The following is a 72089-nucleotide window of genomic DNA, read 5'->3' on the forward strand; positions in this document are numbered from 1 at the left end:
CATAGACCTTATTGAACTTGAAGGAGACATCCCAAATACTTTAGAAATAAACAAGAACTCATGTGGCAACTAAGGCTGAACTCTTTAGAAAGTATGGACTAAACTATTATTGTTCACTGAAAAGTATACTAAAGCTAAGACAGTTGCTCCATTGTTTAGAAGACTGAAGGTGTGAACTTTATTTATAATTTGCAGTTATTAACAATTTTATTGACTATTAACTTTGTAAATGATTTTTTTTTTGTTTAACAAACAGCAGAGCTAGATTCCGTATAGCACATGCATGATTTTTGTGACAGTTTAGCCTTTTTAGGTTGTAACTTTTTAATGCACAATTTTTGAGCTTTACTAGACACGTTTTGAGTATTAGGGGCAAATATACTACATGTTTATATTGGCTCTAATATTATAATATTCGTAAATTGTTTACATATTTTTTCTAGGGTTAGCAGAACTGAGTGAATATCACTGCTGTGAGTATGAGCAACTGTTTTTTCCACTAGATTTTTCATATATATATATATATATATATATATATATATATATATATATATATATATATATATCTGTGTGTGTATGTGTGTGTATATATATATATATATATATATATATATATATATATATATATATATATATATATATGGGTGTACCTGAAAATATTGAAACCTCAGAAGATCAAAGACGACATCATTGAGACGAAATCAGTGAAAATTCATTTCAGCCAAGGACCGGATCGGTGAATGTACTCCAAGGGTAAGTCACATGTTGGCCAACAAAGTGAACTTTGCCCTTTTCCTAACTGTAGTGCAATCTCTGAGTTGGTACATTTAGTTGGGGAGTGTGGGGATGGGGGTGGATGGGATGGGGATGGTACAGTTTTGTTTTCACGAGGTTTGCTGTTAGTGGTTATTTACCCTGGGAAGTTATTCATCGATCCAGTCTTTTTTTTTTTTTTTTATGTAAGTTTTCACTGATTTCTTCTCGACGATGTTGTCTTTGATTTTCTGGGGTTTCAATGTTCTAAAGTACACCCACATATACATATATCCATATATATATATATTATATATATATATATATATATATATATATATATATATATATATATATATAAACACACACACACACACACACACATATATATATATATATATATATATATATATATGGGTTCACTACACATTACCGTAAACCCATAATCTTGATGCCCAGAATACCGAGCCCATAAGACCTAATGCCCACAAGGTTGAGATTTCACATTACCGACACCCACAATACCATAATGGTGATACACTGACTACAGCTGCTGAATTCTAACACTACCAAATGAGGAATAATGGAACAGGTGATACTATGTAACGGAAATGTGTTATCTCAGGTGTAGTGCTACATAGCAGTAAATATTCCGTTAGTAAGTCAGGAAAATAGTGCACTGACAAATATTGTAACAATAGGAATTCCACATTAACAGACCCGCAAGTATAAAAGTGGGTGTAACAGCATGTACACTGTTCAACGGCTGAAGTTGCAGGGATGGCAAACCCAACCTATGATGCGCCCAGTACTGTTGGTGTGCTCTATCCATGCCTCAGATCACAGAAATTTAAGGAGGTGCTCATTATAGATGTGTACATTTATCACCTAGAATGCAAGACCAGTAGCAAGCATTACTGGTGTTGTAAGTTGAAAAGAAGCAACACTTGCAAGGGTCGAACGGTCACTGATTCACTCTCTGAGGGTGAATTGTTGAAGAAATCTATGCCGCACTATCATGCAAGTGATCCTGTTCGAAGTAGAATGCTACAGCATTTGTGGATCACTCCACGAGAAGGCTGCTATATCCAGGGATACTCCCTGTTTACTAGTGGAGGATGCGGTAGCATCCACCTTGCTAGCTTGTGTTCCAAGCCTTCCAAATAGGAAGGCAATGCATCAGCAAATACGGCGAGTTAGGTGTATGACTGCAGGTGTGGCTCACATACCTAATTTGACTCTGGAGACACTAGATGTAAGTAAATTCCCCCTACAAACAGGTGAATTTGTTGTCAAACAGGCTAGTGATACAGGCTCAGGTACACATGTCATTGTTTTTTAGTACAGTCAACAATCTAAACGATCTAAGTGTGGCAACAATTTGGATGATGGACAGAACGTACTTTTGTAAGGGTGCTATTTGTCATCAATTATACAGTACTCATGGGATAGTTAAGTGTTGTTGCTGTAGTAAGTCTGTTCTGCTTATATATGCTCTAATGTCCAAAAAGTCACTCCATGCATATGATATGTTATGGCACTGTGTATTACATCTGTTTGCTTGCCAGGAGTTCAACCTGTCACTACAATATATCTTGCATGATTATGAAGTAGCAGCCATTAAAAGTATCAGGCTTAACTTTTCTGATGTTACTGCAAAGGGTTGCCTTTTTCATTTCGGCATGAATGTGTGGCGGAAAGTGCAACAGTTAGGGTTTGGGTCACTTTACAACAGATGCCATGAGTTCCAGTTATCTGTTAAATCTTTGGATGGACTTGCATTCCTTGATGAGTCGGAAGTAATACCAACGTTCACTGAGTTGAAGGGGTTATTTCCTGAAGAGGGTAGGGAATTAATAAAGTATTTTACAGACTGGTATGTACTCAGTCGGGTTAGGAAATTTACTACTAGGTCAACTGCCATTAGTAGGTTTCCACCCTTATTCCCTGTGACATTTTGGAACGTCTCTGAGTTGAATAGACCTTTTCTGCCGTGCACCCAGAACTTGGTGGAGGCATGGCACTGGTGATTGTAATGTTTACTTGGAGATAGGGTGACAGATCTCTCTGTATTAATGATGTGCCTTAGTAGAAAACAGAATAAGGTCGATAGCCTTCGTGAGCAATTAGCAGTTGGATGTCCACCCTCTCCCAAACGTAGGCATGTTGTAGAAAGACAGGAAAAGTTTCAATGACTATTAGACAACAAAGATGATTATTTGACCCTAGAGTTTGTGAGATGTATTGCAAGGCTACTTAAAATGTGAGATGCCATAGCTGCATATTAGGCGTTATACTGCCATTGTTCCAGTATCTGTTTGTATTTTGTGACGTTATTCCACTGTGTTAGTCTGTTGTTATGTTACGTAGTACCAACCGTTAATCTGTCAGTGTTGAAATAAAGTATGTTAGGGGCAAGGGATGGTGTTCAGATATTACGGTGATGTGGGTTTGTTGGAATTATCTGTTTTCCATCATATGACATCTTAGGGTGTTGTTGTGCATATAGCAATGTGGTTTGGTGTTGGCTTATCACATGCACTGCTTGTCATTGCTGTTGTAGCGTAGATTTCGAGATTTTGGGTACACGATATTGTGGGCATTGGTAATGTGAAATCTCAACCTTGTGGGCATTAGGTCTTATGGGCTCGGTATTCTGGGAGTCGAGATTATGGGTTTTCGGTAATATGTAGTGAACTCATACATATATATATATATATATATATATATATATATATATATATATATATATAGGTCTACTTCAGAATGTCGACCGTTCAGAATGCCGAGTTTCATATGGCCGACTCCATATGATCGACATTCCGAAAGACCAACATCCTGAAATAGCATCATTTACCTACCTGTAAACACAGTAAAACTGTGTTATGGAGAGGGGCAAGCCCCCCTGCACCCCCACACTCCCTGCTACTTAAATATTGTCTCTCCGAGATCTCACTGCAGGAAAGGGGAATCTCCCAGTCCCGCATTGTAGCAGGATCTCCGCTATCATTTGTCAACCTTTCAAACGTTCGCTCATATGGTGTTGGCCATATGAGTTTTAAACATTTGAAAATTCGAACAAATGAAGGGCTCCCATATATATATAGATATAGATATATATATATATATATATATATATATATATATATATACATATATATATATATATATATATATATATATATATATATATACACATATATAGATATATATATATATATATATATATATATATATATATATATATATATACACACACACACACACACACACATATATTTTTTATAAGTGCTTGAGTGTATTTTATTTAAAAATTATTTAATACTTTTATCATTTGAGATGAATAGACATATGTACATATAGATATTTTCAAGTGTGTGATAGATTTTTATTTAGGATTTGTTTTTTGTACTACATATTCTTAAATAATATATATTCTTTTTAGACCAAGAAAATGTAGTGGCATGTATTGTTATTTAACTTTTAATTTTTAGTTGCTTTTCCCACTGGACACACAAACCTGAAGACGTTCTAATAGACAAAAGAGATCTGTGTTAAAAATGTCTCTGAATGTTGTTAGAAATGATTTCTATGGAATCTTGAAGACTTGTGTTAACTTTTTCTTTTTTGATACTACAATGAAATGCTTTCAGGAAGTTGTAGCAATTATTAATGTGTAAATTTTACTTTAACTTTTAGTTTATGGATGCACAGAGCTTGAAGTAGGGCAGCACTGTGTCGAATATCACACTGGTGTATGGGGGAAGGGGTATTTAGCAAGTAAATATGTTAATTGTCTTTTACAACACAGCTATCCTAGTATACCACTCCCATGCTTTTAATCATACTTTAAAGAGGTATATAAATGGAATGGTGAATTTCTACACTTTATTCTGTTTTTTTTTCAGCTACTATTTGGATTGCTTGTTTGTGGGGTTTTAGTAAAGAAGATTCTACTTGAATCAACTTCTGCTTGCATACTTTCATTATCAGATTTATACTTTGTAAAGTTTTTAAAGAAACTACTTCTACCACCTGTTATTAGTTTGGATATTCACAGTAGGGTTTTTATTAGTTGCCTGAACTCTAGGGAATATTAGATCTTCCACACAGAGAAGTTTCCCCATCTTTTTATTACCCTCCAATCAAAATAATCAAACAGTTTGTACCCCTAGCTGAATGTCACTGACAGAATTTTATCTTGGCAGATCCATATGAACATCCAAAGTAGCCAACAAGTCAATACGCAGGACCCCAGAACATCATCTCAACAAATTAATCAAAAGTTGATCAACGATACTAATATAATGGCTTCTATGATGGCAGACCAACAGTGCCTTCTTTAAACTATCAAGTGAAACAATGTAAGAGTGGTGTAACTGAATATATTGATAGCTATGTCAGACATCATTGTAGGTATAAAGACTAAGTCTGAAGAAAAAGACATCTTATAAAAGAATGTATTGAAAGAAGACAACATCAAGACTTGCCATTCACTCATATTCCTCATTCCTCATTGAGATGAATCCTTTCTTATAACAGTTTTTAAAGTGAGGAATGACATAAGGCCTATAACTCCAGGCCCCCAACATTATTTAATTTCTTGGATGGGCCATTATAAAGTGAAAGACTTGCAAGAGGGAAATATTCTTCATATGAGGTCTAAGATAAAATACATCATCCAGAAAAGAGGTAAGCAGCTTATCATGTCAGGAAAAGCTCACAAAGGAAATGCATTCAAAATGTAGAATAGTTAGTCAAAGTAAAGGAAAAAGAGAAATCTGGAAAAAAAAAAGAACACGCTAGATTACTACTAAAGGCAAATCCACTTGATAGGGATAATGACTCAGTGTTTCTGCCATCAACAACCCAATAGACAGGATGTTTCTAAAATGGAAAGCAAGTCCTTATGTGGACTTGAAAATCATTATGCAAGTGGTTAAGTCAGGACAGTGAAAGTCAGGGTGCAATGCCTTGTTCTATTGCTGTAGTAAAATATCCCACCAGACAGGCAAATCATGTTATCTGAAAAAGGAGATCATTCACAATCAGGACAGTGAGGAGTCATTAAAAACAGCTTGACTGACTTTGACTTCTGCCTTTGGTAGAACTCAGTAAAAGAGGTGAATGAAAGCAAATGCAAAGTGTAATTTCTTTTTAGCACCTTCCAAGGAAGTCAGCATGGGACGGTGCTGTGGTAGCATTGTTGCTTCACAGCAAAAGGTTCTCTGGTTAGATTCTTGGCTGGAGTGTCTTCTGTGCAGAGTCTGCATGTCTTCCCTCCATTCATGTGGTTTTCCTCTGGGTGCTCTGGTTTCCTCCCACTTTACAAAGACATGCATCGGGAGCATTTCTCCCTGGGCCACCGCTGAAAATTGGCTTTGTTCCAAATTGGACTTTCCCAGTTAACAAATTTTAAATAAAGTCTAGGGTTTCAGTCAACATGTCATGAGATGTGTGATTTTCATATTGATTGAAAAGGGAGAAACAAGCCATGGGCAGAGGATGAACTGTACCATGCAGTATCCTTACTTTCTGTCTCTCCATTCATAATATGAGGTGGAGTGACAAGTGATCGTACCTCTCAACCTCTTAGAACAAGAAATCTGGACAAAGGCATGAATAAAAGTGGGACAAAGGCCCACAAATTGGGACGATTTTTAAATATTGCTCTTGCAAACTTAGAAAGTTGTTAGAATAACAGGTTTTGCATTAGCACACATTTTCTGAAGGGTATGAACTCTGAAACTAAAATGTCTGTCATTAATTTCTAACTTCAGTCTTTAATGATCTGCCACTAATTTGCCAGACAATCACAATTTTATGAAAAATGGACTAAAATATGAGTCAAAAATCTGGACATTCTGTGAAAATCTGTACAGTTGAGAGGTATGCAGTGATGCATATATAACATAGGAGGAGATGTCAACAAACTTACCTCCACCAAGCATAAACTGTCAATTCAGTTGGGTAGCTGACATCCACCATTATGTTTTCTTGATCATTTAGAGACAATATTGACACTGTAAATTCATCTCAAACTTTGGGTGGCATTACAGCTTTTGGAAACAATGCTGCATTTTTTTCATGTGCAGAGACAAAGCTGATTCATGATTATCCAGAAAAAATAGGTCTGTGTTCCAGGATATGGAGAAAGACATTGCCAATCAAACAGGATATTGAAATTATTCACTGGAATAGAGTGGCACTCAATTTTACATTGTGGCTGGTGGGACCTAAATAGATCCTATCAGAACTACAAGAACAACTGGCTTTAAAGTGGGATACAACAGAGACTTCTCTTTACTGCCTGTCAGCCTCAGGAATTTCAAGAAAGAGATTCAAGATCATAACTGACCCAACAGCTATTCCTGTGACTCGGTAAGTAACAGACGATCTTCGACTTAGGGACAGCAGTATTGCTGGTGCTAGCCATGTGGCAAAAATCCTGCTTGCTGTTGCCATGCAAAAGGACTGTTCTCTCACTCAAAACTTGAAAATTTCATGAGTCCTTCAATTTGTAGTGTGCCACTAACATATTCATATCCAATATGACCATCCAAACCTTTTGGGGAAGGTAGGACCAAGTACTGAAGAGCTGAAACATTAATCTATGCCTGTATATGGTGGTAATGGAGTTAGAGAATTAAGACATGCAGGACTGATCTCAATAGATTCCATAATCATAAAAAAAAAAAAAAAAACTATAATACTTTTTTCCAAGTGACACAACTGTAGAAAGGTAAGATTATAATGGCATTGGGGTAAAATAAGGATTGTCAGAAAATCACTATTTTGGAACTCACTCTTAGTATCTCCACCCCAGCTACACACAAAAGATGTTCCTGAAAAACATGACAGTTCTATCCTTTACCAATTCTACCTTTGGAATCGGAGATAGAAATGTAAGGGGAGAGGCAATCTCTTGGTACAAGTGAATGGAGAATGAAAAAAAAGCCATTATCTCCCTTATGAAGAGAAGGCTCCAGAACCAGAAAAACTTTGGCCTCGAGAACCCCATTCATTGTCTCCTGCTGAAGAAATACCACTTTTATATGGCTTGTCTTGAAATGATTGAGCAGTAATATAAGAGTGCTAACCAAACAGTCTTCTGATAGAGGAGGAGCCTCCATTTATGAGTCCTTGAGGTTAGCTTGCAAAAAAGAGTGCCAACCAAACAGCCTCTTTTTAAACAAGGGGATCCTCCAATTGTGAAATCCTGGGGCTATAGGTGTCTGAAGAAACGTGGAAATAACAAGGGTATCCTCAGCAACAGGGTCACGGGCCATCATGTATAGTGTACAACACATCATACAAGTAAAAAAAAAAAAAAACGGTTTTATTTTGAACTATACTGTGACTTAGATTTTAAATGAAATAAAATGTGTATTTATCATGGGTTCTGGTTATTTATTGTGTGCTGCTACTGTTTTTTTCAGAATTCCTAGTAGCCTAAGTGGAACTTATGTTTAAGCCTATTTCATATTTTTTGTGACAAAGTACAGGATGTGAGGTTGAATAGAATGGGTTACATTTAGAATGCATACAGTTCAAAAAATCTTGCTTATGTCCCTGTTCAGCAGTGCTGGTAGACATTCCTATTTCTAAAAATAAGATGCTGACATTTTCCCCAAACAATGTCCATGAGGTTATAAGAAAATGTTTAGAGTTATTTTCTTTGGATGAAGTGGTGATGACTGTACCCAAGGGTGAGAGTGTGGTGTTTGGAGCAGATTTCAATGGGCATATTGGTGAAGGGAACAGAGGGGATGAGGAAGTGACGGGTAGGTATGGTGTTAAGGAGCGGAATGCAGAAGGTCAGATGGTAGTGGATTTTGCAAAAAAGGATGGACATGGCTGTGGTGAATATGTATTTTAACAAGAGGGAGGAGCATAGGGTGACATACACGAGTGGAGGAAGATGCACACAGGTGGATTATATCCTATGCAGGAGGGCCAGTTTGAAGGAGATTGGAGACTGCAAAGTGGTGACAGGGAAAAGTGTAGTTAGGCAACATAGGATGGTGGTCTGTAGGATGACATTGGTGATCAAAAACAGGAGGCGGAATGTGAGGGCAGCACCAAGGATCAAAGGTGGAAATTGAAAAAGGGTGATTGTGAGATGTAGTTCAGGGAAGAGTTAAGACAGGCACTAGGTGGCAGTGAATTGTTACTGAAAAGCTGGGTAACTACAGCAGATCTAGCAAGGGAGATGGCTAGAAAGGTGCTTCGTGTGACATCTGGACAGAGGAAGGAGGACAAGGAGACATGGTGGTGGAATGAGGAAGTACAGGAGAGTACAGAGAGAAAGAGTTTGGTGAAGAAGAAGTGGAATTGTCAGAGAGATGAAGAAAGTAGACAGGAGTATAAGGAATTGAGGCACATAGCAAAGAGGGAGGTGGAAAAGGCTAAGTATTAGGCGTATGGAGAGTTGTATGAAAGGTTGGACACTAAGGAGGGAAAAAAGGACCTGTACTGACTGGCTTGACAGAGGGACCGAGCTAGGAAAGATGTGCAGAAGGTAAGGGTGATAAAGGATAATGAGGGAAATGTACTCACAAGCGAGGAGAGTGTGTTGAGCAGATAGAAAGAGTACTTTGAGGGGTTGATGAATGAAGAGAAAGAGAGAGACAAAAGGTTGGATAATGTGGGGATAGTGAATCAGGAAGTGCAATGGATTAGCAAGGAGCAAGTAAGGATATTTATGAAAAGGATGAAGAATGGAAAGGCTGTTGGTCCAGATGACATAGCTGTGGAAGCATGGAAGTGTTTAGGTAAAATGACAGTGGAGTTTTTAACCAGATTGTTTAATGAAATCTTGAAAAGTGAGAGGATGCTTAAGGAGTGAAGAAAAAGTGCTTTGGTACCAATTTTTAAGAGTAAGGGTGATGTGCAGAGCTGTAGTAACTACAGAAGGATAAAACTGATCAGTCAAAGCATGAAGTTATGGGAAAGAGTAGTGGAAGCTAGGTTATGAAGGGAGGTGATGATTAGTGATCAGCAGTATGGTTTCATGCCAAGAAAGAGCACTACAGATGCGGTGTTTGCCCTGAGAGTGTCGATGGAGAAGTACAGAGAAGGTCAGAATGAGTTGTATTGTATCTTTGTGGAATTAGACAAAGCATATAACAGGGTGCCTAGAGAGGAGTTGTGGTACTGTATGAGGAAGTCGGGAGTGGCACTGAAGTATATAAGAGTGGTACAGGATATGTATGAGAGTAGTGTGACAACAGTGAGGTCTGAGGTGGGAGTGATGGATGCGTTTAAGTTGGAGGTGGGATTACATCAAGGATCAGCTCTGAGCCCTTTCTTATTTGCAATGGTGATAGACAGGTTGACAGACGAGATCAGACAGGAGTCCCCGTGGACTATGATGTTTGCAGATGACATTGTGATCTATAGTGAGAGTAGGAAACAGGTGGAGGAGACCCTGGAGAGATGGAGATATGCTCTAGAGAGGAGAGGAATGAAGGTCAGCAGGACTAAGACAGAATATGTGTGTGTGTGTGAATGAGAGGGAAGATAGAGGAACAGCGAGGATGCGATGCAGGGAGTAGAGGTGGCAAAGTTGGATGAGTTTAAATACTTAGGCTCAACAGTTTAGAGTAATGGTGAGTGTGGAAGAGAGGTGAAGCAGAGAGTACAGGCAGGGTGGAATGTGTGTAGAAGAGTGTCATTGCTGATTTGTGACAGACGAGTACCAGTAAGAGTGAAAGGGAAGGTCTACAAGAGTGTAGTGAGACCAGCTATGTTACATGGGTTGGAGACAGTAGCACTGACAAAAAAGCAGGAGTCAGAGCTGGATGTGGCAGAGTTAAAGATGTTAAGATTTGCACTGGGTGTGACAAAGGTGGACAGGATTAGGAATAAGTATATTAGAGTGTCAGCCCAGTTAGACTGTTTAGAGACAAAGTCAGAGAGGCGAGATTGTGTTGGTTTGGTCATGTGCTGAGGAGGGATGCTGAGTATATTGGGAAAATGATGCTAAGGATGAAGCTGCCAGGTAAGAGGAACAGAGGAAAGCCTAAGATAAGGTTTATGGATGTGGTGAGAGAGGACATCCAGGTGGTTGGTGTGACAGAGCAAGATGCAAAGGACAGGAAGAAATGGAAACAGATGATCTGCTGTGGTGACCCCTAATGGGAACAGCCGGAAGAAAAAGAAGAAGTTCAGAGTTATTTTCTTGTTTCAGAAGGAGATATGAAAATGATAGAGGTCTAGGGGACAACATTCTTTCAGATGTGTATAGCTTTTAAATCCAGTGTGTGGTGGATGACAATAATATGAAACTGTTTACCAAGTGCCACTTTCTAGCTGCACATCTATTTAAACTCCCCCAAAACTGTATGACAGGAACACTATACATAAATGAGAAGATCATAGATCTAGTATTAAAAAACAATATGCATTTGCATACTAATTTCATAACTAAATATAAGTATCAGAATTTCTTCTCATCCACAGCAGAGAAATGATATCTCACTTTACAGTTCTCATTCATTTTAGTAAGCAGCACTTAGTGGGAAATATTATTAATTTAATATGGTAGGAAGAAGTACCACAAAATGCTCACACCTTAGAAGAGCTGAGTATGGATACGCGATCCGATTTCTAAAGCACTGGTGTCACACATGCAGATGTTATTAATGTACACATGCTGATGTTATTAATGTACACATGCAGATGTTATTAATGTACACATGCAGATGTTATTAATGTACACATGCAGATGTTATTAATGTACACATGCTGATGTTATTAATGTACACATGCAGATGTTATTAATATACACATGCTGATGTTATTAATGTGCTGTTTTAAACTACATCAGGTACACTAGTAGGCTACAAAAAGTGCAATCATTAAGCACAGCAACATCTCGTTTGCATCATTTCCATAACCTTTTCTGAGTTTTAAAGTGACCAGACTCATCACAATACATTTTTTTTAAATTTCAAGTTCTTCAGTGCTTGCAGCCATTTACAGAGATGTTTTTTTTAACTTACAAGTAATTATATTTCATTTGACATGAATTTTGTACATCAGTCATGAAGTACAATTTAAGGCAATGCAAAAGTGAATATTTTCTGAACTAAAACTCAAGCAGCATGCTATCAGCACACTTCACAGCAACCGTGGATGGAAGCTGGGAACCCATAGCCTGCTCAATAGGTTCACTAAAGGCAATGACAGGCATGAAGCTGTGAAAGGGCATAAACTTAATACTTCCCCTTAGGTGAAGACAAAGCAATGATACAGAGATAATCCCATGATTCTACTTTTGTGGAGCTGCAACAAATGAAAGTGACTGTGATATTTTCTCAGCATGCTAACTCATACATAAACACTTTCCCAGTTCAGTCTACAAACACAGCTGGAATTTGATAATCAGGCAGAGTGCCTGCACCGTTTGTCTAAATCTGGTGTAATACTGCATCTGTCAGAGCTCTCAATGGTCGTTAAAACACCTCAAGGTTAAACTAGGAACTTGAACTGCACAGAGATATAAATGTGATATAATTTCACAGGAAATGCATGTACTTATTAAAATCAAAGAAAAATGATTGTTTAGCTATATCTGCAACCATCCAATACACAGTATTAGTTGATGATCATTTCAAGCCATCTGCCCATCCCACTGCCTAATGATGATATATCTAAGACTAACTATATCCATATACATAAATATGAGCGTATATACATATACATAAACATATACATATATATATTTGTATGGGTTTCCTCTACCTGATCTAAAGGACACAATGGCAGCACCTGTTGGGTTAACACCATTTGTTCAACACAAATAGATGGTTAACAAGTGTATAAGATCAACAAGCCCAGAGCACGGGAATATTACCTTTCCCCAAGTACTTTGCTATCTCAGTTACTATATATAATTAGCACAGGGTGTGAGGAGTATGTGGGGGACTTTGTCCTCCAGCAAAAACACTCGCCATAGGTTTAGTCTGCTCCAGGATAATCCCTGAAGCATGCACAAATCATGTTGAGAATTGCTAATTAAACATTTTTACATTGATCTCTTGGCTGACACTACTGTGTCCATTCTATTTGGTGCAGGACATCTCTCTCTATATATATATATATATATATATATATATATATATATATACATATATATATATATATATATATATATATATATATATACATATATACGCATATATGTATATACATGCATAACAAAAGCAGCGTATTATAAATCAGAACATTGAAATTAAAGCCAGATTTATGATCTTTACCAACTACGAAGAGTGACAAGACTTTAATAAGTTTGTTTGTTCTTCTTTCGGCTTCCCGGTTAGGGGTTGCCACAGTGGAACTCTGGTCCGCTAATGATTGGCAGTAGATTTTTTACAGGTGCCGAGGTGCCAGCTCGACGCCCAACTTTTCAATGAAGGCAAGCCCATTCTAAGCATGTCTTTCGAATGCCACTCGACCATGGGGAGGACATGTAGACTCCACACAGAAGGCGCTCCAAGTGAGAATCGAATGGGAGAACCTCTTGACAAGACTTTAATAAGTATAGTTTAAAAGAAGAAGGTTGTATCATGGTAAAGAGTGGCAGGACTTTTGTAAGTATAACTTAAGAAAGACAGTTGAATCATGGTACTGTATTGCTAAAAGACATTTAACATGATTCCACACATACTTCACTACCTCTTAGGACAAGAAATCTGGACAAAGCCTAAAATAATGGGGGGACAAAGTCCCAACAATAGGGGCAGATTTTAAATATTGCTCATATAAACTTAAAAAGTTGCTAGGAAAACAGAACTTTTGTTACCACACATTGTCTGAAGTATATGAAGCCTGAAACTGAAATGGATATCATTATTTAATAACTTCACTCCTCAATGAATTGTCAGAAAACTACAAATTTTATGAGGAATTGACTAAAAATGTGAGACAAAAATCTGGCTATTCTGCGAATATCTGGACAGTTGAGAGGTATGATTGCACATTTATTATTTGTCAACATAAAACAACTGCTGTTCTCTTTAGCTTTGTTTGGCAAAAACATTGTATTAAAATATTTTCTTTTCTCTGTCTGAGCTGGTATAAAATTTATTTATTTATTTATTGACTGGGAAAGTCCACTGGGTCAGAAACCTATTTTCAGTGGAGGCCCAGGGAGAAAAGCTCCAGAATGAGTAAAATAACAACATCAGATGACAGAGGATAAGTAGTTATACAATTTTAGAAAAGAAAGAATTTAAACTATATAAAACATATAGACAGCAATTGTCACATCATAGCAAACTTTTTTACAAATACTGTAGCACCTTGTATTTAACATAAAGGCTAAGGTGAAGACATTTTGGATAAAAAAGAAATTATATTTAATTCAATTAAGTGCATTGCCTTAAAAACTAAGATATACACTAGTGCCCACTCATTATATTATATAAGACATTAGTATATTATAAAATAAACAAGTATTCTACATCAATATGTTATTTGTAACCTAATGGTTACATTTAGCCTGTGGTCTTATGTTCTGTGACCTAAAATATACTGTCATGACAGAATGAAGCAAATTTTATTGTTATGAGTGTTGTAAGTAGAAAAGGGCTTATATTCAAAATTCTGACTGAACAGAGAAGAATTTTGCCTGTCATGTTATTCATTGCAAAGCTGAAGAGTGTTCATTATTTGCTTGTGTTGTATTCACTATTTATTAGTTTTATTGACCAAAAATGCCCATCTAGATAGGTGCATTTACAGTGGAGACCTAGAACAAAATCTCTAGCATACATTGCACATTTAAGCAATAACCGATGACGTAGTGTGGTATGTTGAAGATTTACCCATGGTTGGTGTGGTTTAATCATGAGGGCGAAGCCCGAGTGATTAAATAAAGCCAACCATGGGGAAATTTCAATATACGACAACCTAGGAGTCGGTTATTGCTATTATACAATGACATTATTTAAGAAAAAAATACTTACTTTTCTTAAATAATGTCTTTGTATAATGGCGTATTACTGTTCTTCTGCGGCTGGTGGTATACTGCTGCGTTGTTTTGATGTACTACGCATACGTATTACCCAATACATCAATTCTCTGAAAGGGAAGCAACAGAGAAAGGAAAGTCTCTGATGCTCCATTTTGTTTTCTTTTTTTTTTTATACTAAAAAAAATGTTTGGGCTAGTTTAGGAGTAGGAGCGAGAGAGAGAGGCAGAATGGAGGAAATGCAAAGTTTTAAATGACATACCTGATTTTCTTTGTATTCCCTCCATGCTGCCTCTCATATTATGTACGGAATATGGACTATAGTTTTTTTTTTAATTTTTGTTGGGGAAAAAAATTAAAATTTTGGAATATATGAATGGAAAGAAGTCTAGGTAACTGGACCTTTTTCCATTGGTATATTGTGGGATTTACAACGGCCCGCTGGTTGGGCTGGCCAATCAGCATGCACGTTTTTGAATACTAATGGCCAGTCATTGTATAATTAGAAATATATCATGCTAAAGCATAATCTGTGCATACTGCAGCTTATTAAATAAAACATGTTCTTTAAATATGCAAAGCAGATAAGTTAAGCTGATATATCGTACAGCTATAGGGAGTTACAGAGCATACACCTTGGTTAACAAAACATATCCTACAGTATATTTACAGTCATGTTCATATATATGTATTTACAGAGATAAGGCTAAGTGGGTTACTAATTAAAGTGCAGAACATTTTTTTATAAGGTTCAGAATGATGTTAAAATTAGTATTTCCACATAGCTCCCAAAGGCATACAGTAGCTTAATCAATGATCTTCCAAACTTCCTAGAGGTGTGCTTGTAGTATGTGCATGCTAATGTGTGAGTGTGTGTGTGTGTGTGTGTGTGTGTGTGTGTGTGTGTGTGTGTGTGTGTGTGTGTGTGTGTGTGTGTGTGTGTGTATGTGTGTGTCTAGGTATGCATGTGTGTTATACAATAGACAGGTGCCCCATCCAGAATGAGTATTAAAGTTTGGTAAATATCCAATGCTGCTATAGGTTCCAGGATTCCCATTACCCTGTAAAAGGATAATGTGGCTTATCAGAAAATGCCTCTATGGAATATTAGAATGCATTGAGCTACCAGCATGATATAAAGGATGGAAGAATGTGCTAAGTCTGCTTTCTCTGTGTTCAATCAGCTCGTCTCCCAATACGCCACAGCTTCATTGTGTTTTCAGTATTAAGAAGTGACTCAAAAATAGTATAGGAACAGAATAAACTTATTTTTTCATAGGCAAAGTCTATGTGGGGAACTTCTCCCTTCATATTCCTTAGCTCTACTGTTGGACTGCAGTGGGAAAAAGTGAAAATACTTGCTGGAGTATACTGCTAGCTTTGTCCATACAAATCAGTGGGGTCTATATCATGTCAGCGAAATGGCATTACAGTGAATGCCATTTTCAGACACATATAGACCAAAATCAAAAAAGCACAAATGGTGGGGTCAGCAACTTCTTTCCCAAGGAAAGAAATCACTTGGCATGAGCCATGACATTGCCCTTTACCTGACTGTAGTGTGATCTCGGAGTTGGTATATTTAGTTGGGGGGGTGGAAGGGCACAGCACCCCCACATTGGGGGGGGGGTGAAGCTCCCCACTTTGTAATGTTTTAAGTGGTATGTTCTGTTTTGTTGGTTCATCAATTTTTTTTTCCATGGGACCATATATTTCCAAATAGATCAAAATCAGAAAAGCTCAAAAGCTCAGGTCAGCAATTTCTTTCCCAGAGAAAGAAATCACTTGGTCTAAGCCATGACATTGCCCTTTACCTAACTGTAGTGTGCTCTCTGAGTTGGTATATTTAGTTGGGGGTGGGGAGGGCACAGCCCCCCACATTAGGGGTGTGGTGGGTGAAGCCCCCCACTTTGTAATGTTTTAAGTGGTATGTTCTGTTTTGTTGGTTCACCAATTTTTTTCCATGTGAAAAAAATCAGTGAACTAGGGTTTTGCTCTTTTAAGACTTCGGTCTATATGTGTTAGCGAAACAGCATTCACTGTAATGCCATTTCGCTGATATAATATAGACCCAAAGCAGTGTGCTTTCAATAAAACACATCAAAATAAAATTAAATAAAAGTGGCTCAATGCAAAACACCTCAATGAAGTAAAGATATCAAAAATAAAAAACGGATGGAAAAAGATTGTAAAAACAAAACCACTAATCCAATAAAACGATCGTGTCAGCACACAGGTTGCAAGTCCATAAAACGTTTACTGTATAAATTCCACAAGTGCTTTCACCCTAACTCAATTGTAGGGCTTGTTTTTACACTTGAAAAAGCCCTACAATTGAGCTAGGGTGAACGCGCTTGTGGAATTTATAAAGTAAAGGTATCACATTGATTAACGCAATCTAAAAAAATTGGGAAGACTGTGGGATTAAGGCTAATGTAGAGAATGCATACAACAGTGTTTTGGTACTAACCTATGATGGAGAAGCTAGAATAGTCAGAAGTATTATAGAGGATGAATGGAATAGGTTTGCTAGTACTTCTGACTTGCAATATATTTTTAATAGACCACTTAAATGTGTATATGGAGAATGGGCCTAGCAAGGCTGGTAATTATAATTCCAGTAAAAGGGGTACACATAAGTGTGGGAGCTGTACCCAATGCCCCTATGTTTAAACAGGGGATACATGCTTTTTGAAAGCCAGAAATAGATCTATTAAAACCTTAGGTTTTGCCAACTGTAATACAAATGGTTTGATTTATTTAGCCTTATGTGGGAACTGTGAGGCATTTTACATTGGCAAAACTGAAAGAAAATTAAAATCCAGAATGTATGAGCATAGGTATGATATAAAAAGATGAACTTAAACAATGCTTTATATAAACACACCTTAGACTGGTCAGGAAGAGATTTTTATTTTTTTGTGATTGAGGTACTACCAATTGATCCCAGTGGTGGTCCCTGGGAGACACTCTTGGAGTACAGAGAGTTGTACTGGCAGTTGGTGTTAGAAGCAAATAAACACCCTGGGTTAAATGACATGGTTTCTTTGAAAACAGTCTTAAAATGAAGAGCTGCTAAACTTTGATTTTTAGTATTGCTCTAAAATTTTGGCCAGTAGATGTCACTGTTTCATTAAGATCTCTACACAGCAGGCTTTTACAGATTTATTATTGTTTGCTTTTATCAGTATTTTTAAATGAAAGTTTTTAATGTTTTTAATGTTTTTAAATGTATTTAATGTGAATTTACATTCCATATCTAGCTAAAATATTATTTATTATTTTTACACTTGTACTGAATGGTAGTTCTATTCAGACAGGGTCTGCATGCATTGTTTCCTATGACACCTTTTAAACATTTTTGTTTGTTAATATGGACCTATTAAGGACTATATATAAAGGACTCATTTTTGTTGGTATGCTCATCTGATGAAGTTGCTGATGAAAATGCTGTGGTCCAGTTTAAGGCGTTTTGTTGTTTTTTGTGTGTTCATTAAAGTTGCTTTGCTAGTGCCTTATTTTTTGGTTATTTGTATTTGGGCACTTTTTTCCATTTTTTTTTTCATTTATTAATGTAGCTAGATAGCATGTGCATATAAGTTACTGAGCACTTGCAAGATCAGTGCCATTTTGTATGGTCAGCCAGTGTGACTGTAAGCCTGAATGGCGATGCACATGTGAGTGTGTTAGAAGTTATCAGTAAGCATATGAAATTAAAAGTATATGTACAAATTATAGCTCCTGATTTTTGTTTGTATAATAAATGACTTCAACGTATTCCATACCTCGGCGTCTCATTTAAATGCATGAGACATGCGACGTGGTGTCAGAATGGGATCCGAAGTTGAAGCAGCTCACAAACCATTAGGCACGCAGTTAGAAGTGAAGCAATATTCAGGAGTGAACTCGCAAACAGGTCAGCGATTATTTGAAAATATATACATTTGTTTCAAATGACTTTGAGTCACATAATATGTGGCATAGCATTCAGTGTTTAAAATAACTTCGGAGATATTCAAAATGTCTGAAATAGTGACATAATGGTTAAATGTTTGAAATAATCTCTGAAGTGTTTAAAATGTTCAAAATGGTTAAGATGTCAGAATTGTTCACAATATGTGACTTTTTCATTGTAATTAAGACTTTTTGAAGTGTCTGAAGTGTCTGGAGTGTGTGAGATATTTGCAGTGTTAAAATAAAGCATTTTTGGAGAGATCGTTGTGCATTTGAACAAAATTACAAGTACCAGGTCAATACTTATGTTTATAAGTAATCTGTTGTTATGGCAGAGAGATTTTGCAGACCTGAACTGCTGGTGTTTGATAATAATATTGCTGAGAATTGGGGGTTGTTTGAGCAAGAATATTATATTTTCATACGGGCTGCATTTTCTGATAAATATGCAAGTACAAAAACATTTGTACTTCTCAATTTAGCTAGCTTAGAAGCCATTAAGTGAGGATTTTCATTTGTTTATGCACCTGCTGTGTATGCAGGTGAGGGGGAGAACTGCCATATTGTAATACAGGCTGAAATGCAAGAAGACACGGAGTGCTTAAAATGTAAATTTAGAGAAATGTGTAACCTTCAAATGAATATTACAATGGAAAGGCATACATTTTACATAAGAAATCAAAAGTCTAGTGAAACTATTGCAGCATATGTAATATTACCAACTTAAGAAATAAAACAAAAACTTGCAGATTTGGAGATCTAAGAAATGAGTTGATAAAAAAAGTCTTGTATGTGGTGTTAATAATGATGCAGTGTGAAAGATTTTGCTTTGAGATAGTGAATTAATATTGATCAAAGCCACTGAGATTTGCCAAATATATGAAATTACAGAAAAGTTTATGAATATCCTTACGAATGAGAAAAGCATGTTTACAGTACCTGTTAGTATGAATGTTGATAGTGTACAGCAGCAAGTTAAGATGAAAAAGAAATATAAACCGAAGGGTGTGCACCCAACGTCATTGCTAACTGTTGCATTTGTGGAGGCAGCCATAAACCTAAACGGGAAAAGTGTTTAGCTTTTTGTCAGAAATGTCACAAATGTAAAAAGTGGAATCATTTCAAAAGACATTGCAAGGCTAAAGTGTTGCAGACTTATATTAAAAGAGAGTATCCAAAGAAGCAAGTAGATGAGGCAGAGCCTTTAGAAAACTCCAAGAGCTGTGAGCAAACTTTCTATGTTGATGGTGTCTCTGTGATTGATGAAACAGTTAATAGAGTAGACTATCAGTTGTCAGCAAAGAGTGAAATATCTTGTACTGTGCAGATTAATGGGAAACACATAGAGCTTAAAGAAGACGCTGGATCTAAGTGCAACATTATGACATCACAAATGTTTGCTAGAGAAAAAGCTGGAGAAAGACTTGATTCAGCAAAATGTGCAAAACGAGTTGCTTATGGTGGTGAAGAGATTCAAACTGATGATGCAGTAGTTCTTTTATGCCATTCTGCTGGAAACAGCTATGACTTGCAGTTTTACATAGTCAAAAGACACATGCAGTCATGGCCATAAAAAGATTGTCATTAGTGTGGATGTCAGAGAATGGGACTGATTTCATTTAAGAAGTTCACCGTATAAGTATGAGCAACAACAATAGTTTTACACAGAATATTTTTAGTGAATATGCTGATCTTTTCAAAGACTAGCATTGTAAACTTCCATTCCCATATTCCGTGAAGTTAAACCATGAAGTAAGTCCAGTTGTCAGACCAGCAAAGAAGATTTCAGTAACAATGCAGAGTAAAGTAAAAGGAGAAGTAGACAAAATGGTGCATTTAGGTGTCCTTACTCCAGTAGAAGAACCAACCAAATGGGTATCCCCATTGCCATAGCTCATAAAAAAAAGCTCAGATGATATTCATATATGTATTGATCCAAGTGACAAACAAAGGACTGGAATGCCCTCATTATCCGATGCATACAATAGAAGAGGTAGCCTCTCTCATGCCAAATTCCACTGTTTTTTCAATCTCAGATGCAAAAAGCTCCTTTTGGCAAATTTTGCTGGATCATAAATCTCCCTTGTTAACTTCATTTAGTACACAATTTGGTAGATGCAGATTTTTGAGAATGTCATTTGGACTCAGTTCTGCTAGTGAAGGCTTTCAATGTGCCATGGAATTGGATTATATGAGTTGACAAGCAAAAAATGTACACTGGTCCTGGTTGGAACAACACCAAAGAGCATTTGATATTCTGAAGCAGAAAATTGCCAGTCCGCCCACATTGAAATAGTATTTGTTTTATTTATTTATTTCCAGTTTGATTACCGGGGAAGTCCACTGGGTCAACATGGTCCGTTTTCAGTGGAGGCCAGGGGAGAAAAGCCCCGAGAATGCATTAAAAAGAACAATTTACATACGATTTACATACAGGATTTAAAGAAATACAAGCTAGGTCTGAGAATGCATTTGCAGTTTACAAATATTATAACAAGAGGTACCTTTAGTACCAGAAGCAATTCTGTAGATCTCTATATTTACAATATTTACAAGTTTTGTTGAGCAAAAATAGCTGTAGGAGTAGGAGAGGTAAGGAGAGGAATAAGCAGCAGGAGAGTACAGGGAGATTTGATAGAGATGAAAGAGTATGTCTGAGGGAGGTACATAGGGATTATGTGCCAGTAGGGGAGAATCTTAAGGCTTCAATAGATCAATACTTAAATAAGGAGGGGTTATGTGCTGAATGGGGGAGACTCTTAAGGCTTAAGGTTATCAGAGCTTAAGTAGGGAGTAGACAGGGACATGTTTGTTTAGTAGACAGGTGTATGAAAAGCTGGGCTTTGAAATTTTCATAGTTTGGGGTGCTTCTTAGTGATTGAGGAAGGGGATTCCATTTTTTGCCTAGAGCATAGGAGAGGAGCAGTTGGCCAGCAGGATATTTGGGTTTATGGATAGCTATTAAGTTCTGATGTTTAGATCTAAGGGTTCTGTTGGGTATATAGGTGGGGAGGATATTATTTAGAGCAGGGCATTTTGTAGGCTGAAATATGAGTGTATGAGCTGTAGAAAGTTGTAGGTAATCTAGGTGGTTACGAAGTTCTAGCCAGTTCAGGGTTTGTAGGGTGAGGCAGTGGTGAGTGGAATTTTTGGATTTGGAGGCAAATTTAGAGATTTTATTGTAGCAGCTTTCTAGTTTGGAGGTAATGGAAGAGGACAGGTTGGTTAGGAGTGGAGCACCATATAGTAAGGAAGGAAGGAAAAAAGTAGAGGCTAGAGTTTGTCTAGTGGAGTTGGAGAGAAAGTGATAGTTTCTATACAGCATACCTAGCTTTTGGTGGGTCTTTTTAATGTTCTGTTGTACATATAAATTGAACTTTAGATGTTCATCAACTATTATACCTAGCAGTTTAGCGGATGGGATGACTTCTATAGGTGTATTGGTTTGGCTAAGGATTTTGAAATCATTTTTATTGAAGAAATAGTTCTTAGTGGGAGGGAATAGTAGAAGTTTGGATTTGCTAGCATTAAGAGAGAGGTTGTTTTGGTGCATCCAGTTTTCAGTTTTTGAGAAGCAGTTTGGGTCTTAGAGAGCAATTCAGAGAGGTTAGAGTCAGAGAAGACTAGGGTTGAGTCATCTGCATATTGAATGAATTTGGTGTAAGGAATAGCAGTGTGAAAGTTATTTATGAAGATGTTGAATAGCATAGGTCCAAGGATGGATCCCTGTGGGACACCAGTGGGGGTCGGTAAGAAGGAGGAGATGGAGTTTTTCCATTTGACAGCTTGAGATCTGTCTGATAGATAGCTGGAGAACCAGGATAGAGTTTTAGGGGAGATGTAAAGATTTGAAAGATGACAGAGCAGATGGTTATGGGAGATAGTGTCAAATGCTTTGGAGAGAGCTAGAAGAACAGTAGAAACTAGCTGTCCTGAATCACGGGCTTGGTTGACAGTATCTAAGAAAGAAATTAGGGTGGTTATGGTGCTGTGGCTGGGGCAGAATCCATGCTGAGTAGGTGTGAGGAGATTGTTTTGGGTCAGGAATGGCATAAGTTGGAGGTGGATGCACTTTTCAAGGATTTTAGAAATAGGGGATAGTAAGGCAATAGGGTGGAAATTTGAGATGCTGGTATTTTTTCCTCCCTTATTGAGTGAAATAATGAAGGCTGAGCACCAGAGTTTAGGGGCATAGGATTCTTTTATTGATCTGTTTATAATGATACTGATCGGGAGAGCAATGCCATCTGCATGTTTTAGGTAGGATGAGGGAATGTTGTCGGGAGCGTTAGAGCAGGGCTTAAGTTTGGATAGGAGTTTTTTTATGAGAGCTGTGGAGATGGATTTAAGCTCGAATAGAGGAGGAAGGTTATTTGGAAGGTTAGAAGGGGAGGGAGAGAGGTAGATGGGTTGTTGTTGGGAAAAGATTTTGTGAGGGAGAAAATGGATTTGATGAAAAAGGAATTGAATTCAGAACTTAGTTGATGGTCAGTTTTACTTGGGTTGGGACATGGATTAGTTTTTGATCCCAGACGGAGAAGTGAGTTTATTGCTTTCCAGAATTGTTTTGGATTATTATAGTTATTAGACTGGAGCTTAGTGTAGTAGTTTTTTTGTCCTTGTTGATTAACTTTTTAGAGAGGTTACGGAGCTGTTTATTGAAGGAAGGTACTGGGTAATTTTTTTTTTGGTGAAGTTTCCACAGTTTGTCCCTTTGGTGCATTGTTTGTTTGGTCTCTTTGGAGAGTCAGGGAACTATGTTCGTTTTGATTCTTTTATTTCTAAGGGGGGCTACGGAGTTTAAGGTTTCAAAGAAGACAGAGTTTAAATGGTCTATAGCTTTATCGAGGGGAAGAGTGTATAGAGTATGCCAGTTCATTTGTTTGAATATATTTGAGAAAGTAGTAGGGTTAAAGTTGTGAAGGTTGTGAGTAAGGATATATTCATGTTGGTGTGGAGAAGAGCTGGTGGAGCAATGAATGAAGGCTGGTAGATGGTCACTAAAGGTATCAGGAATTGTGCCAGATTTGGTTATTTTATTAGGGTTAGAGACAAGGATCCAGCCTAGGGTGGTTCCAGGGGGATTAATTTTGTTAGGTCGGGTGATAGAGAGGATAGTCTGAGTGAGAGCTAAATCCTGTGAGTGCAGCAGAAAAAAGTATCAGCAGAGTGTAGTTTACTAGCAACAGCAGAAAGAGTTGTACTACAAGTGTCAGGCGAGGTAGAGTAGGTTAGCTTTTCAAGAGGGATTGTGCAAGTAGAAAGAAAATACTAACAGTTTAGTAATGTTAGATCTCAGCCAGCTTATTAGTGTAAAAACTAAAAACCAGTTGAGAGTGGACTGATAAACTGGGGTTGTAAGGGCAGAGACTGCCACCTAGTGGTGGAAAACATAATAAGTAGCAGGGAAAAGACCAAAACTGTAGTAGGTTTAAGTAATTTCTGGGTTAGGGAGAGTTAGAAGTAAATTCAAGGTAGGAGGTAAAGTAGAAAGGGGAAGGGGAAAAACAGTCTGTGGAGGGCTGCTGTAGCACAGACAAGGAGGGCTGCTGTAGTACACACAAGGAGGTCATACTCCTGACTAACAAATAGCACAGCAAGTATTCAGAAATTAAGTTTCTTATTTTAAGCACGTACGTTAGCTCAAGTCCTGTAACAGGGTCTCCTTTAATGGAAGTTTCCAGTGTGCCAGGCAAGCAGATAGGGATTCAAGGTGTCTTCAGCAATTAGTCAGAGGTATTCCTTTGTACTAAATGCAGGGAGGGAGGACCCAGGGCTAAAGTAGTTAGCTCAAGTCCTGCAACAGGGTCTCCTTTAATGGAAGTTTCCAGTGTGCCAGGCAAGCAGATAGGGATTCAAGGTGTCTTCAGGATTTAGTCAGAGGTATTCCTTTGTACTAAATGCAGGGAGGAAGGACCCAGGGCTAAAGTAGTTAGCTCAAGTCCTGTAACAGGGTCTCCTTTAATGGAAGTTTCCAGTGTGCCAGACAAACAGATAGGGATTCATGGTGTCTTCAGGAATTAGTCAGACGTATTCCTTTGTACTAAATGCAGGGAGGAAGGACCCAGGGCTAAAGTACAGTGTGCAAGAAAGGCAGCCCGGACCGCAGGACCAGAGAGGGGAGGCTGTAGCTGTTTAGTGGAAGGATTAAAAAAAAAAAACATGCTGCAAGATGTTCACAAACCTGTAACTCTTGAGATGCTTCAAACTATGGCCTTGGTGTGTCAGATCTTCCAAAAGGTATAGCAGTAGCCTATGCATCAAGAACTTTAACTCAAACAGAGATGCATTATGCACAAATAAAGAACTTTTGACATTAGTGCTCGCATGTTCAAAGTTCAGTGATTATATTTATGGCAGACCTATCCAAATAGACACTGCTTACCTACCACTAACGACAATTTTGGAAAAGCCAATGCATACAACCCCAGCTTAGTTGCAACCTATGATGTTAAAATTGCAAAAGTACAATTTCAATATTGTTTACAAAAAGGGAAAACACTTGTACTTTGGAGATGCTTTATCACGTGCACCCAGACAAATGACAGAGCACCATGAAAATAAAACGTCAGACCTTGAAGTCATGGAAGTCAGAATTGTTTTGTCATCGAGGCTTGATGAACTAAAAAATCACACTGCTTCAGCTCTAGTTCTCCAGAAGCTAAAAAATGTTATGAGTCAAGGATGGCCGACAAGACAAACCAGTTTATCATTTGATATTCAACAGTAATTTCATGAAAGGTCCAAAAGTGGTAATTCCTCAAGTCTTATAACAGGAATATATCAAAATCTTGCATCATGGTCACCCAGGTACTGATTCAACCAAATGAAGGCAAGAGTCTTTGTATTTTGGCCTTCTATTTCCAAAGAAATAGAGAAGGAATCTCTAGAATTTGCAACACCACCAAACTGCATCAAAAATAACCACTTCAGCTACACCAGATTCCTGAATTACCATGGTAAATGGTTGCCACAGATATTTTCGAATGGAATGGTCAACATTACTTATTCAGATTGGATTGAAATTAACCTTCTTCCTAAGATGACATCCAGCACAGTCATTATAAAATTGAAGAGACATTTTTCTGTCCATGGTAGTCTGCACAAAGTCATGTCTGACAATGGTGCACAGTTCACTAGTCAACAGTTCAAGAGATTTGCTGAGATGTGGGACTTTGCTTGTGGTACCAGTAGTCCTGAGTATCCACAAGAAGTTGTGAGAATGCAAACATCCAAAGGATATGACTGAGGGAATCATGAAGAACATTTGTGAGGAATTGAGATCTTACATCATACAAACTGAAGGAATGGTCAGAAGGAATCATAGACATGTGTTACCTGTCTCTGAGCCAGTGATGCAGCAGATGGCCTGTGCCAATGACTCTAATTCCTGGAGTGACTTGTCAACTGTGTGAATTCAAAAGGACAGTGTGCTTTCTTTAAACAACTTTGGAGTAAACCCTGATGTTCCAGTTTTGAAAGAATCCCCAGAGACTGTCCCTGTTACTAAACCCAGTCAGAATTTCTATTTAACTAGATAGGGTAGAATTTCCAAACCATATCACAAATACGCAGTGACTTGGACTTGAAGTCAGTTTTTTTTTTGTTGAAATGTTGAAATAATGTCTAGCTCTAAAATATGTCTTTGTTCTTGTATTTGCAATTTTGAACAAAATTAAAAATGGAGGATGTACATCAGTGTGTATATTGAACCTAGTCATCACTATCCTGCCAATGGCATCAAACATTTATTAACATTCTATTCACTTTGTGAATCAAGGAAACTCTGATTCAAACAATTACAAAAGAAAAATGTATGCACTGCATGCACAAAATACACAGAACCACCCTCAAGGGAAAAATTTTCCCCCTAAACCATATTCTAGAATGATTGTTTGTTTCATTTAGGATAATAAAAACAGAAAAATTGTAAAAAAAAGATCTATAACTGCCCCATGCTGCAAAATGTGCTTATTGGCTAAATGAATTTAGCAATAAAAACTAACTTATTATTAAGTTAACTAGAACACACAACTAAAGAAAAATGTAACAAATGCTAATATAACCTATATAACTCTATTAAAAACCATTATTTAAATCTAAACAAAAAATAAAAAACAAACCAGCACCAAGGATAAATGGTAAATCCTCTAAATAATAACACTGGAAAAGCAAAAGTAGGATAAACCAGCACACAGCCAAATAATCCAAGGTATAAGTTCAGTAAAAAAGGTAAGCACTTTCACGATTAACTGACCACTTCATCAGACCATTAATAAAAAATGGCATATCACAGTATTTAAAACAAAAGCAACCTATCACAGAAAGGCCGAGCACCATAATAAATCAATCAAAATAGTGTTTAATCATAAAGAAATCACCAAATCCCCAAAATGTACAACACAGCCTATCAGCTTGTACTGATGCATTATTACAACCAATCTGAGGTATAATATGTTTGTCTAATCAGGTGTCATCAAAGATTTTACATCCTGTTAACATATAATACAACTCATTCAGTAATCATCTATACAGAAAAATAATTGTCTGTATAAAATAGTAAAAATGCAGACAAAATCAATGGACATAATGACAAGGCTGTACAACATATTTAGCATGAACACAATAGTAACAGTATCCTACTTAGCAGTTGCAAATATTCTAGTGACATAGTCTCAAGTACTTGGCAAACCAGTATAAAATCTTTTTCACATAATAGTAATCATTACCTTCAACAGTCCTAATGCTTCAAACATGTTAGAGAACAGTGCTGTGATAATTAGGATACAAACAGTTATATATTATACATTTGAGATTAAAATAAATATAGTGGAAAGGAAGCAAAAAAAACTAATACAGCCTATCAAATAAAATAGCTGAATCAACCTAACAGAAGACTGTCTCCCTATTCACTATCTAATATATGGGTCTATATTAGAACATCGAAGTCTCACAACTTTGAATGTCCTAATATTGACCCCTATTCAGTGAACGCTGAAAATAGCGAAGCTGCAGAACACCGAATTTCTTCCTAGGGAAGGAATTCAGTTGGCCGTTCCTGTAGCTTTGCTATTTTCAGCACTGTGGTGGAAAGTTACCAGTCAGGATCAGGTAAGTGTGCAATTGTATGGACGTGAGGATTAGGGCGCGGGGTAGGTGAGTTAAGGTTAGGGTGCGGGTCAGGTAAGTGTGTGATTGTGTGGACGTGAGGGTTAGGGTGGGGTAGGTGAGTTAGGGTTAGGGCACGGGTGAGGTGAGTGTGTGATAGTGACGGACCTTAGGGTTAGGGTTTGGGTTAAGGTATGTGGATAGCTAGTGGTGTATGTACAGTTTAGTGTAGGGTTAGCTGTAGGATTTTAGGTGTATGTGTGTGGATTGCTGTTTATTTGGTGTGCTTGTGTTGTGTGTATGTTTGTCGGAACAGCAAATTTTTTCCCTGGGAAAAAATTAGCTGTTCTGCATGTTCGATATGGTCAGTGTTTACTGAATAAGGGTCGATATTAGAACACTCAACATTTTAAAAAGTTGATGTTCTAATATAGACCCCTAATATATATATGACTATCCAATCAATTATACGTCTATTTGGTGATGTACTTCAAAGCGAATAATATCGCAGGCACTTTACAAGCCACTATGACATATTTTCAAATAATAATAAACATAGATTTTCACAGGATAGTGAACATTATCTGCAGCAAACCTAATGCTTTAAGTTATTGAATAACTATGCAATAATGACTAGAATACAAATATTTATACATTGTGCATTTTAAAAATTCTTTATGGATAACATGATGAGTATAGTGAAGAAGAAAAGAGAAAAAGAAATACAGCCTATCTAACAAGGTAAATAAATCAAACCAACCTATTAAAATACTATCTACCTATTTGCTAGAAGATATCTAACTATCCAGTCAGAAATATGTCTAGTTAACAAAATACTTCAGAACAAATAAAGTCATAGACACTTTGCAAACAACTAAAACATATTTTCATATATTAATAAACATTGTCTCAAACAAATCTAAAGCTGACATATTCAATGACAGTATTTTAGAGAATAAAATGCATATATTGTGAATGTCAAATGTTTTATTTAAAACAGGAATGGATATAGTGGAAAAGGATCAGTGACAACCAGTACAGCCTATCAAAAGGAACAAACAGATCAATCCAGCCTATCAAAACATTATGTCCCTATTAGCTAAAGCACATCTGACCATCCAACTGGAGATGTTCATGGGTAATGAAATGTCATAATACAGCCCTGTTGCATAACTTAATGGCAAATCTAGAAAATTGCCCTTATACATGTTACTAAAAATAATCAAGATACGTAGATTATATTTATAAGCAAATGTTAAATAAAAATAAAATAAATAAAATAAATATTTTAACATCGTTTGCAAAAAAAGTCTTGGATATTGAGAAAAATCATGGAATCATGCATACATACTATGCAAAATGATTGCAAAAACCTGTCACTGTCATTCAGGGATGATGATAAATCGGAATTCTCTGCTAAGTGCATCCACAAACAAAGCCTACATAGGCTTTAATAACAAAAAAGGGCTGTTAATGGCTTGGAAGCTTTTAGACCTAAACAAGACCTAAAGATCGAGCAAAAATAAACAAATCTAACATATGGTAGGGCATGACATGCTGTATGGGCCTATCAAAAATCAGTCTGCCAATTCGCTGGGAAACAGCACACTACCCGATCTACAGCTTATTACACTACAATGTCAAAGTGTACTGTCATGTCTCATGACAGATTCACCAGTCTTCAATGAAACATCTTGTCATTCCTGATGAAAATGTGTGTGTATATGTATATATATATATATATATATATATATATATATATATATATATATATAAAATAAGAAAATATATATGCTGAAACATGCTATAGGTAAAGCAGCTCATACACTTAATCCTACTTATTTCCCAGTATTTTATGTGCAAAAATAAATAAAAATAAGACTGACAATACAATGTATTCATAAAAACAACTCATGACTCTGAATGTCTTCCCCCAGACTACAACATCTTCTGGCAAGACAGACTAGAGAAAAAAATGGAGGTGGTGCTCTAATCAGCTCTTTCTCTACCGTCTATCAATCCCCCATCCAAACTTTGATCCTGCTGAAGTACTCATTGTCAAATGTAAACTGACCAATCACAAGAAACAAACTATTGCTTCTATTTACATCCCCACAGGTAACAACATCCCTCTTCTGGAGCGCCTTCTCTCCTGGACCTCTCAGACTATCCTTTATGAAACAGTAATCTTGGATGACGTTAATATTGACTGGAGTGCCCCTGACACAGATTCCCCTAACACCTCTATTAACCTCTATGGCTTCTCCCAGCTAATCACTACCCCTACTCATCTAAATAAACACTGCAGCTCTGGCTCCTCTCTAGACTGGGTCCTCACTTCCATTCCTAACCTCTCGCACAACCCCTCCACCCTACCTGACACCCTAGGTGACCACCACCCCACCTTCATACCTAGACACTCTCCCCAACAACACAAACTCCAGCAATACAAGGACTGCCATAAACTCTATAGTTTTAATCCAGATACCTTCAACTACTTGCTCTCCTCAACTAATTTGTCCTTCCTCTATAACCTCTCCCTAGAGGATGCAGTCGTGACATTTAACAATATCTTTCTAGATACACTTTAACTCCCTGTCCTCCATCAGAAAAATAAGAATCAAAACTCATTTTGCTCCCTGGTTAACAAAAGCCACTTGAACCCTTATGAACAAGAGAGATCATTTGTGGAAAAAATGGAAAAAAAATCCAAATCTTGTACTGATCTTCACAGCTATAGAGAGCTCTGTAATTTAACCAAAAAAGGTCACCCTTGACAAGCAAAAGTTTTTTTGAAAACAACTAAGCAATCCCCACTCCAACCTTAAAAACTTCTGGCAATCTGATAATAAGCTGCTACATCCTGGAAGCCCCTTATTGCCCAACCCATGCTCTAATAGCTCTTCCTCTGATACCACTACCTTTCTAAATTCCTTCTCCATTGACTCCATCCATAATCTAACCAAAAATGGCACTATTACCTACCCCACTTCCCCTCCATCTACTCAAACAACCACTTTCTCTTTTAAACCAATCCCTACAACCTATATCAAATCACTTCTTAGCAAACTAAAAACGTTCTCCATCAGTCGGCAACCTTTCTCTTCAATTCCTAAAAACTTCTGCCAATTCTATCACTTACCTCATCTCCATATTAGTAAATAGATCCGTCAAAGAAAACATTGCACCTGACATCTGGAAGAAATTTTATGTCATACCCTTACACAAAGGTGGTATCTCAAATGACCCTTCAGATTTAAGGCCAATTGCCATTCTAGCTCCCCAGGTCAAGAATTATAGAAAAATGCATTCATAAACAGCTCCTTGATCACCTTCTACTAGAACATCTTACCCCTGCAAAGCATGTTTTTCACCCAAAACATAGTACAACTACTGCTCTGACTTCCTTCACTAACTCCATTGCAAACTCCTGTGACAACAATAAATTAGTCTCCTGTCTATTTCTGGACCTCTCCAAAGCCTTTATCACCATTTCCCATAGACTACTTCTATCCAAACTAACTACCTTTAATGTCTCCAACCCTGCACTTTCTTGGTTCTCCAGCTACCATTCCAATAGATTCCAAGCCATTAAATGGCAATATAACTTTTTCCCTTCTTAGCTAAACAAACAGGGATACCCTAAGGCTCCATCCTTGGATCTCTATTATTTAATATCTTTATTAATGACATCCACTCTTACTCTCCACTCTCTTCAGTTATGCAATATGCTGATGATGCCACAATTATCTCCTGCTCTGACAATATCGCCTATCTTCACACCCTCACCCAACAATCTCAGCACTCAGTAGAAGAATGGCTAACTTCCAACCAACCTCTACTTAACCCTAAGAAAACACTAAACTGGAATGTAGCACAGAACACCAAAAGTAAATAAACGTACTTTATTCAAAGCGTTTTCGCCACTGTTAAAACAGTAGCTTCCTCAGACAGTTTAAAATTAAAGCATAATAGTGCTTTATAACAATTCAAGACACAATCTAATGACATCATTTCCTCTACAGGTGAGGCTCGTATTCATCACTTAATTAAACAAGACGCCAGGATACAAATAAAATAAATGTATTCCTGACGTTTTCAAACTTTAAAAGCAAACCCATGCATAGACATGACAAAACCAAAAATTCAAGTACTACAACCCCATATACTAGGTATAGACAAGTTTTTATATCTATTTTATACAGTTTTACAGCCTAAGTATATATAGTAAATAATAAAATATAAAATATCAAGTAAACTCAACAAAACCTACCTAAATAAAAAAGTAGTAGCAACATGGTGTCAATAAGCCCACCATGTCAAAGAAATGTAAATTTTAAAATTTTAGAATTTTAAGATTTTTAAAATTTTAGACAATGACAAGCTAATAAGGTATTATTCAATACACCAAAGGACAACAGCAAGCATATTATATATCAAGTAACTTGCGACCTTACTATCAAGGTCTAAGGTAACTTTTATGTTTTGATATTACCGAAATATTACATGCTTCATTTAAGCCTGGTGGAGCAAAGGCATTAAGTAACAATTGCCATTCCAACTCTTTTATTTCCAATAGTAAGGGTTGGGGGCCTCCTCGTGTTCCTAAGTGTACCATATCGATACCCATGAAGCAAAAACTGTGCCCAGGGTTTTCCATAACATGCTTTGATAGGGCATTATCAACTTTCTGCTTTTTTATGGCATAATCATGTTGGTAAACCCTGTCCCGTCATCTACGGTCAGTTTTACCAACATAGTATGCCCTGCAGCAATTGCAAAAAGCAATATACACCACTGACCTTGTCTCACAGGAAATTCTATATTTGATAAAGTATTTTACTTCTCTGATGGAAAAAGAATTCCCTGCCTTTATTAATCTACATTGATTGCATATGCCGCAACTGAAAGGAACACGAGGAGGCCCCCAACCCTTACTATTGGAAATAAAAGAGTTGGAATGGCAATTGTTACTTAATGCCTTTGCTCCACCAGGCTTAAATGAAGCATGTAATATTTCGGTAATATTAAAACATAAAAGTTACCTTAGACCTTGATAGTAAGGTCGCAAGTTACTTGATATATAATATGCTTGCTGTTGTCCTTTGGTGTATTGAATAATACCTTATTAGCTTGTCATTGTCTAAAATTTTAAAAATCTTAAAATTCTAAAATTTTAAAATTTACATTTCTTTTGACATGGTGGGCTTATTGACACCATGTTGCTACTACTTTTTTATTTAGGTAGGTTTTGTTGAGTTTACTTGATATTTTATATTTTATTATTTACTATATATACTTAAGCTGTAAAACTGTATAAAATAGATATAAATACTTGTCTACACCTAGTATATGGGGTTGTAGTACTTGAATTTTTGGTTTTGTCATGTCTATGCATGGGTTTGCTTTTAAAGTTTGAAAACGTCAGGCAATACATTTATTTCATTTGTATCCTGGCGTTTTGTTTAATTAAGTGATGAATACGAGCCTCACCTGTAGAGGAAATGATGTCATTAGAATGTGTTTTGAATTGTTATAAAGCACTATTATGCTTTAATTTTAAACTGTCTGAGGAAGCTACTGTTTTAACAGTGGCGAAAACGCTTTGAATAAAGTACGTTTATTTACTTTTGGTGTTCTGTGCTACATTCCAGTTTAGTGTTTACCGGTCGTTTATTTTCCTTGGTAACCCTAAGAAAACTAAACTTCTCCTATTCCTCCATAAATCTCTCCAACATCATAAAGCTACCTTTACTGCCTCCTCCCTACATAACACTGTCATCTCTGTTGAACCTCATACAGAAGTTCGAGGAGTTATTATCGATGACCAGCTAAAGTTCGATCTCCATATTCACCAGTGCATTTAAAACACTCATCAAAGGTTAGGCCTTCTATACAGACATAAAAAATTCCTCAAAAATGCTTCTAGGTGCTCCCTTACACAAGCTTTTCTACTCCCTACCCTACTCTATGCAGCTCCTATTCTTACACACCTTCAGTCTAGCCTTCTGTCTAAACTGGAACTACCTATAATAAAATTTCAAGATTTGCCTCCAACCACTCTTACTGCTCTTACCACTGCCTAGCCTTGAAAAACCTGCAGTTGCTGGAATTCCATCATCAAATCCTACTACCCCAGCTTCTTATGACTCATTCTGTCTTACATGAACCCTCCTCCTGCCCATCTCTCTCTTCCATCATCCATCCCTACACTCCCAATTGTACCTTCCGTTACTTGCAACAGCATCTTCTGCAGGTTTATGTGCCCCAAAAATATTGGCAAACTCCTCTACAGCTACATAGTGGCAAATGCCTGGAATAAACTACCACTTAGTGTTAGATCGATCCAAAAGCCTAACTCTTTTAAAACAGTTCTACAGGATACCCTTCATAAATCATGGTTATGTTTATGCAATCATTCAACTTAACCTTATCTTCCCCTCCTCTTATACTACTCTAATACTCCTGCAGCTACTGTCTCTGCTCTCTTTCTTACTAATCTACTGATAGCCAGTTTTTCTCACAGCCTACAACACTGTAGACTTGGATAGTGGCATGTGTCTTGGGATTATCTCCTGTATATAGTATACATTTATAATTTATTTGTTCACTTTATTTTGCATGCATGTGACCAGTTTTAAGTTTTCTTCTTAGTACTGTATGTAACTTTTGAACTCTAATATGTTTTAAGTCACTGTACATGTTTTTGCATGTTTTTTTTGTCTCTCTATTTTATCATATTTGTTAACTCTAAATGTTGATGTTTACTCTGTCATTTGTTTACTTTTGTTACATGTACTACTTGGAGATTTTCTCCTCAACCCTCATAGGTTCATAGGTAGGTACTAGGCTATTTGCCCGAAGGCATTTATAAGCCTAGCCAGAATGTGTTGGCTTTCGCCACCCCCTTAGATTAGTTCCCAGTGCCTTTGTCCAGCAGAGCCACTGAAGTGATCCCCGGGGTAAACTTTCTGTTTCCTATCCACTCGTCAAGGTTTCTCTTGAAGAGTGTTAGTGAGGAGCTCTGCCTAATGTAGATTGAAATCTTGTTCCAGAGCATGGGAAGCCTCTGAGACAGGAATCTATCATTCCAGCATGTCCTATTTATTGTTGTGGTGAGGTTTAGATCCCTAGAGCATGTGGCTCGAGTGGATATGGTTTTTTTTAGGTGGAGCATATCCCTCAATTCTGGGTTGGACATGGCCTTGTATGTCAGGCAGAGATCACCGATATGCAACAGAGTACAGATGGAGTTTCTTCAGTCGAGCTGCATAGGGCATCTGTTTGAGGCCAGTGATCCTCTTGGTGAAGTACTTCTGTGGTCTTTCCAGCTCTTGCAGGTGTCTTTTAAGGTACATCCTAAATGGGGTGTTGATGAGTAGAGGGGCACAATGACCTCTTTTGATCTGGATGTGAACCCTTTTGTGATTAGGTGGGCCACACAGAAGGATTTTCTAACCACTTTGGTAATGTGATTATCAAAGGAGAGATTACTATCTACTTGGGTCCCGAGATCCCTTATTACGTCTTCCGTATTTAGGGGACTACCACCTATGTGGTAGTTTGTGGGTACTTTGCTTTTTACAAAGGGGGTGACTATGCACTTTTTGGCATTTAGCTTAAGACCATGATTTTGACACCAGGTATCCATCTCAGTGAGACCCTTTTGGAGGATGTCTGTGTCAGCCGGAGAGTCAATTATTGCCCCTAGTTTGCAGCCGTCTGCAAACTTAGTCAGCCATAGCCCTCCTGTGCTTGCCTGTACCTCTGAGAAGTATATGCCGAACAGGAGGGGTCCTAGGACTGAGCCCTGGGGAATGCCACTTGTAACTGGTTTAGAGTCAGACCTAGCTCCCACAACTCTCACCATGTGGGTTCTATCCATGAGCCAGTTGGCAACCCATCTTGTGACATAGGGGTTTATGTTCAGGCTGGTGAGCTTGTCTATAACACCAGAATGGGAAATGGTGTTGAAGGCCTTTGCGAGGTTTAGTTAGGCTGTGTATACCACCTTTCCCTCATCTATAGCCTTGGTAACTGTCTCAAAGAAGTCCACCATGTTTAGAAGGCATGATCTGCCCTTAACAAAGCCAAACTGGGTAGGGTCAAGTGCTTGGAGGTTCCCAATGTCTCTGTTAATGAGTTCCATGATGATGCACTCCATAACCTTGCAGACTAAGCTAGTCAGGCTTATAGTGTGATAGTTCCTGGGGTCTGTTGTGGCTCCGCCTTTGTGGAGCAGAATAACGGTTGCTGTGTGCCACTCTATGGGTATGTAGCCTGTGGAGAGGCTGAGTTTGAACAGTGTGTTTAGGTGAGGGGTTAGTTTGTCTTTGAGCTCATATAGGACGCAGCCTGGGACACCGTCCAGTCCCATTGATGCTCTGTTTTTGGCTTTGGAGAAGGCTGTTTTAACCTGCGTGTCTTTGATTTCAGGGGCTCTACATTCTTCTTGTATGGTTATGGGCCATTTTGGGGGTGAGTGGGTATTGAAGTTTGCACTGAACCTGTCTACCATGATGTTGGCGATATCGGTCAGTTCAGTGTATTTTGTGCCATTCTGCACTAACTCAGAGCAGATCTGAGCATTGCCATTTAGATTCTTGACATAGCTAAAGAATGCCTTGTGGTTATCTTTGGAGTCCTTGGCAATTTTTGTTTCAAAGCTAGCCTTGGATGATTTTATGATGGATCATAGTTTCTTGCTGATACTGATCAGGGATGTCGTCCCTTCTTGGGATTTTACTCTTTTCTGTACTAGTTTCCTCCTTCTGTTGTATAGCTTGTTTATGGCAGGGGTCCACCAGACTGGTTTCCTTTTTTTCCAGGCGTGAGTCTTGGTTTTGCTTGGGATAGCATGGTACATGCATTCTTGTAGGTGCCAGTAGAATGCATTAGTAAAGGATTTTGCAGCTTGGACAGTGTTATCCTTTAGCATGGGGGCTTTGAAATGTTCCACCTGGGTCTTAAGTATGGGGAAGTTTGCTTTTGAAAAGTTTTTCACAATGGTGTCCTTGACCAGGGGGTGGAGACAGAATGTGGATATCCAGAGTGATTTGTTTATGGTCAGATCTAACCAGTGAGAGGTTGACCTCCTGTGTGGAACACCTGTCGCCCATGTTCGTGATGACCAGGTCCAATATGTTGTCACCTCTGGTAGGAGTGTTGACCAGTTAATCCAGGGCATTTGAGTTTATAAATTCTAGGAAATGTTGGGCAAGGGAGTTAGTACTTGAGTATTTCTCCCAGTTAATGTTTGGGTAATTGAAATCACCAAATATTAGGGTGTTTGGTAGGACCTTTATGTTTACCAGTGTTTCCAGAAACATGGAATGGGGGTCCTGGGACACGGTGGGTGATCTGTAGCAAGCTACAATTTGAATTGCAGTTTTGCCCATTGTTAGTTGCACGTGGATGATCTCTGAAGCATTGTGCTATGCTATTAACCTGGAAGTGTGGGTATCCTTGATGAATATGGATACGCCCCCACCTTTTGTATTTCAGTCCAGGTTCTGTGTCCAAAATATATGGTATGAGTTGTAGCCTGGAAGTGCTGGGGTGCTCCCTGGAGCCTTAAACCAGGTTTCTGTTACTGCACATATATCAATTTTCTCCATACTGAGGAGTGCCTTGAGTGCGTGCATTTTGAGGTTTAGACTTCTGGCATTGAGTAGCATTCCCCTCAGTTTGCTGTTACTTGTGCTATTTACAGCAGTGGGTTTGTCTTTTGAGCTTTGCCTAAAAAAGGCACTATGGGGTTGGCAAGAGCCTTGACCAGTATTCGAAAGCCTAAGGGTGACAGGTGCAAGCCATCTCTAGTGAAGCAGAGTGGCTTGTTGAGCATGTCATCCCAGGTGGACATACACTGGATCCCCTTTGAATGACACCAGAAACTTAGCCAGTTGTTGAAATTGATAATATTTTCTTTATACCGTGGTATCATTCTCGGTGTGGGCAGAATGCTATTCAGGGTCAGGGTCATACTGGCCTGGGTACATGACCAGAGAGCTCTTCCATGTCTCTTTTCATGTAGTCCAGGGAAGTACAGCTCAGGTCATTCACACCGACATGGACAATGACAGAGTCATATTTGTACTTGTGCTGGAGTGACCTGAATGCTTGTGTGACGTGGTGGATCCTGGCACCTAACAGGCAGCTAACAGTAGCCTTCTCCTTGTTCAGCCTACTGAGTGGGACGTCAGTGTGCCTGACTATAGAGTCACCTAATACTAGTGTGTTGGGTATGTTATTTTGCCCTAAGGGCTGTGATTGGGTGGCACACTGGTTTTGTGAAGTATGTGTTTCATGGTTTGTGTTGGGGGGGTGGAGGTTGCTTGGATGTCTTCTCTGGAGGTCTCTGTTGCTTTTGCAGATTTTTATTTAGAGCCTCCGAGTATGTTTTCATGTATTTAGGTGTGTTTTTTGACGGTGCTGGTTTAATGGGTCTATGTGAGACTGGTGGTGTGATGCAAGTATTTCCCTTCTCCTCTTGACTGTCTGATCCAGTTTTGGGTTGAGAAAGTTTAGCCTCCAGTTTGGCTGTATAATTGCATCTCTCGCATGTATTTGTGTTTGGTGGTAGGAGGAGAGGGTTGTCTATGTACATGAGGCAGTTGTAACATTGCCTCAAAAATGCCCAGATTCACCAGTTGGACTGGAGAGTACACCTGAAACTGCCCTTTGTACATGCCTGGATAGGTACAGTGAACTGTTTTACTGATTGGCTGTTAAGATTGAATAGAGAGCCTTGTCCTTTTGTACAGTATAGGGGGTCTAGTGCTAGGGTTTATAAGTGCTTGCTATGAGTTTTGAGCAAGTGCCAAGCTGAGAAATTAATGGTTTGAGTGCTTAAGTTGAAAGTTTGTCTGGTTCCAAGGGGAAAATTGAAGAGGAGACTTTGTGGAGCCGGGAATAGTTATACCCTAGCTAACCGGTGCTGCTCGGCACACAAAATCGGGCAAACGCAGGTTTTATAGCAGGGAAATGAAAGAGATAGAAATTAGCCCCAAATGGCCAATAAACTACTAATTTCTGGGCTGATACCACTCTTCCAGGGAAAGATAGGCTGCTCAAAGTTCCCCTCTCTAACAGGTGAACAGAGAAACTTCCTTCTATCCAAGTAAGGTATGGGCAAACACAGAGACTTGTAACACAGCCCTGAATTCAGCATTAACCTGAAAACTGGACTATACTAGCTTAGAAAGGTGGGAAACAAGTATATTTTTTTGTTTTTTTTTTTCAGAAAATAAAGCAGATACAAAAAAAAAAACATTTTAAATGCACAGAAAAGGATACTTATTGTTATATATCTCAGATCAGAGTTGTAGTCAATGACCCTAGTAATAAAGTAGGAAGTAACACAAATACAGTAAAAGCCGATGAATAAAGTGCAATATATATGTATATATATATATATATATATATATATATATATATATATATATATACACATATATATTTAAAACAATAGAGAACGACAAACTGATTTAAGCAAGTTACCCAATTAACCAGAAAAAAGCTCAAAACTGAGCCCTGGTCCAGCAGTCTTCAATCAGACAAGTTCTAACTGCGCACTCCTGCCACTAGGGTGCAGGGGGACCTTTTCCAAAAAAAGACAGCCTGGATCAGTGCTCACGTTATACAAATAAAGCTAGATTCAGCAGGCCTGAATCTGATCTATGCTACAGCAACAAGGCGTACCAATTTCAGAAAGAAACAGTTCAAATAAACAGGCACAATAAGCCTGTGACCAGAAATTCCCAGCTCAGAGGGGCAGAATCCAGCCTCTCCTTCCCAAGAGTGCAGACCACAAACCTTCTTAATGTAGACTAACTGGCCTGAAGCCCAAGTGCTTAAACCAGAACTAATACACTTTTAGAATAGCAGACACTGAGCCTTTAATCAGCAATTCCCAGCTTAGAAGGATGTAAGCTATCTGTCCTGTCACAACAGTGCAGACCGCAAACCTTCTTAATGTAAAACAAAAGAATAACAGTTACAATTTAATCAGGCTACTACCAATCAGTAATAAATGCAGCAGAATAAATAAAATTGAGTACTTTTTAAGAAGCGGCAAAAGCAAAATAAAGTAGGAGGAAACACAAATACAGTAAAAGCAGATGAATAAAGTGCAATTTTTTTGTACATTTCTTTTGTTAGTAAAGTGCAAGGAGAGAGGAAGGAAGAACCTAAGTGGGTTGGGCTTCTCAAATCTTCTCTCTATATTAAGTAGAGTGAACACTAGACTCCGAATATGATCTCACTATAATTGGTTAAGTAAGCAAATGAGATGGACTCAGGAGGAATGTTCAAATACTGACTTACAGGAGGGGCAGGCAATTCCAGAGCCACTAACACTAAGACTAAAAAGGGCTGCTGCCCAGTCAGACTAACCCAGTTAACAAATATCAAATAAAATAAATAAATAAATAGTCATATCAGAGACAAAGCTGGATTGCAATGATATACTCTACTGACATATCATTTAATACATGTGTCAGATCAACCACTCTACTTTGCCTTATTAACAATGAACATATGCTAGTGATGGAAACACCTCAATATACTCAGAGATAGAACTTCTGTAATATATATATATATATATATATATATATATATATATATATATATATATATATATACATATATATATATAAACCACATAACAAAGTGTCCCCCAAGAACATATGCAACTCAACTAGCTACATAACTGACACATAGCATTGGCTCACCTCTGTAAATTGTGTGCTTTTAAAACATGTTTAATGGACATTTTACTATTAAATCCAGCTCCCCTTTCAGCTCTTAATATAATAAACCATCTGAGTTCAGATCCCTCTGTAATGTTTTTAATATCACCTGAATGAGCATTTTCATGAATATTTTCTATCGCTAAAAATTTAAAATGGTGAGAGGGATAGTAAACTATGTGTTTCTAGGGCACTAACAGTATTATGAGTTCTGATATATAGATGTTCTCTTATCCACTCTTTAAAACTCCTGTTAGTTTTACCAACATAAAACCATGAGCAGACTGTGTGCCAAATATACTACATGGCACGTCTCTCAGTTGGCCAATCCTTTAAACATAAATCTCTGACCTTTTTCTGGGTGAGTGAAACAATTGCAAACTTCAATATTATAACAAAAACTGCATTTTAAACATTTATAGGTACCCATATTATGGCTGTCCACTTTAGTACTATGTCTGTTCATAGGAAATCACAAACTACGTCTTACAAACTTTTTATTTTTAAAACAGAAATCGGGTCCATCACCCATTAAGTTGTTGCTCTTTTCATTAGTCAAGAAAATGGACCAATGTTTACAAAAAGTACTAGTAATTTGGTTAACATTACTAGTATAATAAATTGGTGTATTCATACATTTCCTATCCTTACTAGTTATACCTCCCTCAGCATTTGTAAGATGGGTGTTGGAAAAACAGGGTCTAGCCCTGTTTTTTCTTAAAGGTAAAATTTGTGAAAATGTCTTATTGACTTCAGCTTTCTTGTAGTCTCTTTCTAAGAAATTGTATCCTAAGGCTTTTAAATCACAATTAAATTTATCATCAGTATCATTCAGTCTCGAAATAGCCATAGCTTGACCTTTAACAACATTACTAAATATGTAACAAGGGTGCATACTTTGTAAATGTAATAATGTATTCCTATAACACTCCTTCCTAAACACTTCTGTATTAAAATTATCATCTGGAAGTCTTATGACATGTACATCCAAAAATTTAATAGATGAAACTCAATAATGTAAAGAAAACTCCAAAAATCTAGTTGTGCTATGTAAATATTCCACAAACTTCTGCAAGGTTTCAGCCTTGCCCTTCCAAACAATAGAAATGTGATTGACAAAACATCGATAGAACCCTATACAAGACAAAAACTCTTGGTTAGTAAAAAACATGGTTTCCTCCCAAAAGGCTAAAACCATATTGGCATAGGTATTGGCACAATAAGTGCCCATAGTTATGCCATCTATCAGGAAGTAATACTTGTCCTGAAACACAAAAATATTGTTTTCATGTATCATTGCAGTGAATAGACAGAGTAAATAAATTAATCTAATGTCATAGCAGTTTCTTTTCTACCACATTTCAAACACAAACGTACAGGTAGTAAGCTGATTTAATCCAGCTACATATAATTCAAACTCAGGTTGAAAGCAAATTGTAAGTACCATTCTAGCATAAAAATCATTGGCTGCTTCAAGGAAATATTATGGAGTTACAGCTTGGTGGTATTATCTATATTATATAGTGCTGAACAGGCCACGATCTACAAGCTAATCAATGCTTCATCTTTGTAAGGCAGATAGCTGACCTCATACAATGCAGTAAACAGTTCAGGTACATGCAGTGCTGTCTGCGCTTTACAATATAGGACGCACTCTGGGCAGTCAGCCTGCTTTTGGAAAATATTTGATTATGTACCAACTTAAGAACCCATCAATTTATTTATAGTTATCAATGATTCAGCTCCAATGGTGTAGAGGGATAAACCCCTTACCAAAGCCTAGGTCACCCATGTTCATTTCTAGCACAACTAAATGAGGTGGCAGGGAAGTAGGGGCATGCATAACTCTCGACTGTAGACATTTTCACAGAATGTCCAGATTTTTGCTCATATTTTTCATCTGTTTTTCATAAAATTGTGGTTGCCTGGCAAAGTATTGCAAATGCATTAAAAGTTAAAGTCAGAAAATAATGACAGACATTTGAGTTTCAGACTTCATACTCTTCAGAAAATGTGTGGTAACACAAAACCTGCTATGCTATCAACTTTCTAAGTTATTAAGAACAATGTTTAAAAGTTGTCCCTATTTTTGGGTATTTGTGCCCCCATAATTTATGGCTTTATCCAGATTTTTTGCTCTAAGAGGTTGAGAGGTATGGAGACATGTCAATTTTACTGGCAAAGGTGGGGAAGACCTAGCTGTACACTGACACAGTCCTAGGGGACAGTAATACAAATGCATGACACACCTTAGTTGATATTTAAATTTCTCCTCTACCTCATCAGAGGTACATCAAAAGGGAACATGCTAATTAATAATGGAAAGTACTGTTTATACCAACAGTGCAGACAGGGACTTGTTTCTTGGGTGAACATAGAGGTTAATGGGTATGCAACTGTAGGCTGCATGACAAGGTTGGGAGTTAGGTTCTTACAATGCCTGGACTGAATCTTTAATGTGAACTTTGGTGTTACTTTACTACCTGCTCTTACAACCAGCATTAAGGTAGAAATGTTAAGAAATTTTGATAAGATTAAGATCATTGTTTTGCAAGATCCTTGACCTTTAAGCTTTAGATCTGTACTTTTTTCTGTTGGTGTGGTGTACTGTAGTTTCCCAAGAGTGTTTAATCTTATCTTTTTTGGGTATTTGTATTATTAATATTCAAATTAAAACAGGGATGCTTGATGGTCTGGTATACTGAGATTCTTTAAGTACCTTGCCATGGGATTGTAATTAAAAAGTATACCAGTCACATATAAGTTAACAGTTTTAGGGCTCTACTTGTGGTTTCCTGTGGTTCTAACCATTTGAGTGAATCTGGAGTTGAATTAGGGCTCTTCACATTTTTAAGAATATTTGATTTGTGCTGTAGAATTATTTGTGAGTTTTCTTGGCAAACAGCTGCACGTTAGTGAAAGCCACATTGATGTATGATGCCATCAGATCTTATAGGTTGACTGCCATATTGTTTTTCTCATGTAAAAGGGCCTCTAGGCATCAAGTTGCAACCCAGAATTTTAAAGCATCATATGGCTTACAATGTTCTAGGTGATATGTGATTTATCAAAGGTCAGATTTCACGGGCCAGGTGTCATATTTATGATTCTGATTTATCAAAGGTCAGATTTCATGGGCCAGGTATAATATTTATGATTCTGATTTATCAAACGTCAGATTTCACGGGCCAGGTGTCATATTTATGATTCTGATTTATCAAAGGTCAGATTTCACAGGCCAGGTGTTATATTTATGATTCTGATTTATCAATGGTCAGATTTCATGGGCCAGGTGTCATATTTATGATTCTGATTTACCAAATGTCAGATTTCATGGGTCAGGTATCATATTTATGATTCTGATTTATCAAATGTCAGATTTCACGGGCCAGGTGTCATATTTATGATTCTGTCAGCACTGATCAAGTTGCACTATATCCACCTGTCACTTGACTGTGCCAGTGTTTTGACTTGTACATTGTGATACACTGTGATACATTGGACTTGATGATGTCATGGGTTTTGTGAGGGAGAGCAAGTCAAACACTGTGCTTCCCCTGCTAGCAATAATGTGTGAGTTGACAAACAGTAGGCACTGAATTAAGATTTCACCAAAAAAAAAAAAAAAAAGTATTCCCATTCTGTTCCTGAAGAATGAAATCACTGTTGCTACAGTTTCCTGTTTCAAAATGTAAAAATCATACGTTGTCACTGGGGCTCCAGCCTAAGTATTGCTGATCACCCCTCCTTACATAACCTACTATTTTACATCACTTTATCTTTTTTTGCCTGTACTGAAAAACTTAAAGGGTTGATGGCTTTCTTGATGTTCTAGTTACCGGGGTCTGAGTACTATGCACCTCTCCCCAATTAAGATTTCTCAGCTCCTTGTATTCACTCCAAGGAAGGGTGATTTTTCAGCATAGCTCTCTTGTGATAGAGCAGCTCATGTGCTTGCCATTGCACATTTCTTTTTGTAAGGGGTTTACATGATTTTGGTGCTATAATGGGTCACTGCTGCCAACACATTTCACCATATCCAGTCAATTGCTATCAATACTTTTAGAGGGACTATTTTTCTCACTTAAATCATGGGACAAAACAATCTAACCCATCTGTTATTTTGCTGCAGTAGCTCACAGACTGAATCCTGCTCCATTATTCTGCTCTATCTCTTGAGTAATGCAGGCTGCAAGCACAAAATATCTGTCCTTTGTAAATGGTATGACATTATTTCTTTACATAAACATAACTTACTGAGCACTTTTTTGAAGTACTTATGACCCATCTTGTTAAATGTTGATAGAATTAATGGCCAAAACATTTGTAAGGGTCGTATGCAAACCTGCAACTATTTTTTTTCTTTCTTTTTTTTTTTTTTTTTTAATTAAGACTGCAGCAGTGTTGTAAAATATATATAACTTGTATAAAATCTGCAATTTTTTTCATTGATGATGTTTCAGGGCTGTAAAATGTGAAAAAAAATGTACATGGACATTATATTTTGGTTATTAGAATAGTTGGGCATTCAGCGTTGGACAATCCATAGTCAAAGCATTATAAGTACCTTATCTTAATTATGAGGTATTAGTCGACATAGGTAAGCACCTCTAACTGAGACACCATTTTATATTATTTATTGAAATAGCAAATCCATCCATATTTCCAGTGTTATGATATTCATCAGAATGTGATTAAGTGGAATTCCTACAACAAACTACACAGATTACAGTGTAACATTTTGTAGGAAATCTGAAACTTTTAAGATGATAATAAAATTAAATTGACTAAGTCTCAGATGCCAAGCAATTATACAATATATTTCCAAACAAGAAAATTAATTTATACATTTTTGGCTGCTGAGATTGTTTGTGGCCTGAAAACACAGACAGTTGAATAAATATTCTGAAAAAAAATCACACATTCCAAAATTAATAAATAGATAACAAATGTTGAGTCAAAATTTTGAAATCTTGATAGAATTTTTTTCACACTGTCTGTCTTCTGTAGACATGCTAATTAGTCTTATTAGAAATACTCAGTATGGAGAATGTACACATCTGTGTTGTACTTATCATAACACTAGTAAATCTGGTTATTAATATGATAAGGGTATTGATAAAATTAATACAAAGAATGAAGAAATTTACTTAGAGGGCATGCAGTGCTGCAAATGCATTCCAATGTAAAGTAAAGTTCAACCTTATTATCCATTTATCTGTCATAAATATGCTTCAGTATCATTATGTTCTAGTCTCATGTTAAAGCATAAACAGCAGAAACCCAGCAGCACTATAACCTAAAACAACTTTAAACTCTATAACACACTTCGCATGTCCATGGTACTGTCTGTGTCTGGCAGGATGATGTGCCTGCTTTGAAAATCATTGGTGTATCACTCATGTACTTTGCTTCTAGTATATCTCTGAGTAAGTTAAATGTGCTATAGCTTGTAAAGTTGTAAAATACTTCACACTGTTGAATTTCCTTTTCCCCTGTGTCTCTTATAGTACACCGAAAAGGTACAACCAAAACTCCAGCTAAGAAATGAGTGACAATATTATGTATATCATTTTCAAAAAAACATGCATATGTTTTTTCTTGGTTTCCCATTAAGTGATATATATAATGTAAATATGTAAATGTGTAAGCGTAACTAAGTAGTAATATGTTTTGGAAATGCATGCAAAAATTCACTTCCTAAAATTTCTTTGCTCTGCCCTCGAGGTGAATTTCTTGACATTCATTTATCAAGCATATAACTAACTTGATATCTGTTTTTTTAATCATTTAATGATCTGGTCATACTTGAAGATCTGATTACAGTCCTCTACACTTTTTTGTGGTGTACCTTTCAGGTTTTCTGTGGCAAAACTTTGTTTTTTCCATAAATGTCAGTAAAATAACCAAAAAAAAAAAAAAAAATCTTAAAGAATAGTATGCATGGTCTAAAACTTTTGGTATTAAAAATGTGTCCTATATAAACTAAAAAAAAAGTGGATTCTAAGTTTGACCTTGTGGTATATAAAATAGCCTGAATTCAATCCCATAGATCAAAACTGCTAAGCTTTAACAATTAAAGCATTCCATAAAGTCAACAGCTTGTTAATAACAGTGTTATTGTTGGAATTTCACAAATTTTTACAAGATCATGGAAGGTAAAGTCAAATGTTTCAGAGAGGGACAATCCAGCTAATTCATAAATGAGAAAGGCACATTGCAGAATGCCTTCCTAGTATATGCACATTGTTATAAAGAAAATAGTTCCAGTGAATCGTTTAGCTCAAAGAGTGGTTAGAGGTAGCCATCGAGAGATATGCTACAGAATTGTGTATTGTGGTGCGTTTACAGTCTGCTGAACTGAAGCAGCAGGCAGAATGAAAGCTTTAGTGAAAACCTATGATAACTATATCACAAAATACATTTTCTCAGAAAGAAACATGTTGGCAATGCCTAAGCAATTGTGATAAGTGGCGATAAGTGTTTTTCAGAATTAGAAGTACATGTGGGGAATCTTGGTGGCATTACTTGTGATGCCTCTGTGTAATCTACAAAAATGTTAACATTTTGCTGTCTGGAGTATTGCCAACATTGGCTTAAATCATGAACGCTTATTATAGCAGATGAAAAAACACAGCAGCATTTGTAAAATCTAAGAAATGCAAATGGAATTCCTAAAAGAATAGAAATAAATAAGTCAACAGTAACGCTGGAAGATAAGCATGTGCACTTAACTTTCCAATTAGTGCTTCTTAAAGATTTGTCTGAAAGAGCATGCAATCTACCACCTACTAACTAGAAATGTTGAAGGAAGTAAAGCTTAAAGTGTACTATGGAGATAAGCTACGGCATCAACAAACTATAAAATGATCAGAATCAACCTACATGTTAATGAAGATTGCATTTTTGTTTATAAGCATGTTAGTTAAAGAGAATAAAATAGTAAGAACTGATTGCTAGTCAGTTGGTGCTGACAAGAAAATACAGAACAGCCTGAGGACAATCTTCTGCAAATGGATGTCTGCTTTATAAAGTAAACATGGCTACTGCAACTAGTTGTCAACATCAGCATAATGTCCGAGGTTAATCCGCATACAGACCTTAACCTTATAAATTTTTTGCTTGGGGAGACAAGCTTACCAAGGGTGCAGTAACATATATCTAAGCTGTCACCAGGACATCATCAGTATGTTCACTATAAGCACAATACTATCTTACACGCACTTTTCACTGCAACCTATCCTCATGATTATGTCTTTTCAGTTTAGGGCTGCAGTCCTGGGGCTGAAATTTATGTCAGAGATTTAATTCTATGGCTACACTGCTTATGTTTTTCTAAGTCACTGTTCAAGTTTTTCACAATGCAGAGCGTAATATTAAAATACTTTAATGCTAAGAATAAGGTAACTTATGGAAGTGTGTGCACATATCTATGCATATATGAGAATGTCCCTTTTTGAGGAAGTAAAACATGTAATTCTTCCCCATTTTTGAACCTTTGTTACTAAACAGCTAATTAGAAGCTGACAGCATAATTTATTTTGCTTTCTTTAAGTAATTAGTTCTTCTAGATGGATTACTGTGCCATTTCTTATTAATAATGTATTTTGTGGGAAAGATGAGCATTCATTTTTTTTTTATTCATTCATTCATCCAGTCATCCATTCATTAATTTTATTTTCATTTATTTGTTACTGAGCAGGGCGACGTGGTCCATGAACCAGGCTCAAGAGAGCACACATGAGACTTTTACACATACAAAAAATAATAGTATTTACAATTTTACAAACAATACCCTGAAAATATTTGATGCAAAAAGTCTGGCATCTGCAACAAACAGCAATGGTCATATTGATAATTGATATAGGGTTTGAACATTATAGCTGTAATCACATTAATAAATAATTTTGGATTTAATGGAAGTGATAAGGTAGTAAAGTAGTGTATCAATTACAGATAAAGGGAACATATCCCAAGTAGTTTTAAATACAAAGGGCCAGTAAAAATAGCTATTTTCTTTGATAACAAATTTGTACTTTGATTACCCAGGATCACTGAAACCGATTCCTTATTTTTCTCAAAAGAATGAGGGAATTCCATTTCCATTTTCCATTTTCCAGCAGAAGATGGCTCTAACGGATAAAAGATCATTTTTTCACTCATGAATGATTTGAATGGCAGTATTTCAAGGGAAAGTATTTCTCCATTTGAACCTGTACGGGTGCAGGAATTGGTTTCCACTATTAGTTTCATAGAAAGTGGTAGGCATTTGTGTTGGATAACAACTTTAAAAAGACAAAATTCAAAGAATAAAGGTTGCCAGCACAGTGACAGGTAAAAATTAGACTTTTGCAGTAGGAGAAAATGATGAGTCTTAGATGCTGTAGGTGTTATAAAACGACAAACTGTTAACAATGGAATGTGTTACACATCTGTGTGTAGAATTGTTTAAGAGTAAGATGGAACTCCAGTTTTTCAAGTAAAATATGTTTGGCAGTAGTCATTTTATTTTTGGGGACAACAGTTTCTTTATTCTGCGGTAGGATTTTAAGATGCTAGAGGTTGAAAGGTAAAGTGCTGGATCAATGTTCCAGTTGAGATATCAATCATAAAACTTGCATGCAGGATTTTTATGGACCCGGCTATTTTTGATTTGACATAATTGTTGCAACTTTTTTCCAAAAATCATACAACCATTTTTATAGTGGTAGTGAGTTGATTTGTGGTGATCCAGTTCCATAATGATGATTTGGAATTGTTTGTAGTTTTTCTAGCAGGAGGGAGGATGATTTGTCTAAGTTAAGGAAGACTATGGCATTCTCATACCATGTGATATTCAGGACAGGAAAATAACTAGTGTGAGGTGCTTATGCCAGCCAGAAAAGAGTATGGAACCAAGAACAGATGTGAATGATCTCTTATTAAAGATGAGAACATATGGCAGCATTAAAAGTTATATGGTATAAGTACTTTGTAATCCATTGTATTACAGTAGAAACAAAAATTGCTGCTTTTTTTGATTAGATTGTCATGGTTCACTATATCAAATACTCTGGTTATGTACTTGTAAAGACTGCTAGTGAAAGTAGGACCAAAGAGCTGAATCCTGTTATAAACCTAAGGTGTTATCTGACTGCAGATCATATTATTAATATGTTCACTCATAAACTAGTTTTTTTGAAGATTTTGGTTTGTGGCCAAATGTTTGATATTGACTAAAATCATGAGAGCCTTTTCGGTTACAGAGTTTAGGTAAGGGAATTGTGTGATTAATTGAATTAGTTGGGAAGTATATATGTGGAAAGAAAATGGTTAAATATATGAAAAACTGATTTGACTGTAAGAAAAGCATCCACTTTTAGATGAACAGGGTGTAATTTATTGAATTTTGAAGCTACTCTTGTCTAGTGTGTGCACTGATTTGTCTTTTATTCTGAACATTGCCATATACAGCAGTAAAAAGCAACGATCTAGACTATAAGTCTTGCTATATATCATCAAAATATATATTACAGGTAATATAAGTGACATATCCAAACACAGGAAAAGCAGTGTGGAATTTGAAAAGAGCCTCATTGTATCCATCAGTTACTTTTTCAGAAAAAGTTTGTGTCACAGAATGTGATCAGGTGACTAATTCTTAGATGTATCTTTCATAAAATGAATTCCCTTTAATTGACAGTATAATTCATGCTTTTCTACAACTTAATTATAATCCCTACTACTGATACGCATTCTAAGTCATTTAATTACAAGTGCAAACTATATAAAATGTGTACATGGAATATTATGTTTATACATGACATTTTTAATATCCTTGCATTTTATGACATATGAATGCTGATATGTCTGCAATTCATTCAACATCATAGTTTCCTCTTGGCTCGCATTAAAATACAGTTTTGTAAACTTTTCCTAAGCCATTGGTTAATAGTCCGTGGAGGAAAGTTTTGAATTTGATTGATACCCTAAAGATGGAATCAAACTCTTCCTAACTATCATAGTTTATATATTAACTTATTATTTAACTACAAATGTTTTTATCTGAATCCTTTTTGTCAGGCTGAATGTAAATACTGTAAATAGTTATTGAATGTTATGAATGTATTACATTATTATGTTATTTCATCAAAATAAAAATAATTTGAGTAAAAAATAAAATTTTGTAAAATGTTATTCCAGCACTTGCTTGATATCTAATTTATGGGAATTTTTAAAATACCTATATTATATTTTTATTTTTATTTTTATAATTTTTAAAATACCTTTTTAGTGGACAAAGCTTTTGATCTGAATAACTTTGCCATTTGTCTGTTCTGAATCCTAGGACAGAGATTTATTTTTAGTAATCTGAAAATTTATAAAAACAGTATTAGCACTTTTTTTATTATAAGTGAGGGTGGTTCCAAATCAAATCTCATGTGTGCATAAAGTTTTAACCACAATTAAAAATGATTAAAAAATCATCTCAGATGAATATTCTTTAATGAAGTGTAGGTGTATCGTGAAAGGTTTTACAGTAACAAGCCAGAAGGAATGTTGAAATGTGGATTTTGCTGTTATTGCATATATATATATTCATGTAGGACCATAGATTTCTGTCACAACTCTAATTGAAACAGTTTCATTCCAAAGGAACAATAACTATAATGCATTAAGAATAATGTACATTGGCATGTGTTCAGGCTGTGACAGCTTTCATGTAGAGAAATCTCAAGTAAACTGTCCCAGCAGATACTTGGACATTATTATGCCATAACAAATAAGGATGTGAATAGTACTCTATATAGATGTTATATTACATGTAACGGCTTTAAAAAACTTCATTCATTGTAGTCAGATGAGCCAGAAGGAATTCCAGAGGTGAGGAGTATAATATGTTTTAGAAAAGCATGGCAGTCATTCCCCAGGCTTGACTGATAAAATTAATTTAAAATGCATTTTGAAATGACTATGGCAACTGATGTAATTTACTTTAACCCTTATCATGTATCACTGCTGATTTTATGATATGGTTTAAATAATATATTAAAATGCTTTTTGACATCATTGTTTTTAAAATCATAAGTTTTAAATATTTTGGTGATTGTATTGTACATCTAATTTCAACTTCATATTGTTTATTAGATATTAGATAATCTTCTTCTTCACCTTTCAGCTGCTCCCATTAGGGGTCACCAAAGCAGAACACTGATACATAGAAAGAGTGGCAGTAGAGTTTTACGATGTTGAGTTGCAAATCCTGTGCCCAGCTTTCTTCAGATGGAACACACACACACACATACACACACACACACACACACACACACACACACACACACACACACACACACACACACACACACACACGCGCGCGCGCACGCGCACACACACACTCAGGGCCAATTTAGAATGTTCAATCCATCTGCAGCATGTCTGGGGAATGTAGGAAGAAAATTGGAGTACCCAGAGGAAACCCTCACAAACACAGGGAATACATGCAGATTCCACACAGAAGGCACCCCAGCCATGAATCAGCCAGAGAACATCTTACTGTGAGGTGACAATGCTAACTGTTGCACCACTGTGCCACCCACTAGATATTTAATAAACTTAAAAGTTCATTACTTGGTTAAGGATGCATCACCTAATAGTTTATGAAGTGATTTAAGTGTTTAAATTGCATGCAAGTGTTCTATTCAAATTTCCTAGAATATTTTATTAGACAAAAATGCAATTTTTCACATTTTTTTTTTGGTAATAACAGTCCTCACTCTGTCATTTAGGTTTTGAAGCATATTTATTTATAATGTTCTGCTATTTTTTCTTTAGTTTGTTTTGGTTTGTTTACTGGCAGTTGGCATTCTCAGTTTGTGGTAATATTTCCGTTTTTAGAAAATTAACAATTAGCAAATGCAGCATGATCCACTCACCTTATTTATATAATGTCTATAACAGTGGAATCTTGCATTATTTTAATATCACGTCTAATGCATTTTATAAGCATATTGAGTAAATGCATTTAGCTGTATGTTTTCTGTGTTTATTGATCTATACCACTCCACTGATATTACATGGTATGCCAGTTTGCACTGAGAACTTTTTCATTTCGCTTTCTTTGACCTTTTTTAATATAACTACATTCAATTATTTTTTTTTTATTTATTGTCTGACTGACTGTTTCATTATGTTGCATTCTGTATCACTTTATTTGGTGAACTCTTCTGCAGACTACCCCTCCACAAGCTGTTTTCTCACACAACTGCACCATCATCATCATCATCAGGTGGGCATCACATGACATAATCGGGAAGAAATTGGACAGCTCTTCAGTATACATATATAAATACAAGTTTATTAAAAAAATAATACATGCAGCACTACTGAAATAAAATAAGTAAAACCTACATATTTTAGAATCAGCAGATGCACATTGCATAGGAGCATAATTACAGATCAAATAAGTCAATAACTTTACACATGATCTTCAAAGACCAAGTGTCATTGCCAAGTCGATAAAAAATAGCTGTTGAAGGCACAAACCCCAAACGATTCTCTGTTGTTTAAGAATATCTGTATTAAGTGCTTTTCATCCAGATGGTGCTTGAACTTCGTCAGATACATTCTAACTCAAAATCCACTCTTTAAAATAGTTAATGACTGTGTCATGTGATCATACTGTGCAAATTTGTTTCCCCTTAAGTTAAAGTGATAGACATAATAAAAATACATTCAAGTATTAAATTCCTTCTAAAAAGTTTGGCATTATCAAATTTCTCCATTCCTACTATAAACAATACACTCTATATTTCATCACGAATACTAACACACATACTACAAATATAAAATATAAAATATCTTTCCAGACATTTAAGTTTAAAAACACTTAAAATCGAACACATCTAATTTATTCCAAGGTAATGGCATGCATCCAGCTGGATTTGCCATAATAATTCAAGCTTTTCTAGATAAAATGAGTGTGGCTCTGCCTATCGGCTGTCACTTGATCAATACATTTGAATTTAAACTGGTGGTTTTCATTTTCTATATTGTGTCTAGCTAAGGCATTCTCCCTGTTTCTGCCGATTAATACTATATACATGTTTGTGTATTCTGTCCTTTAGCCTCTTATCGTTTTTTTCCGATGTAAAATGCAGGACAGCTTTGGCAGGTAGCTAGGTACACCACCATTTTTGATGTGCAGTTGAAATTCTTTTCTAGGTAGCACTTTCTGTCCCTTATTTTAAATGTTGTGCCTGTCTCCACATATTTGCAATAGTTGCAAATGTTTCACTTGGACATCCCTGGTTGTCTAACCTGTTGTAAACAACCTTTACTTAATATGTCTTTAATGTTCCTACCCCTTCTAAAAACAACCTGGGGGACTTCCATAAATGTATTTACTAAAGATGTATCATTTTTAATTACATTCCAGTTTTTACATATAATGCTTCTTATGTACGTCATGTCTACATTATATGTTGTAATAAATCTGTATCTTACAAGGGGTGCTCCAGTAGTTTCTTATACACCTCCATTTTCTTCCAAGAATGCAAATTCTAAGTTTTTTCTAAACACTAAAATTGGTGTAAATGTGCCATTAGATCTTTTTAATTTTACTTCTTCTGTCAGTTGGCTAATTATCTGATCAGGATACCCTCATTTAAGAAACATGTCCCTGAGCTTGTTACACTCTGTCATAAAATCAGAATCCAATGTTGTCATCCGAGCAGCTCTTACCAGCTGTCCCTTAACCACTGAACTTTTTTGGTAATATGGGTGACAACTGGAAAAGTGTAGAAAAGCATTTGTATATGTTTCCTTTCGGAAAATTGTAGCCATATAACATTGTTGGTTCCTGTCTTTTCTTAGGTATGCTATTGAATCCTTATCGAAGTTGTATGTGAAATTTAGGAAACTAGTTGTACTATTAAAGTACTGCATAAGCTCCATCACCCGCATGTTGTCCCCTTTTATAATCATAAAAATGTCATCCAAAAACCTGGTGTAGAAATGTATGGTGTCCTTAATATGTGGGTTGTAGTTAATACATTCAAATTCCCAGTGGGCCATAACTAAATTGGAAAAACTTGCACTATCTGGAGAACCCATAGCTACATCATTTTTTTGTAAGTAAAATTCATTGTCAAAGGTAATATAGTTGTTAGTAAGAATGATGTCTAAAATCTCTTCTACTAATACAATTTCCTCACTTGCAGCTCCCTTTATTCTTAACATATGGGCTATCCATTCAATCCCTTCAATATGTGGGATTGAAGTGTAAAGGTCTCGTACATCTATAGTCATAGTTACAGTGTTCTTTATATTCTAACTTATTGATGTTACTTAAAAATGTCCATGAGTCCTTACAAATTTGTCCCACGTTGCTAACATATTTTTTCAAAATTGTGTCTACCATCTTCGCACATGAATAAGTAGTAGAATTACATGCATCAACCAAAGGCAGCATAGGGGGATTTTCTATACATTTATGTATTTTAGGAATCCTGAATAAAATGGGAATCCTAGGGGTTGGCATAGTCAGATAGTTCAACATGTCTATACTAATCCTTGATTCAATAAATATGTCATTTAAATACATTTTTACTCAGGCATAAGCTGTATGTAACTTGTTTCTTGACACTAACATGTATGTGTCACTGAAGGATTTCTTTCATCCTTCTGTTATAGTCATCTGTACTCATAATAGCCAGTCCTCCCCCTTTATCTGGTTTCATAGTCCGCACTGGCAAGTGTTGTAATTCACATAATAAATCTCTCTCTGGTTTACTAATGTTAAATTTGTGTACACTATTAAGATTCTTATTCAAATAATTCCTGATATCCAGCTCACACATGATTTCAAACATTGCAAAAGCAGGATGGGGGGGGGGGGGTTAAACATACTGTTAATATAAAACTTTTTGTGTTTACATTAATTTCCCCCAAACATAACATTTAAGTTTAGAGTCCTAATAAACAATTTCAAGTCAAAAAGTACTTTCCCCAAGTCTGGTTTACTGACCGGTACAAAAGTAAACCCCTTGGCCAGTAGGCCAGTAAATCAACAAGTTCTTTTTCTATTTCAAATGGTGAATAGTTGTAAGCTGTAAAGTCTTTGGTACTATTCAAATGTGTTTTACAGTTATTTACCTGAGGGGGGTTAGTTCCTACATGCATTACCTCCTCCTCTGGTTCGTTTTCCATTTGAGTTTCCCCTGTTGTTGATACAGATCTCTGGGGGTGTGATTCCACCCTCTGTTCTGAAAATTTGAATATTCATTTGAAGATCTTGGTCTAGGGTTGTTATCCCATTCATTTTCCACTGATGTTGTGACATCACTTCCTCTTGAGTGTTTTCTGTAGCTCCTCCTCTAGGTATTGATTGATAGGTATTATGGCCAGTAGTATTCCACCATTGTGAGGGGGCGGTTTTGGATATGCAGTTCCATTCTGGTAGTCAGTGAAGTCTCTATTAAGTGTTTTCATTTTATTATCTTTTAGTTTATTCATGTGTAGTTCTATACTTGTGAAGATTCTGTTATAATCATATAAATAGCGATTACAATTGTTGTCTGTTCTGATTTTTTCATCCACCTGTTTAATTTGATTTTCAATTTGATTTACCATGATTTGGTAATGCTTTACCATTACCTCTAACAACTCCAAACCGTGTCAAAGAGTTTCAACAGGTTTTGGTGAAATAATGAACCTGTCTCAAGCCCCGTTGAATACTGCCAGGCTCTTAAGCCCTTAGGGACTATGTTCTGCTTTATACATTCATGGAAATATGACATTTCTAGTTGAAATTTTTTGTGTTTGAATAAATAATAATCAAACGACTTTAAGTGTTCTGTACTTAATACTGTTCCTCCAGATGGATGCCATTGCTCAATTGTATCAGGTTGTAGCTGAAATGTTGGCGTAGAATCCAACTAGTTGTTCAAATTAAGAACCCCAATAAGCCCCAAGGAACTTTCAGCTTTAGTTGGTCTTGCTGGTTCACTACTCAGGTTATTTCTCCATGTTCTGGCTTCTGAATTGCCATCACAGTTTATCACCAAAGTCGTATTTTGTGCTGAACTAGTCAGGGAAGCAGCAACTGTAGAATAAGTTGCACCAAGTCACTGGTTGTTCTCTTGACTGCCATAGCTTGCATTCTCTACCTGTTGACTGCTAGGTAAAGAAACAACATCAAGTCTAGCAGATAGATCTTCTGCACGTTGAGAGAGCATCATTATCATCATAGTTAAATTTCCAATACTATCATTTGAAGTATTTTGACTTGGGTTGGGGCTAATGTGTCCTTCACTAGCCATATCCAGAAACTCCAAACCAACAGCAGAAAGTAAAACAGATAAACAAAAAATAGCTGTTGAAGGCACAGACTCCAAACGATGCTCTGTTGTTTAAGAACATCTTTATTAAGTGCTTTTCCTCCAAATAGTGCTTGAACTTCATCAGATACATTCTAACTCAAAATCCACTCTTTAAAATAGTTAATGACTGTGTCATGTGATCATACTGTGCAAATTTGATTTCCCTTAAGTTAAAGTGATACACACAATAAAAATACATTCAAGTACTAAATTCCTTCTAAAAAGTTTGGCATTATCAAATTTCTCCATTCCTACTATATACAATACACTCTATATTTCATCACGAATACTAACACACATACTACAAATATAAAATATAAAATATCTTTCCAGACATTTAAGTTTAAAAACACTTAAAATCGAACACATCTCATTTATTCCAGGGTAATGGCATGCATCCAGCTGGAGTTGCCAAAATAATTCAAGCTTTTCTAAATTCAATGAGTGTGGCTCCCCCTAATATCAGCTGTCACTTGATCAATACATTTGAATTTAAACTGGTGGTTTTCATTTTCTATATTGTGTCTAGCTAAGGCATTCTCCTGTTTCTGCTGATTAATGCTATATACATGTTCGTATATTCTGTCCTTTAGCCTCTTATCATTTTTTTCCGATGTAAAATGCAGGACAGCTTTGGCAGGTAGCTAGGTACACCACCATTTTTGATGTGCAGTTGAATTTCTTTTCTAGGTAGCGCTTTCTGTCCCTTATTTTAAATGTTGTGCCTGTCTCCACGTATTTGCAATAGTTGCACATGTTACACTTGGACGTCCGGATGTATTATGCTAACTATAGTGAAATAAGCAAGAAAGGCTAAATCATTAACTGCATGAAAGTATATACAATAAAGACCGTGGTGCAATAAATGTGGAATTAGAGCTGTCTTTCAAGAAATTAATAATGCCAACTGTTGTGCAATAAAAACATGAAACAATACCAGTAACTGCGTTAAAGTATATACAATAAAGTCTGAAGTGCAATAAATGTGGAAGTAGAGCTATATTGCAAGAAATAAATAATGCCAAATGTTGTGCAATAAAACAAGAAACAATACCAGTAGCACCAAGGAAATGGTGTACATCAGGATTTTGTTGTTGTAACCATTGCAGTAGAGATGCATGCATTCAGGCTGTAAGGTAAGGTGCTGCAGTCAAGTATAACATTGTAGTAGCTGTAGAATACAAATTTAAGGGCTCCCAGTTTGTATTGTTTAGCTCATATAGTACAGTTCAAGGCTGTCTCTAGGCCAATATTGTTCACATAATGCTCTGTCATCCACAAACATCATATGGGTGAGGTAGCCCACTCCATGAAATGATATTGTTTGTTGACTTCTCAGTTATGTCAACCCACTAATAAATTGTCTACGCTAACATTGTTTATAGTGATATATAGCATACCTACTATAAGTGTTATACTTGTATTTCATGCGTGTTCTACTGTCACTGCAGTCTAGTATAATATTGTAGTAGTACTACCAGGTCATATTTTGGTTCCAGGTAAGCTCTAGGTAAATAGCACTCAGTTAGTGATCAGCAGTGAGTCAGTAGCTCAGTTTGTTAAATGCTCTGTGTATAGTACATTTTGCCACACACAGATCAGGGTTTGAATCCAGTGCTATGTAATACTAAATATTACAGTAGCAGGCAAATGGGTGAGGTAGCCCATACTATGGGTAGATAATTGTGTCTTTAGATTTCCCAGACTGTTAAAATAATTAGCAAGTATGTGAAAAATCAGCACACCATGCAGCTTCACTTAGCTTTAATGATTAAATCTGTTCATGACATTGTTAGATACACGTACTAAACAATCACATCTATCAAGTTTCACACTCAGGTCTTACTTACTTAGAGCCCACTGCATGACCCACCATGTCACACAGATGTGACTTAAAACAGGTGTTTTCAGCAAAACATACTGACTGCCACTTACAGTCATTAGGCATGTAACTGAAATAAAAACTAATGGGAAAAATGGGAGTGTACCTTGAACTCTGGTGAAATAATACTCCAGTAGACAGCCAAAGACATAATAATGGATGTAAGTGAGGCATGTGATAGCAGGTATATGTGCCATTTTATCAGCAACTTCTGGAAAGAAAGAAAGTACATGTACAACTGGGACCCTGGTGCAGAAATAAAGCCATATAAAACCATGCACATAGTGATAGATGTAGAAATGTTTGTCATAGCCTGTATGTGTGGACATATATCTTGCAAACAGTGATGCTTTTGGAGTGACTTAGTAACACAGTCTGTTAAATGTCTTGCATATAGTACATTTTTGCCACACACAGTCCTGGGTTCAATTCCAGTTTTATGTTGCAGTTCAATTACATTATGGTGAAGACAGTAAGTAATGACTGAGTCATGCAATCCTATTCCGCACAGGTTAATGATAGTTAATGAACTGCTATCCAGTTTTGCAAGTCAGAGGCCTGCAGGTAAGGACACACAGCACATATCTGTATAGCCTAACTATATGTTGCCTACAATTCTGTTATTGGCACTGTTGCATAACAGACGTACCTTACTCACAAGCCTTGATCAGACTGTACAGGGTACCCTTACCCTGGCTCTGCCATAATGACAGGGCTGACACAGCTGCCACAGTTACATGCACAGCTTGCTGTCCTCAAAAGTGTCCATGCTTCCCTCATGTGTGCTAGGCTGCAGCAGTAGCTACAGACTGTAGCATACACAGCTGTTTGTAAAGGTTGCTGCTGTTACCATACCTCACAACCCTTTAGAACAAGAGATCCAGACACAGCCATATGTAATTGGGAGGGCTAAGGCCCACAGATTTGTAACAGTTTGTCCCTACAAAGATAGTAGGTTGATAGAATAACAGCTATTGCATTAGCATGTATATTCTGATGGGTAGGAAGTCTGACACTCAAGTGTGTCCTTACTGACTTCAACCCATGTTTGCCAGTGAACTACCTGATGACCACTATGTCATGGGAAACCAACCACACATATGAGGCATTGTGGACATAGAGCATACATTTCTAAAGTTGATAGTTATGGTACCTACCCTCTGCAATATTGTACTCTTCACACCTCAGTAATGTCCATCTTAACAACTATGAAAGGGGCCCAGCTCTACATGAAGACCTTATGTATTGCACTGTGATGGTATGCCATTGTCCAATGCTATTGCAATTCAGCTGTTTTGATTGCAATTAGCAATTTTAAGCCACAGATTGGTGCAGAGGCAGTTACCTGCTAATGAGCAGTACCTTAAAAAGGCAAGCAGCTTCTTATGGGAAACAGGTCTGTATGAGACTTAACTCACATGGAAAGCGTATTTCCAAAAGATTACTAGAATCAAAGTTCAAAAAAGGAGTATTGCACTCCACCAGGTTTGTAATAGATTTCTCCATATAACAGGATGCAGATGGTGGGATGGAGGTATGGGGAATGCAGATTACAACAGTAAGCCTTTTGTAGATCTATGGTAATGACATGCAAGTGATAATCTGCTGTCCTACACCTACAGGCATGCCTTTCAACTGTCCCTGATTTTCAATCACATCTCAGCTCTGTCCCTGTCAATCCCTCCTACAATGGTTAGCTGTTGTACCAAAGCTAGTGGATTACACATAATACATTGTGACAATGAGTAAGAGTGTACACTTCTGTAACGTCAAACAATGTACTGTAATTCACCTCCCTCATTCAGTCACTGTCTCACATACATAGTTCTAACATTTTAAAAGTGTCCCTGAATGTCCCTGATGTACTCTGGCTAAGTCCCTGTTTCTGTTGACATACATCCCTGTTTGGTTGACGGCTATGCTTAACATACCTGCCAAGCCCTTACAGCATGAAAGCAGGACAAAGCCATAATTTATGGGGAGACCAAGGCTCAAACACAGCGATAGTGTTTAAATATTTGTCAGAGATCCACAAGTTTGTGTGAAACTGACAGAAACTATGAGGAAGACATCCTGACATTTTCCAAACATCTGTTTAGTTAAGAGGTATGATGCCTACAGGGAACATATACGACAGCAGGTTTGCATTATTTTCTGTCATTGTGGCAAACTGTTGTTGCTGGACTGTCTGCATATAGTTGTTGTAATAGCCACACTCTTAATTGTCTGTCAGTGGCCATATGACTTATCAGTGGGAGTTTGCCCATAGGGGACACACCACGGTAGACTGCTGTGCTTGGTGTTGAGACATACAGCAGACTCTGTCATGGCAAACAGGCACATATCCCAGTATTGCTACTATCTTGGTGGTATCCATACATGTAGAGTGTTGACAGACTGTGGGGTATGACTTGTAAGGGAGCAGGCCATTATGAGTGTGCTGGATCTGTACATAGTGGACGTCTATGTATCTGGTCCTGTAATGTGTTCCCCTTTTGTTGTCTTTCGGGAACCATATACCACAGGAGACCTTCCTCTTCACAGATGTGGAGAATGATATAATAGTGGATGGACTGAGACTGCACCATCAGATCTTGTTGCCCAGGGGAGGAATAATCAGGAGCAGTGGGCAGCATTGTCAGCAGACCTTGTGTGGGATGTCAATCGGATTGGCCAACAGGACAGGACTTATGAGTAGGTCCAACACCAGGTCACAGACATGCTGAATGTTGCATGACGAAGTGCAGCTGCTATTGCCGGGGACTGTGCCACCACCAATACAGGCCCTTCAACAGAACAACCACTCCTGGCCACAGAGAAATTCCTGGAAAACATAGGGACACATGACAGCTCCCAGGCATCTATCACACCATACATCATGGAGGTGGGTGCCATAGTGTCCACAGAAGAGGGGCATCCAGGTAAGCGTACTGTGTTCACCAGTGTAATACTGTATCAGTCACTGTAGCAAGTTTTACATAGCTGTATATGGGTGTTAAGTCTATCTGCATTGGGGGGGGGGTTAGGGTTTATGATCATTTGTGCACACATACTCAGAATATCAGCAATACAGCCAGTATCATAGTGACTACTCTACATGTGGATATATATGATATTACCTTGTAGTGCTGCAACCCTTGGTGGTGCTGACAATACCTCTCCCTGACCTTTTCATAGGTCCATCAGGTGTGGCCCAAGTCCATGGCCCTGTACCTTGTAAGTGTGATACTGTTTTTTTACGTGTTATATATATACCCTATGAAAGTTAAGAGCTGACATATTGTCCCATGTACAAATGCTGTGTTTAGCCAAAGTAGAATATTTGTATGTTCCATTCTGGAACAGTTAACTACAGTTCATAGACTGGTTAGTCACAGATGTGTATTTGAATGACCATCAACATATCTGCACTTATAGTTAGGAGTGGCTATACAGCCTGGTATACATGAAGCAATTACTCCAAGATGCCTGTTCAAACACAAAAGGGAGATGCTAGATACCTGAGGCATTGACACTAGTACTGGCATATCATTCTCAAGATAGTTGTACTGGATTTTATGTGTAGTTTTATCACTTATAGTGTCATACTGCATACCTGACAGGCATTTTGTACTGGCGACTTTACCTGGATGTGCCTGAAGTGCATGTTATAAAGGGCTTGACTTGTCTGGGTGTGTTGGTGTGAGATTGTCAGCTGTGCATATGAGCGGAGATGAGAAGATGTGAGACTGGGTAATGCAGTTGTGGATCCTCATTTGTATGAGTCTGTGTGGATTACCATACATAAAAGTGCAAGTAGTAAGGTACTGCTTTTGTCTTGGTTTTCACATATGACCAGGGGGATTGCAGTCTGTCCCCCTGATAACCTGATGTCAGTGTCTCATCAGACTCTGATGATGGTGGTGGCAATAGTGAGGCACAGGTGGGGTTCTCAGGGGCTGACTCTGTCCCAGAGGTTGACATGGCTCTTCTGCCCCCATTGTCATCGCATACAGTCAGTATGCCCACACATACCCAGTCTGCAGAGACTACAGATATTGGACAATCAGAGGGTGGTGACATTGAAGGGGACAGATGGAGAATATGACATCATTGAGTGTAGACACTGGCCAGAGCCAGAGATCTGGCAAGATCCCACACAGGCAGAATGACAGGGGTGCTCATAGGAGGACTGTTGTCCATCCACCACCTATTGCAGATGTCACATCACTGGTCACTTGGCACATGTTTTGGGTCATCATGGAGGCACAGGCATGTTCTGAATGTGATACCAGATGGATTCTTAGGGTTATGGAAACAGCACAATCTGACATGCGTGACTGCCTCCACTGCACTGGGGACACCCTGGATCAGTTCACTGATGCAATGGGCAGATGGTGGGCAGAGACAGTGTCTGTCTTAGACTGTACATTGTATGTGGTGGAACATCTGGTGGGGGTTGAGTGTTGGACACATGGACATAGGTCAGCAACATCATCTGCTGAGAGTCCACTTGATCATGCACAGTCACATGCCCGTAGTGGCATTACCTCCAGCGTTACAGTGGGAAGTGTGCTGTTCACAAGACAATGTGCCAGGCCATGGTCACGTGGCCCTGGATGGGCCCATAGGGGACAAAGACCCAGCATTTTGCAGTCAGTGTCAGGTACTAACATCGCATCTGACCTTGGTGGTGCCAGTGCTACTCCTGGCAGACACATTTCCTGTGTTTGTGGCCAGAAATAGTGAACTGTCCACACTACCATGTACGGTCCACAGCTGTCCAACATTCACACATGTAGGGCTAGCAATGGGCTTGACTGTCTGCACTTATACACTCACACACCACTGTCACATGCAGGTCACCTACAGACACACATGGCACCTCTCCATGGTCCATCTAACCTGCAGCCCTCCTAACACACACACACATGCTGTCAACTGTTTGGCACAGCCTAGGCCTCTGGCACCCCCAAACCACAGACTGTGCATGCAATGATACCTGTGCCACATCTCTGCCATCCATGCCATTGATGCATGGAAATGCGAATATGTGTTTGATGCACAGGGTGTCTATATAACTTGAAATGTGCTTATGTAGTGCAGTATTGTTTTTCTATGCCACATATTGTGGACCACAAAAGGTACTGTATGCTGGCATGTGTCAAGACTACACATTACACTGTGTATCTTTGTTGCATGATGTTGGACTGGCAGTAGTTTTACAGAATGACAGTTGTGTCACGGACTTGTGTATGTTTCTGTTCCAGGAGTCTGAGGGAATGCATTATGGAGACATGGCAGCAATACAGAGGCACAGGATGGAATGTCAGCACAGCAGAAATATAACATCAGCAAGGTATGGAAGTATACATGCATGGCTCCCTAGATGCATATGTGTAGAATAGTATATCAGGGACAATGGGGGCAGTCAGCGTATTAATGCATTCATACTTTGTGATAAGGTCTACTACCCTTGCTACATGTCACCTGGGTTATCTGAACTTAAAAATCTAGAAGGAGTGGTGATAGAGTTGACATGTCTACAGATATCCTGTGTCTGGGTCAGACAGGTTGCGGACATTAGCTATGATTATGTATAGGAGGGCAATTTATGGCCAGCAGCTAGTCACAAGGCCAAAAATGCATAATCATTGCAGGGGGATGCCCCATAAGGGAATGACTGCAGTGCTGCACAGGGATATATTTACACACACACAGAAACAGAGCTGGCTGTTGTGAGTATAGAACCCCTATCTATCTACTATTATACACTATAGCTCACAGTACTTATCACATACACCACAGAGTTTATTTGATATTAGACTGTCAGCCAGTGCTCTTAAGGTGGATGACATCAGCAGGCCCTGCAGAGGAGAGAAATGTAAAGGCCAGCAGCTAGTCACAGAGCCATAAAGTACATAACCATTCCACAGAGATAGCTCATACGGGCTTGTTTGTAGTGCTGCATGGAGATGTATTCACACACACACACACACACACACACACACACACACACACACACACACACACACACACACACACACACACACACACACGCGCACACACACACACACACACACACTTGGCTGATGTGAGATTAGAATCCCTACCTATTTATTATTACGCATTATATCTTGCAGTACTTATCGCATGCACCACAGGCTACATTTGTTGTATATGTGATTGCAGGCACAGTATTTGTGTAGTACACAAAGTAGTCTTGTGTTGGACAGCATGTGTGGCCTGCAGAATGATATTGGTTAGTACTGTTACTGTAGTGTACTTAGTGTCCTAGGAGTGGGATACCTGTCACTATCCATGCTATGTGTGTACAGTTAGCAGTATGGCCATATGTGACTGGTTGAAGTTAGATAGGCAAACATGTGGCCAAGGACAATATGGCTTGTCCAAGGCATGCATTAAATCATTGTACAGTACAATAACTGCTCATTTGTGTCTGTCTACAAGGTGACATTCCACAGGCACACAGGTCTGTGGGTGAGGGGATTATGTACTGTAGCGGCTTTGGTCTGGTTGCTTTAGGCAACTGTTTTGATGTGTGATAAGTGTATGGGGTACATACTGATAGATACACTGAGCATGTGGGAGGGGGATAGGGTCACACTGATATGTACAGGTAGCTGTCTGTATGTATACACATATTTCCACATAACAGGTCTTTGTGGGGAAGAGGCAACAGAATTGCACTCAAGTTAGCTAAGTGTAGGAACATGCCCAGTGGGACGGTCAGTACTTACAATGTGACTCCAGGCCAGAGCTACCTGCAGTCCAAGCCGGGATTTTGTGTGCTACAAACATTGGCAGCTGCACCTGTTTCTGAAGTACATTTCTTCCCTGACATTGTTCATGGCATTCCCTGGCTGTATGCTGTAATTAATATGTGACTGGGGTACATAATGCAACACCGCATACAGGTGACAGTCTGCATATCTCTCACTGTTCATGTTTTTTTCATAATTTATTTCTTTATTTATTTCAGTTTGATTACCGGGGAGGTCCACTGGGCTTGGGGGCCCATTTTCAGTGGAGGCCCGGGGAGAAAAGCTCCACATTAACAACAATTTTAATTACAAAGAAGAGTTCAAACACAGATAACATTACAGTTAACAGGTGTGTACAAAAATAGACTACAATACCAATATCAGCTTGCTCAAAGCAAAAAGTTTTAACAATTTCAATTAAGTTCAGTGGGAAAAAGATTACCATATGTATAAAAAGCAAAGAAAAGGTAAAGAAGAAAAGATTAAAACATTAAAAACTTTAAATGTTTTGAAGCTTATGCAATTAGTATTTTTGTTGAGGAGAGGAAGGTGAGGAGGTTTGCCTGGGTAGCTTAAGCAATAGAGGAAAAAAATTCTTTAGTAGCTACTACATTTAGAATTGTAAGTGGGCTTAGAGGAGGATTAGAAAGGTATAGAGGTTAGCCTGGAGAGAAAGGGTAGGATAATTGGACAGGCGTTGGTTGGAGGGTACAGTTGCATATCCTATTTAGATAAAGGTGAGAATAAAGTTGGGTTTTGAAATTGGCTAGGTTGTTACAGGTTCTTAGGGAGGTGGGTAGGGCATTCCATTTTTTAGCAAGGGTGAAGGATAAGAGAAGTTGGCCTGCTGGGCGCTTTGGTTTTTGTACTGTGATCTGGTTTTGGTGAGAAGATCTAAGGGATCTGAGGGGAGTATAGGTTTGAAGAATATTCGAAAGTGCAGAACAGTTAGTAGGATGAAACAGTAGTTTATGAGCTGTGGTGAGTTGGAGAAAGTTAAGATGATTTGGGAGTTGAAGCCAGTTTAGAGAGTGAAGGGAGGTGCAGTGATGAGAGGAGGATTTGGATTTAGTGACAAATTTAGAGATTTTATTGTAGCATTGTTCCAGTTTGGAGGTAAGGGTAGATGATAGGTTAGTAAGCAGAGGAGCGCCATATAGTGGAGATGGAAGGAGGAAAGTAGAGGCAAGCATTAGTCTAGTGGAAGGGGACAGAAAGTGGATGTTTCTATACAGTAGGCCAAGTTTTATGTATGTTTATTTGATGTTTAGTTGAATATGAGTATTGAATTTGAGCTGGTCATCTATTGTAACACCAAGAAGTTTAGTGGAGGTTACTATTTCAATCATGGAGTTGTTAAGGCTGGTTATTTGGAAAGAGTTTTTATCAAGAGATGAGTATTTGGCGGGGGTGAAGAGCAGGATCTTGGTTTTGTTGGCATTTAGGGAGAGGTGGTTTTGGAACTTCCAGTTTTCAGTGGTTGAAAATGCTGTTTGGGTTAGAGCTTGGAGCTCTGTTAGATTAGGGGCTTGGCAGATCAGAGTGGAATCATCAGCGTATTGCACAATTGTGGTGTTGGGGATGGCTTTATGAAAGTTGTTAATAAAGATATTGAATAGTAATGGGCCAAGAATGGAACCTTGGGGTACTCCGGTAGGGGTAGGAAGGAAGGTAGACGTAGTTTGGCCCCACTTCACAGCTTGGGACCTGTTTGAAAGGTAGCTGGAGAACCAGCAAAGAGCTTTTTGACTCAGGTTGAGGTCAGAAAGGTGGTTTAGAAGGAGGGAGTGGGAGATGGTGTCAAAGGCTTTGGATAGGTCTAGTAGAACAGATGACACTAAATTACCGGAGTCACATGCAGAGTTCACAGAATGAAGGAAGAAGAGAAGGGCAGTGTCGGTGCTGTGTCCAGGGCGGAAGCTGTGCTGGTTTGGAGAGAGTAGTTGGTGTTCAGTAAGGAAAGGCATGAGCTGTAGGTGGATACATTTTTCTAGGAGTTTGAATATAGGGGAGAGGATGGCAATGGGATGGAAATTGGAGATGTTACAATTTTTGCCTCCTTTGTGAAGTGGAAGAATGAAAGCAGAACGCCAGAGTTTGGGTACACAGGATTCGAGTAGAGACCTATTTATTAGGATGCTGATGGGAAATGCTATGGAGTCAGAAGCTATCTTTAGAAAGGAGGAAGGGATGTCATCGGGGGCATTGGAGCAAGGCTTTAGCTTATAGAGCAGTTTTTTTATTAGGTTGGTGGGTACTGGTTTGAGGTTGAAAATCTGTGGGGCTGAAAAGGGAGAGGAAGATAGATTTGGGGGGAAGGTTGCTCTTAGTGAAAGTCTTGGTTAGTTCGGCGATAGAGGAGGTGAAGAAGGTATTGAATAGTGAGGCAATTTCTGTGTCAGATTTGCTGGTGTCAGGACAGGGATTGTTTTTTGAGCCTGATGTAAGGAGAGAGTTAATGGAGTTCCAGAACTGTTTGGGATTATTTTTTTGTGTGGTTTTCCTGTAGTTTGATGTAGTAGGCTTTTTTATCTGTAATGACTAGTTTTTTGGCAAGATTTCTTAGTTGTTTAAACTTAAGGAACATTTCAGGTTGTTTGTGTTTTAGGTAGGCTTTCCAGGTTTTATCCCTTTGAAGCATAATCTTTTTAGTGTCATTGGTGAGCCAAGGGGTGGTTTTAGTTTTGATTCTTTTTCATCTTATTGGGGCTTGGGAGTTAAGGATACTTAAGAATGTGGAGTTGAAATACTCAGCAGCTTTGTCTAGAGGCAAAGTTTTTAGGGGGTTCCAGTTAGATAGCTTCAGGGAGTTTGAGAAAGAGGTTTGATTAAAGTTAGTTAGGTTACGAGTTTGAATAAAGTGGTGAGAGGGAGGTGAGGAAGGAGTGGCTCGAATGGAGAAGGCAGGGAGGTGGTCTCCTAAAGGATCAGGATTGACACCAGATTTTATAACTTTATTAGGATGTGATACTAGTATCCAGTCAAGTATGTAGCCAGGGGGGTTAGTTTTGTTAGGTCTGGTAATTGAGTTTGTAAGTTGAGTGAAGTTGAATAGGTTGATAGTAATAGAGGGATTAGGGTTGCTGATTTTTCCCCAGTCAATGTTTACATCTCCCATAATAAAGGTTTCTAGTTTAATGTTAGGAGAGGACCATGAGAGGATGTCTTCTAAAGTATTGATATTGTTACCAGGAGGAATGTAGAGTGAAATAATACAGATGCTTTTATGGTTGTTTATTTTTAGTATACCAATAACTAGTTCTGCATTATTAAAAGGGGATGGTGTTGGGGTATGAGGTCATAGTTAGGAGGTTAGAGTAGATTAAGGCAACTCCACCTCCTCTTCTATTAGTGTGATCAGATCGGAGAGAATGAAATCCTGGAGGTAGGAATTCAGATTCATTAATGTGTGGTTTTAGCCAGGTTTCAGAGATGGCTACTATGTCTGGGGAGTTATGGGAGGGCCAGGCATGGAAGAGTGTTAATTTATTTTTTAAACTTTGTGCATTGATTGTGAGGAATTTGAGGTTTTTATGAGTAGTTTTATTTTTGGAGCAAGACTGGTTAGTAGGAGAGAAGTTTGGGCCTGGGTTGGGGTGTATGTCACCAGCTAAATGAAGACCAGTAAAGTTGGGGATACGTTTATTTGATTTTTGTTTAGGTAGATAATGTTGGTAGTGAGTTGGTTTAATTTTGTAGTTGTTGTTAGTGATTAGAAAAAGTTTTATTTTTAAGAGAAGGAGAGGGTGGGAGGGAAATAAAGATGCAGAGATGTTGTGGAAGTGTGATGTGTAATGGTGCTGGGGGGTCATAGGGGGAGAGGGAATATGAGAGTTAGTATAGGAGGTTAAATGGTATAGTGTTAGTAGAAGTAAGATGAAGGGAGAGTAGAGAAGTACTTTGGTAGAAAGGCTGAGCATGGTAATGGGAGACAGTTAATGATTAAAAGAGAAAGGAGATATGAGATTGTGTGTTGGGGTATGTTATAGAGAAGTAGGCAGGGTAGAACAGTGGGAGGGTGTAGGGTGTATCCTGATAGGCTGGAGAGTAGGGAAGGCCTAATAGTGAAGAGTGTCCTGATTGGTTGGGAAGGGGGGAGGGACCATAGAGTTAGGAATAAATCTAGGACTACTGGGGGCGGGTGAAAATTGGGGGCAGGGTAGGGGAGCGGAGTGATCCCGCAGGGTGAATGGAGCGGGATAGAGCGGCAGAGTAGAGAGGCCATCTGAAAAAGTATCAGCCACACCTGTTCACAGTAAAGGTAAGTAGGTTAAAAGGTAGTAGGTTAAGAAGGTCGTTACATTTGAGAAAGAACAGAAAAAAAAGAAATAGGGGAACTGTGCTCCTTAGATAGGTTAAGGGAAGGAGAGGGGATTAATAACAGGAGTTAGAGAGCTTAGTTTGGGATTTGGAAGACTTTATTAAGTTATAGGCAAATAGAGGTAAAGTAGGGCATGGGGGTTTAAGAGTGGTATAAGCGATCAGCTGACAGAGAGCTGCCACCTAGTGGACAAAGGAAGGAATAGCAGTAAGGAAAAAAACAGGTGGGAGGGGGGTAGTAGTGGTCGGTGATAGGCTGCTGATTTACACACATGGAAGGATAATCAGACAAATGGGTAGTCTAAAGTAAAAAAAATACTGTAGTGCACGCTACATACATTCAAATGAAACTAGTTTGGGGGTCCGCACTGAGGTTCCTTTTCTTGAAATATCCCAGACAAGTAGGCAGGAATGTCCCAGACAAGTAGGCAGGAATGTCCAAGGAAAATTCACACAGGTATTGCAGGAGGAAGCTCCTATATTCCAGAGCCTGGGAGGGACCTTCAGGTGTGGAGTAATTCAAATGGAACTAGTTTGGGGGTCCGCACTGAGGTTCCTTTTCTTGAAATGTCCCAGACAATTAGGCAAGAATGTCCCAGACAAGTAGGCAGGAATGTCCAAGGAAAATTGAAACAGGTATTGCAGGAGGAAGCTCTTATATTCCAGAGGCTGGGAGGAACCTTCAGGAGTGGAGTAATTCAAATGGAACTAGTTTGGGGGTCCACATTGAAGTTCCTTTTCTTGAAATGTCCCAGACAAGTAGGCAGGAATGTCCCAGACAAGTAGGCATGAATGTCCAAGGAAAACTGACACAGGTATTGGCAGGAGGAAGCTCCTATATTCCAGACGCTGGGAGGGACCTTCAGGAGTGGAGTAATTCAAATGGAACTAGTTTGGGGGTCCGCACTGAGGTTCCTTTTCTTGAAATGTCCCAGACAAGTAGGCAGGAATGTCCCAGACAAGTAGGCAGGAATGTCCAAGGAAAATTGACACAGTTATTGCAGGAGGAAGCTCCTATATTCCAGAGGCTGGGAGGGACCTTCAGGAGTGGAGTTATTCAAATGGAACTAGTTTGGGGGTCCGCACTGAGGTTCCTTTTCTTGAAATGTTCCAGACAAGTAGGCAGGAATGTCCCAGACAAGTAGGCAGGAATGCCCAAGGAAAATTGGCACATGTATTGCAGGAGGAAACTCCTATATTCCAGAGGCTGGGAGGGACCTTCAGGAGTGGAGTAATTCAAATGGAACTAGTTTGGGGGTCCACACTGAGGTTCCTTTTCTTGAAACGTCCCAGACAAGTAGGCAGGAATGTCCCAGACAAGTAGGCAGGAATTTCCTAGGAAAATTGACACAGGTATTGCAGGAGGAAGCTCCTATATTCCAGAGGCTGGGAGGGACTTTCAGGAGTGGAGTAATTCAAATGGAACTAGTTTGGGGGTCCGCACTGAGGTTCCTTTTCTTGAAATGTCCCAGACAAGTAGGCAGGAATGTCCAAGGAAAATTGACACAGGTATTGCAGGAGGAAGCTCCTATATTCCAGAGGCTGGGAGGGACCTTCAGGAGTGGAGTAATTCAAATGGAACTAGTTTGGGGGTCCGCACTGAGGTTCCTTTTCTTGACATGTCCCAGACAAGTAGGCAGGAATGTCCAAGGAAAATTGACACAGGTATTGTAGGAGGAAGCTCCTATATTCCAGAGGCTGGGAGGGACCGTCAGGAGTGGAGTAATTCAAATGGAACTAGTTTGGGGGTCCGCACTGAGGTTCCTTTTCTTGAAATGTCCCAGACAAGTAGGCAGGAATTTCCAAGGAAAATTGGCACAGGTATTGCAGGAGGAAGATCCTATATTCCATATGCTGGAAGGGACCTTCAGGAGTGAAGTAATTCAAATGGAACAAGTTTGGGGGTCCGCACTGAGGTTCCTTTTCTTGAAATGTCCCAGACAAGTAGGCAGAAATGTCCCAGACAAGTAGGCAGAATGTCCAAGGACAATTGACACAGGTATTGCAGGAGGAAGCTCCTATATTCTAGAGGCTGGGAGGTACCTTCAGGAGTGGAGTAATTCAAATGGAACTAATGTGACTTATTTCACCCTAATGTCTGGTCTGTTCCACATAGATTTGTGGTGTTCTGGTAAAATGTTGTATAATGCAGTTAGTAAATAGTACTAACTACAGACAAACATTTTAGTGTTGGACCTTATATCCTTCAGATATTCTGTACTG

The sequence above is a fragment of the Protopterus annectens genome, chromosome 5.part1, assembly GCF_019279795.1.
Source record: "Protopterus annectens isolate FY-2018-M chromosome 5.part1, PAN1.0, whole genome shotgun sequence".
NCBI lineage: Eukaryota > Metazoa > Chordata > Ceratodontiformes > Protopteridae > Protopterus > Protopterus annectens.